Here is a 72,089-nt window from a genome sequence, read left to right on the forward strand (position 1 = left end):
ATGCCTCTTCTCCCCAGCACCACTTGGAAGTAGAATTTAAATGTATATTTATATTTTTACTCAGTTGTGAGAGATTTGTTTCCAATAAATGAAGAAAGAGGGTATGAATCTTGCTCGATAGCTATAAATTCCTGAAGCAAGCAGCTTTTTTTTTTTAGTGCCGCAAAGGCTGAGCAGCTGGGATTTTTTTGTGATGAATATATCACTGCCTGAACTCCTCGTGGAAATATGGATTCAATCTTTTTCTTAAAGACATGGATCAATCATCATTGCCCTCACCTATTCTTTTCTATCAGATGTTTCAGTTATTCTGGAGTGTCTGCAAAAAAGTTGGAGAGTTGCTTTGGCTGCTCATCTCATCAACATGAAAGTGGTTTGGGGCTACTCTCAATAAGGTATTTTATTAGAAAAGGTCTTATTTATGGTCAGACTTGACATATAGATGAATCTGGTGAATACCAACCCAATTGTTGCAACAGAACAACCTTGATGGGAGTCATACAGTCCTCACAATGGCCCCATCTGTACTATTCATTCAAAACAGTATCATACCCTGGGCTCCTGCTAGAAGGAACGGTGGGATATAAATTAAATAATACATAAATAAATAAATACCACTTGAAACAGTCATGATTTCCCCCAAGCATCCTGGGAACTTAGGATTCCCAGAGTTCCCTGGGAGGAGGGATTGATTGTTACACCACTCTGGTAACTGTAGCTCTGTGAGGCAAATAGGAGTCTCCTAACAACTCTCAGCACCCAGTTACAAACTGCACTTCCCAGGATTCTTTGGGTGAAACCACGATTGTTTAATGTGGTATGCTACTGTTTTAAATGTGTAGTGCAGATGGGACCAAAATGACACTACCTCAGAATGCAAGGTTGGGGAGGTGTAGATGCGTAATATGAATGGTCCATCATGTCAGAAGTTTTCTTTATGTGGAAACTATCCTGTTAAGAGACATGGCCAGGCTCCAACACTTCTCATTTACAGCTTTCCATGCGTATACAGCTGGTTTTTTATATATATAATAACAGGAGGCATTTGAACATGTGAAGAGGCAACTACATCTAAATTGTTTTTAAAATTTTAAATTTGTATATTTGTTTTTAATGTTTTTAGTTACTGTAAACTGCCCAGAGAGCTTCAACTATGGGGAGGTATATAAATACAATAAATAAATAAATCTAAAACAATACAGTCCAGTGGGGATTATGTCCAATGGTCCCCCCCCCCGGGGCCATTTGAATCTATGTAGACTCTTTAGGATGCGGACTGCACATTTCATTCTAGAAGCCTGTGTGCTCTTTATGATTTATTAAAAAGAATCACAAGGACCCTTGCATTTGGATGTTCTCCATGCATTTGTAATTACATAGATGGAGAGCACAGAGCCATACTTGCTGGTCCCATCCTTAGCAGCATGTCACCTACTGTCCGTATGTAAGGGGGATCCCACTGTATGCACATAGGCTTGCTGCCTAGGGGTCCTGCTGGAAGGGAGGGAGGGAGGGAGGGAGGGAGGGATGGGTGGGCGGGCGGGCGGGCTCTCCCTGTGATTGGGAATCCTGTACCCTCAGCATTCCCAATCTCAATGAGCAGCTATACCTGTACAGCAGGATCCCCTGTAGAGACATTCCACCTAACATTTTGGGCAGATCCACACCATACATTTAAATCACATCCAATGTACTTTTAAAGCTCATGACTTCCCCCAAAGAATCATGGGAACTGTGGTTCTGTCTTCACAGAGCTACAAACAGTACGACAATGTAACAATGACCTAGGGAGGTGGAGGACTATCCAACACTGGAGGCATTCAAGAGGCAGCTGGACAGTCACCTGTCAGGTATGCTTTAATATGGATTCCTGCATGGAGCAGGGAGTTGGACTAGATAGCCTTTTAGGAGCCTTCCAACTCTACTATTCTATAATTCTAAATTTCCAACATCCTTAACAAATTACAATTTCCATGATTCTTTGGGGGAAGTGATGTGCTTTAAATGTATTTTGGATGTGATTTAAATGTATGGTGGGGACTTGCCTGTAGATGGCTTGACTTTTGTAAACAACCAGAGCTACTTTGGTCAATGGCTGGTCTTGAAGTCCCATAAATAAGTTATAGAATTTCACAACATCATATTTTTGTGCCATCAGCCCTCACCAAAAGTAACCAAGAAATGGAATATCCTTCTAAAACAGATGAAACACACCTTATTCTACCAACAATTATAGTTTGCTAAACACTATCAAAAGAAGGATGTTAAATATGCAAACTTATTCTCATGAAAGAACAAATTCAAGGTGACTCAGATGGCATAAAAAGACTGTTGGGTTATTACCTCTCTAATGATTTCTGTAGCTTAAAATATCTGCCTACAAACATGCATGATTGTAGCAATAGTGGTGCAATCAAGCACAGGCAGGTTTTATTGTACTTGATGCCACAGGTGCATGAAATCCATAAGAAACAGAACCAAGATCTACCAGCAATATTACCAGCTGCAGCATTTTCATGGTATATCTTGCCAATGCTAAAGAACCACCTGATTGAACTTGCCCTCAGTGAGTGCAGATGGGAGCCATCACTTTAGAAGAACAACTTCCATCCTTTGATGCCAGATGCTACAAATCAGATGTGAAAAGGTAGCCATTTTATGGTATAAGGGCCTGCCTGTCATAGTAATGCAATACTGAGAATCTATTTATTACCGCTAATAAAGTGAGGAGTGAGATAAAAGTCAGTTCCCACAAGAATACAAATAGGAGTGTGTAATTTAGCTAGGATGTATTCTGCTTTCCTGGAAGAGTGGCCAAAACAAAGGCAGCTCTGGGAGAAAGTAATAATAAGTAAGTGGACACAGATGGGTAAAGTAGATTCCTAGAGAGGGGAGAACATTGTCTTGTATACTGCAAGCAGAAGAACTTGTATAGGTCAGTAGTAGAGCACATGCTTGGCATACAAGAGGTCCCCAGGTTCAATACCTGACATTTCTAGGTAGGTCTAGAAAGCAAAATCCTATCTGAAACCCTGTAGCCACTGCCAATCAGTACAGTTTACATATGGATTTTTTGTTCTTTTGTCACGGGCTGTATTCAATCTCAGGTAATCTGTCAGATGCCAGAGGTTGTCAGAGCCCAAACAGAAGTGTTCTAATCTGAAGTAAAGGCTGCCTGCTTCAAATATCACCATGATTACCTCAGATTAGAATTCTCATTCTTATTCAAGTATATTCAGAAGCAAGCCCTGCTGGCTTTGAAAGTATTACTCTCAAGTATATTTATTTATTTTACTTTTATTTGTTTATTTTATTTTATTAATTATTTGATTTATATCCTGTCCTTTCTCCCACCGGGAGCCCATTTTAGCATAGCAAACAAATATAGTTACTGTTGTGGAAATAATTTCTGTCTGACTTTAGTGTTCCACACAAAAACACATACATACATATATGGTGGAAGCTTACCAATTTGTTCTCAGACAGTTGAAGAAGAAACCTCCTTTTCTCCAGGAAAAAAAGTTGTTGCTTTTAAATCAATTTATTTTTATCAGATAAAATATTGCCCCTTCCAATTGGGCTGAAACTATGGTCACATCTATACCATACATTTAAAGCATGGACTTCTCCCAAAGAATCCTGGAAGCTGAAGTTTGTTAAAGGTGCTGGAAATTGTAGCTCTGTGAAGAGGAAACTACAGTTCCCAGGATTTTCAGGGGGGAGATTCTTTTCATCATTCTTCCTGTCAAGAACCCTGGAAACTGTCATTTCCCCTCATAGAGCTACCATTTCCAGCACCCTTAACAAATTACCAGTCCTAGGATTCTTTGGGAGATGTCACATGCTTTAAATGTATGGTGTTGCCATGACCTACATAGAAAGGAAATGAACAGGAAGGAAGGGAATCTGATGAGAAGGAAGAATGGGGCACCTCCACAAGATGGCAAGGGTTCCATAAAATGAAATTGGGGATGCAGATTGCCAAACTGGGGTTTGTTTATTTGTTTCTTTATGACATTTAGGTACAGCTTAATCATTCACATTTCTAAGTGGTATAGACTTTACTAAGCTATATAGACCAATGGTATATACAGTCATACTTCAATTAATGAAGTAGATGCATTCCTGCACATTACTTCTTTAACAGAAACTTTGGTACTAGAGGTAGGAATAACATGGAAAAATAGGGATAGGTTCCTACACCACAAAAAAGATGAGCAGTTCAACATACTTCCGCAAACTTTTTATTCAAGAGCAACAATACACTCCTGGAATGAAATAACCAGGTCGGGTAAGCCTTGCATACAGACCACTTGAAGGCTTCTTCCAAAATGCATCCAGGGATGCCTGCCTTACCTTTTTTGCTTTTATCATGTAGCGTATTGCTATTGCAATCTAAAGCTTTGAGCACAGTTCTCCTCCATACACTGGAACAGGCAGGCAAGGGGCAGCCACTACCATCATCCTGTGCTTGGTCTCTCTCTCTCTGTTTGCCATCCTCCCCTGCACTCGAGCAAATGTGTCTTCAGTAAACAGGGCACCTGAAGCACTGTTCACTGTGGAGTTATTTGTGCCACCTGGCAAGGAGCACCATTCCAGCCATGTGTGAGAGAGCTATATGCAGCATCCACAATCCAGTAGACAAAGAGTCACATTCTGATTATGTCAGAGTGTCTGCCCCCCCCATGCTCCATGCACCCAAAAATACTTTCTTAAAGAAGCTTCTTTCCTGGTAGATTTGTTAACTGAGGTATTACTGTATAGCTATATACCATAAGGTAGCATCCTATGTTGCATTCAGTTTATCTGAGATTTTTCTCCATGTTAGCTAGATTTTCTACAGCAAGGGTTATCTAAAACCTGTGACCCCTTAGATGTTGTTGGACTCCAACTCCCATCAGTCCCAGCCATAACAGACAATGGTCAGGGATGATGGGAAGTGTCTTTCAACAACATCTGGTATTCCCATCCCTGATCTAAAATAATGACCTTAAAAAGATTTCCATACCTGTAAGAGATGGGAAGATTCCACCAGGTGCATTTCATTTTTATGAAGTTGCAGCACTGTGATGGAGGGGAAAAAAGCTGTGCTGATATTTTATTTTCAATGCAGCTCTTAAATTAAAGTGTAGATCCAGAAGGCGCCATTCCACACTAACCCTTTGCTCTGTGTACCATGGTTCTAATGAAAATCCCCACCCCGCAATCCTGCTATATGCCCCAGGAGAGAAACAAACTGCTAACTGACACCAATAGCACCTGCCCTCTAAGGACCAGATTCAGGTGAGTCCCAAATCCTGCACTGAATTCGGCCAATTCAAAGTGGTCTGGGTGTCACTTGAGTGGGGTTAAGGCAGCCCTTGATTGCCACAGGTTGGGTCGGATGGCCCAGAGCAATCAAGAGCTGTCAAGGGGTGTGGCAACAGGCAGGCAGGAGAGGCAGGCATTGGACAGAAAGAAACCATGAAAAAGCCTAGGAAAGTAGAAGGGATCTACCCATCCAGCTATGCCTTCTTGAGATAAGGTAGGGGTGGGGGAATGGATATCTTGGGGGGGGGGGAAAGTCAGCTTGGATGCCTTAGGGTGCAGGGCAAATAGTACCTTTGGATGGGGAGATTGTTCAGTATAACTACTCTAACTGGATGCTCTTGTGGGTAGAAGGGGGAGGAGGCTATTTGGGAGGGAATTCTTGCTTTCCTTGCAGCCCCCTATACCTTCCCAAATCTGCTCCATTGGGTTAGGGAAGTCCTAAAATTAATAATTAGAGCTGGTATTTTTTGGCCCAGTTTTGGGATTTGCATGGGGGGAGGGGCAGGTTCTTTAAGTAAATATTTCCTCTTTCAACAAGCCTTTTAAGTTGAGACCTATCTCAGTCTGCATCTGTGTCAGAATTGTTTAATATGTTTTTTAATAATGTGTTTAACCCTTTTTTAAAGTTTTTTTTTAAAAAAATTAAATGCTGTTTTGTTTTAATGTGTTTTAGGATCTGTTTTCATGATGTTTTAAAGTGTTTTAGTGCTTTGTTTGCTGCCCTGGGTTCCTGCTGGGAGGAAAGGCGGGATACAAATTAAATAAATAAATAAATAAACAATTCCCCAAATGGGGAGCAAGGGGAGGAACACAAATCAATTCACTCCATTCCCAGGGAGAAGAAGGGGTTTAAATTTTGGCAGCAGAGAGTGGGTGGGTTGGATATTTCATTATTTTCATTTTACTTGTAAAGCTTGGCAACTCTGCTAGTGGAACACCAGCAGCCACACAGCTCAGGCTGCTTAATTTTCTTTCTTAGAGTGTTTCTAGGGAGGAAGATGGAGATAACAGGAAGAACTCAATATCCCCTTTGTTGCTACATCACTGGCACCAGCACTGCCTTTTACAAATGGAAAAGAAAGAAAAGGTAATAAGAACCTCTCCCCTCCACTGCCATTGAAATCCACTGTTCTTTCCCACACATCATTCTGAGGGACAAATCTCATTCCCCCATAAAAGGCACTGAAGTGGCTGTCCACAATTCACCATCTGCAAATGAAGTGGTGACTTGGGGCACCTGCTTTGGTTTGTCCCAAGTATGAACAATAAGTATTTGACAGGAGAGAGCTAACAAACCACACAGAGGCACTTGCAGAGGTTGCCTGCTTAAATGAAACAGGGTTGATAGTTGTACATAAAATGAGTTAGGACTAGGGATGGGAATCAGCATTTTGGTGCCATTTCAATTTTTGCTCTGTAGAACTTTCTTCCAGTACTGCTTCATTAGGGATCAATCTTTGCTGTTTACTACAAATACCAATTCATTTTTTTCACAAAAATATCAATATTAATATAGATATTACATATATATCAATTTCCATATATTTTAAATATTGATATTTTAACTGAAATATCAATATTAATATTGATATTTTGAAGGAAAGATAGATACAAATATTGATATTTTAAGGAAATGATATTAATATCAATATTTTTGAGGCACTTTTTTAAAAAAAGCTCTGCTTTAGCCATGGTAAACCACTAGAAAAAAACCTGATCCTCGAGGACAAAAAAAAGCAAATAAATAGGAAATCCGGTGTCAAATTTGAAATTTGTGAAATTCAAGCACATCCCTGGTTAGAACGATATCCAATGATGTCTGCTCATGCAATAGGATTTCCCCTTCCTTCCCTCCCCCTGCAGCTCTCTGCACACATCTCTAGATCTTCTCTGGAGGGTTTCCCAATTCTGTGGAGCAAATTTCTGGGGTGTGGGGGGCAGAGCTTCAGGATGAAGTAGAGGAAGAGGAAGTCCCACTCCATACTTGGAAGTCTCTTCTGGAAATGGGCTGACAGTGCTGTCACCCAAAGACTGAGTAAGTTTGTACATGATGTTAAAACAAATGCCTCTTTTGAAAGACACTTTCTGAATTCCACTGATTTCAGTGGAGTTTCATAGAAGCAGCTTACTCTTCAAAATCTTAGGCCAGTTTTCCCTCCTCTGGCAAAGTTAGTAATCATGAAATTATATAACAAATCTGTAAACCAATTACAAAATGTCAGAAGGTGCCCTGATTAAAATACACATTTGCTTGAACATGCCACACTCACAAATTAGCCATGTGTTATTTATAGCACCTTGAGGCACAATAATGAAGGAAGTGGTAATGAAATCCAAAGGCTCACTATGTTTAAATGTGATTCCCAACAGGTCTTTCTGGACTAGGACAGAGAAGGGAGGGGGAAAACTGAAGGACTTGCCTTTTAAAAAATCATGCATTGGGATGGGGCTAGAGCTCAGTGGAAGATCACAGCAAACTTGCACGGGATCCCATTTCTTACCTCCTGGATTAAAAAGCAGAGAAATTCACTAATAAGCAAAAAAAAAAACCTTGCAGTTTAAGAACATACCTATAGCCCACAGATATTTCTATCAAACTTTAAAAATCAAGGAAATTGGGCAGCTATAGTGAATGTGCCAGGGGAGCAGGAGACCTGGCCTCTCTGAGATATTGTACTGCCCTACAAATTGGTCAAAATGAAAACCAATTTGGGTTGGTCTTTCACAGTCCAATCCACTTCCTGTGTAGCTTGGAAGAATTTGGTAACGTGCCTCTGAGCACATGGTGAGTGGTGGCAACACCTGCAATCAGCCCAAATAATAGAAAGAAGACATGTGCTGTGCTGATCTTGTTTTAGCAGGGAGGAACCTACATTATTAAGACAGCTGATATAGTTCTCAATGGTTACTTTAAATATGTCTGATTTACTTTGCAATGTTAGTGAAATTTCCTATAGGAAATCATTTTCTTTTGTTTTTATTTCTGTGAATATGTGAAGTACAGCAACACCATTGAAAAATTTACACTAAAAATACTCCAAACATAATTGTGGAATAATGGCACAGTGGACCATCAGGAGTGTCTTAGTTTGCACAGGATAAAACAGTGGGAGGTGAAATATATTCTAGCAAAATTCTTGGTGTGCTCTATGTTTTGAATTGACCATACCCACCTTGCCTTAAATGAAGTGGGTTAAACATAGCAGGCTGAAAACATGCATCCTCTTTTTTCCAACAGCTAGAGTCATTGCTGAAGTAGCAACATATTGTAATCAGACTGATTTTACATTAAACTGCAGTTTCAGATTCAACTGTTAATGCACCCAAAATAGCAATAGAACATAACTCCAGTTTGAAACACAAAAGGCCGTCTTCACCATCATATGATATTGACCAATAAAAAGGCATTGTAATTAACAAAAATAAATTTGACACAGATTTCTAGGATGAATAATGAGGGAAATAAAATGTTCTAGATTAGATGCTCTGTAGAAACATTAGTAACACTGGAAAGAAGCAACGTAGGAAGAACACAAACAAACATACAAAAATATAATTCTCCATCTTTGAAGATGTTAGGTGTTGCCACCGCTCACCATACGCTCAGAGGCACATGTTACCAAATTCTTCCAAGTTACACAGGAAGTGGATTGGACTGTGGAAGACCAACCCAAATTGTGTTTGCATTTTGATAAATTTGTAAAAAAAAGAAAGAAAAGTAAATGTATTCCCTTCAAGTCAATTCCTACTTATGGCAACCCTATGAATAGGGTTTTCATGAGGCTGAGAGGTAGTGACTGGCGCAAGGTCACCCAGTGAGTTTCATGGCTGTGTGGGGATTTGAACTGTGGTCTCCCAGGTCATAGTCCAACACTTTAACCACTATGCCACACTGACAAATTTATAGGACAGTACAATATCTCAGAGATGAGGTCAGGTCTCCTGCTCCCCAGGTGCATTCACTATAGCTGTCCAATTTCCCTGCTTTTTAAAGTTTGATAGAAATATCTGTGGGCTATAGGTACGTTGTTCTACCTCAAGGTTTTTTGCATATTAGTGATAACAACATAAGTTAGGAAATGCATGTAATTAATTCTATAAATTATTTAGTTAGTTACTAAAATATTGATAAGTGGCACTTTTCATAAAAGTATACCAAATTGGCATGACAAATGCAAAAACATAATAGAATTAAAAACCAATTTTTAAAAATTAAGTTACAAATTTGGCCATAGCAGTTAGCAAGATGGATAGTGTAGTTTTTGGTAGAAGACAAACTGCAGTGGAGTGGAAAAAGTGCTGCATGCTCCATGGGAAATGGAGACCCAGTGCCTGCAGGAAGAAGGAGAACATCGCCACCCAGGGAAGGAGAGCCTGCTGTTGCTGCTGCTGTTGGAACACCACCTCCACCACCCTTCCCAGTGGGACTGCTGCCTGGCAGACGTGCCTCCTGCAGGACCAGGTCCCAGGTACCCAGCCAGCTGTGACTAATTTCCATCTCCTGTTCCTCTTTGGAGGGATACATAAGCCGGCTGGCTGAGGTGGCCTGGGTTTTTGTCTTTTTTTTGTATTTGTTTTCTTTTGGGTGCCATTGGTTTTAGCTATGGGTGGGTTCGGTTTCGTTTTATATTGTAGTTCTTGGGTTTTTATGTAGTTTGTATGTTGTATTTTACTTGATCTTGTACGCCGCCTAGAGTGGCCACTTGTGCGGCCAGATAGGCGGCCTAGAAATAAAATTTATTATTATTTATTATTATTATTCTTACATCCCTAGTCAAAAGTCAAGTAATTAAAAAGAAAGCAGAGACACAGTGTCCCAAGCCATCAAATGCTCCGCATTGTTGAGCACCTGCTGAGGAACATTCCTCCATGGGGGGGGGAGCATTTCCAACTCTTGGAGACCAGTGGCTCTGGACTCCTATTTGCTCTTGCTGCTCAGGGCTGACCCTATCATTAGTCAGGGTGAGGTTATCATTTCAGGCAGCAGGGTCAGGTCCCTAACCATTCCTCCTAGGCCCACCAGCCATTCCTCTATGTTGGGACACAGAGTTGTGTATGCTACACAGTCTTTCCTGCATCTCTTAAACTAGCGTGCTTTCCTCAGGTGTTGTAGGGAATATTGTTTCATTGCCAGAGGTGAAATTCAACTACCAGTCCAGTTGGCTTCTGTACATGGAATGGATGTATGTGTGTGCCATCTTATCCTTTGCCTCAGCAGAATGGTTTGGACCAGCCCTGTTGGTTCTTGTTAACTCAGACTGTCTATGATCAGGCTCACACTATTCATTTAAAGCACATGACTTGCCCTAAAGAATCCTGGGAACTGTAGCTAAGGTTGCTGGAATTTGTAGCTGTGTGAGAGGGAAACCATAGTTCTCATGACTCTTTGGGGGAAGTCATGTGCTTCAAATGTATGTAGTGGACCTGCCTCATGTGAGTGAACACTGTATAAAAATGGCCTCTTGACATTCTTCACCCTATTTGTTGGCAAAGAAATTTGGGGGATCATTTTACCAACTTTCTCCCGGGGGAGGAGAAATTTTACTAACAATTTCTCAAAGGTGACCATCATCATTAGCAGTGGCAGTACCACAGCTCTTTTTCTCCTAAGGTTTTGTTGTAATTGCCACTACAGGTGGTAGCAGCCACTGTGTTGGCAGCCTGGCCACCATTTTGTATTCTCTTCAATACCTTCAACCAAGTGTTATTCCAAAGCATTGCTGGGGGGAGTGGGAGTGGCAGTTGGCACACAAAAATGGTGAGAATATTTGAAAAAACCTGTAAAGTGATCTTTTTCTCTGAAGGTAAGAAAAAAAACCACAGAAATTTTCTCAACCACCCCCCCCAAAACCCATGTGTTTTGAGAAATTCAGGCTCAGCTTTAGTGGGAGTGGTCAAATAGTGCTCTGCCAAAATTTGTCCTTCAGTTTCTCAAAAGCTTTGTTCTTCTACAAAAGAGGCTTCCATTTCTCATCCTAATGGGCACTTAAGAATTTCTTTAGAATTTCAAGGGAGGTGTTACACCAGAATTAAGGTTCGTTCCCGTGGTTGAGGTCCAATATCAAACAACGGAGACTCAGAATTGTTGGCGTGTGTGCGTTGTTGCGTGAAACAGCATACATTACGTTGGACTTAAGTTGAGCAAGAAACTTCTTCAGAGCATTTAAATCATGTAAGAGTCTTTATTAAGACATTAAGGCTTTTCAGCAGTTTCCCCCCCCTCTAGCTCTACAGCACATCTCTCTCCAAAAGCAAAAGTAAAGACAGCCTCTCAGTTCAGAGGCATGGTGCAGAAGGCAACAGAAGAACCAACAACTGGCTGTTACAACTTTCCCAGCTGTTATCTCCTGTTACCATGACAACCTGTCTGACCTTCAAGTCTGCTCTCTCAGGCCAGACATGGCAGATAAGACTGCTTCTCAAAACACATGCTTGTAACTTTCCAGACCTGATGAAAACATCCTTAGGCAGTACGGCCTAATGCCAACAGTCCCCCTTTTTCATCATGTCTGTAAATCCATTACAACAATAACACATTTCTACAATACATCTTGCAATACATTTCAGTACATTACATCATACATTTTCAGTTCAGTTCAAAATTACATCTCAGTACAGTTCAAAACTTTATTCACTCAAACTTTGGTTGAACACATGTCAAATAAAGTGTATCAGGATCCATGTCTACAACTTTATTCATGCCAGGACTTGTTATTAATCCCACGGTAAATCTGTCAGGCGGTTTGCCTAAATTTGCTCTTGTAGAGCGTCTTAAAGGAACCAGGGCTTCGGCTCTCTCTGCCCCCCCATTTGTGCTTGTACTTGGCACCGCGTGCCCAGGATCTTCCATTTCCTCAGCTTTTCGTTTCTTTGATCTGCGTTTTGCACAAATGAGCTCATTCAAAGCATCTCTGAGAGGTATTTGTGTACCTTCCACTTTAATGTTAGGATCTGGCTTAAATGTCTGTGATGGTGTTTGTGTTTGTGTGCCACCTGTTCCTGTAAGAATAACTGTCTGCCTTTGATCCCAAGGCTTTTCTGAGACTTTAATGCTTCTGCTCAGAATTAACTGCTGTGTTTCTGGACACCAAACTCTGTAATATGCATTCTGAAATCCCAAAACAAAACCTTGCTGTGCTCTGGGCGCAAGCTTGCCCCTCCTTTTTCCCTGTGGAATGTGGATCCAGCACCTTGCCCCAAATTTTTGAATGTGTTCTATTTTAGGCTTTCTGCCAGTAAGTGTCTCATAAGGAGACATTCCAATTGCACTGTGTAACACCCTGTTGTGGATATAATTCGCATAAAGAATTGCTTCTGCCCAGAAAGAATTCCCTAAACTGCAATTCAACAGCATGGCTCTCATTGCTTCCTGCAGCACCCTGTTTTTGTTCTCTGCAACCCCGGTGGAAGGTTTAAGTGCTATTTTCTTACTTGCCAGCGCTTCATGCAATGTTTTACCCATGAATTCTTCTCCCTGGCCTAAGTGTATAGCCCCCACCGTGATGCTGTGTTGAGTTTCGATTCTCTTAATGAACAGTTTCAGCTTCTGCTCAGATTCACTTTTATGCTTTAACAGAAAAACATGACAAAATCTTGAAAAATCATCTACCAGTACCATGAAGAATTTCACACCTCCTCGTGAAGCATTTATTGGCCCTGATAAATCAACATGAACTAGCTGGTAGGGAGCTGTTGTGGTTCTCTCAGCCTCCCGGTTTATTGGGGCAATAGTCATTTTAGCTTGATTACAAGAATCACAATCCATTATCTGTCCACAGTCTCTTAAACGCATGTTTTCACTGTGCAAAGGGGTTTTCTTAATCGTGTCAAGGTTTGCATGCCCCAGCCTTTGATGCCATTCATGGACGCAGCCCTGATGTACCTGTGCCTCAGCATTTAACACAGCACACCCTGCTTGACTGCTCTTTATTATAAACTGTGAATCATTAAGGCTTCCCTGCAAACACACTTGATCTCCCCTCATTATAAAACATTGGTCTTTGTGAAACAAAATTGAATAATTACAACTCACCAGTTTGCTCACTGACAAAATATTATGAGCCAATTCAGGAACAAATAAACAATCTGACATTATCCCAAGCTTGTCAAATTTCACCAGACCACGAGCTTCCACGTTCTTACGCAATCCATCAGCAAGTAAAACAAAGTCTTTCACTTCTTCTGAAACGTAAAACAAATGTCTGTCTTTAATTAATATATGGCTTGCCCCACTGTCAAGAAGCCAATTAACAGGTTCTAAATCTTGAGACATCTGTTTACAAAGTTCACACTGCCTTGCTTCAAGCCTCTGTCCCTGGAGTTTCGCTTGATTGGACAATCCCGCTGGAGATGCCGTCGATCTCCGCAAATAAAACAAGCCTTCAGCCTCTGCTGCTGCTCCTGTTTATTATCCTTCGGCACGGCATTTTTCACCTCTTGCCTCCTGACAGCTTCCATCAGCTCGGCTCTTTTCGCCTCCTGTCTCCGCTGCCATTCTTGGGTCAGCTTTTCCTCAATAAACGCAACATTCAAACCTCCATCAGGCAAAGCTTCGAAAGCCATAACCATATTATTCCAAGTCCCATCGAGTGAAGCCAGGATCAAATAGGTCTTCTGAAGTTCAGAGTGTTCGACGCCTCGGTCTGTCAACTCAGCAAACAGGCGTCTGAATTCTGTGAGATGCTCACACATGTCACACTCACCCGTGAAGCGCATTTGATAAAGCTTCCGTGCCAAACACAATCTAGATCCCGCAGTCTGTTGCACATGAATGCCTTCCAACCGGTCCCACATCTGTTTGGCGTTTGTAACATCCCTCACGTGTAGCAGTTGAGAGTCTGATAGAGCCAGAAGTATAAAAGCTTGAGCTCGCTCATCGTTTCTAGTCCAAGCCGCTGAAAGGGGTGCAAGGGGTGTACCTTCAATAGCTTCCCATAAATCTTCTTTTATCAGCAAAGCCCGCATTCTCGGCTTCCAGCTGCCATAATTCTTCTCATTAAGTCGTTCCATCAGCAAGCCTCCCCCAGACAGGTTTACAGCCATGTTGCTCACCTCCGTCTGGTACAATCACGCTGCCCTCTCTGGAACTCCGTCTGCCGTTCAGACCAGCAACTTACCCCCGTGTAATGCGCTGTGGATCTGGGCCCATAACCCCTGTTGGCGTGTGTGCGTTGTTGCGTGAAACAGCATACATTACGTTGGACTTAAGTTGAGCAAGAAACTTCTTCAGAGCATTTAAATCATGTAAGAGTCTTTATTAAGACATTAAGGCTTTTCAGCAGTTTCCCCCCCCTCTAGCTCTACAGCACATCTCTCTCCAAAAGCAAAAGTAAAGACAGCCTCTCAGTTCAGAGGCATGGTGCAGAAGGCAACAGAAGAACCAACAACTGGCTGTTACAACTTTCCCAGCTGTTATCTCCCGTTACCATGACAACCTGTCTGACCTTCAAGTCTGCTCTCTCAGGCCAGACATGGCAGATAAGACTGCTTCTCAAAACACATGCTTGTAACTTTCCAGACCTGATGAAAACATCCTTAGGCAGTACGGCCTAATGCCAACAAGAATTGCCAACCAAGGCCTTTTATTAGCTATACGTTTGCAAAGCAGAGAGCTCACATAGACTCATGTCATTTTGTGAGGTCTGAAGCATTCATGATTCTTACAAGCAGTTATACACTCTGAGTTCCAAGCAGTTGGCAATACATAGACATTCCAAAGGTGGGGGTTAGTCATGCTCTGTACTTTTGCACTGTGCACAAAGCTACAAGATAAGCAAACTGCAACCTCTGAATCATTCATTGTATTATTCCCAGTTTTGCTGACTTCTAGCAAACGGTCAATGACCTACTGTTGCCAACTTACCAAAGGTCATTGTCATTATTCTACATGTATTGTCAGCATTTCTATAGGTACAGGAAAACTTATATTTCTCAGTATAACAGAGGAATTGAATTTAGCTCATATCTACACCACTCTATAAAATATTCTTATATCACTTTAAGAGACATTCATGGAGAATCGTGGCAACTGTAGTTTAAGAGTGCTGAGAACCATAGCTCTGTGAGCCCAGGACCCTTAACATACTACAGTTTCCAGGATCCTCCATAACTGTTAAAGTGGCATGAGTGTTTTAAATGGATGGTATGAATGTGCCTTTGTATTATCATTGTGAGGTGGCTAGTATATTTTCTTCCCTGTAAACATTTCTCCAGAATTCTGCAATCTCCCCAACTGTCCATAGATCCTAATGTGAAAAAAAGCCCCAAGGGAGGTGTCCTTGTCTTTCCCTAGGTTGTAATTGGAGCACATGCACCTGGAAAGGCTGCAAAATGTAGAATGAAACTCACAAACACAAAGCCATATCAGAATTAAGGGAAGCATGATACAACTCCACCCATGAGCATTTCACTGAAATTTTCTCTCTCCTTTGATATTTTCCAAATGCTGTTTCTTTACTTACTAACCGATGAGGAACGGCTGTAAGGTGGAATCAAATGAAATATTTGGCACAGCTCTAGTGATCAATGACAGGAACAGGATCAGCAGCTTCTAATTACTAGACCTTTTCCCTCTGGGTGGTCATGCAGTTAGGGACAAGACAAAGAGGATAAACAAATGGGAAATAGTGAGTGTGGGAGAAGTGGTCACACTCAAAGAGGGGATGCACTGATGGCATCTTGTCCAAGGGCCTCCCAACCAAGAGCCAGCACTGACAGTGTCTTATTAAGCTGGTAGTTTTAATCAAGGTGTGAAGCTTGGTGACTGAAAACAGATCCTCACTATTTGATGTGGTGGGGAAGGAAGCAATGAATTAAAGGAGGGGGGAAATCAGTGAGCAAGGGTCAAGATCCATGTGCACGAATAGGCTGCTGTGTACAGATCAGTTTGTTACATACAATAAGAAGAAAAATGCAAAGGTCCTCCTGTTTCCATCCTGACGCCACTACTCACGAAGTCAGTTCTCATCATTTGTTTTCCCCATTTGAAAAGAACCATGAATGGTTCTTTGTCACAGCATTCAGATCCTCTCATTTCCATGTTTCAAGGATGACATTTTGTTTGTTGCAACCAATGCTGTTCCTGTTTATTCACCTTAATGACACAAACAGTTTTATGAACCATACAAGAATTACACAAAAACATCTCTATTCCCAAGCAAGCTGATGTGATTGATTTGTCATATGCATGCATACAAAATGATGATGAATGGAACATCAACGATCATAGCTAAATTGTTTGAGACAGACATAGAAGACAAACACTGGAGATATCTCAAAGCAATGATTCTCACCACTACCATCTAAGCATGGTTTCCTTAGCAGATGGCTCTACAAGGCTAGGATTCCTTCTCCAAATGGTAGGTGCTTTCAAAGCAGGGATTTATTATTTATTTGAAAAACTGAGTGCATGTAGAGACTAGCCTAGTGTACAAAAGCAAAATCCACATTTCATTGCTTGGCCCATTGTAGTGTCTGGCCCTACCCACAACCGCATGTGATCCCCAGAAGGTTGCCCACAAGGCTGAAAAGGTTTCCCCAACCCTGGACTAAGTCATACAGTAGGCCCATTGAAATCAATGGACATGACTAACTTATACCTATTGATTTCAATTGATTTACTCTGAGTTTGACTTAGTTGAATATAACCCTCTGTAAAAAAACAGCCATGGGGGAGCTTGAGCAGTGTCACAGTCCTGAGAAAAATCGCCTTCCTGACACTGTTACTTGTGTTCCAAGGGAAACCTCCATTGGTGAAAAAAGGAGCTTCCCTTGAAATGAAAATGCACTTAAAACAGGTTATAGGGCTGATCTTGGTGACATCTGCCTCAGATTTGGACGAAAAAGCGGAGGGAGGGCTTAGCCATTTTTCTAAAGAGCTGAGAATTAACTCTTGGGCCAATGACATGACACGTACAATGAACATTTGAAGGGCAGGGGGAGGAGAGATATCTCTTGGCCCCATCACAACCACAGCATCTGACATCCGACTTTCCAAACAGAGCTGATGTGCATGTGCACTTTGGCTCTATCCCTAAGGTTACAAGTATGTGCAGAAGAATCAGGGTGCCACCACCTGATGCAATCCTGATCCCCATCTCATTATAAATGTCGACTGCATGCGTCATGTCTCTGCATGTCTTAAGCAAGTTTGGAAGAATGCTTAAACATATTCAAAAATTGTAATAATCTATTTGTTATTATTTTTTTTAAAATCTATATATGGAAGTTGCATATGTACTGAAATAACTCATCCAAGAAAGCTTTGGAATTCTGATAAAGCAGTTTTGTTGTTGTTTAAGAGGGAAAGAGAAAGACAGAAGGGAAAGAGAGTTGTTCCTATGTAGCACAGCAGTGTTTTCAAGTGTTATAACAGTTGCCTGAAGTTGTTAAAGAGAATAATAACAACAACAAGAATAAAGCAGTCTAAGAGAACAAGTTGCATCATTTTTTCCAGGCCTAAATCTTAGCTAGCCACATGGTAAGCAGATGGACAAGCAATGCCAGAACATGTTTAGCATCAAACAGAATCCCATTGGCTATGTCTGCATTTTGTTGTAGCTACAACACTCTGACCCCAGGAATTGTTTCTGTCTAAGGATTACCTAAAAATAATGCTATAGTTTAATTTGTCTGTTAAAACTGTCACTTATAAAAAACAGAATGTTTACTAGCTCTTTGAACCATTCATACTTGGAAGGGATCTTTCATTCCATTTCTCCCTGTTCCCCAACCAAATAGTTCACATTTTCCTATACATCAGTCAGGTCATCTGGTCACAGTCTTAGGATCAGATGTATAATTTCTAAATTTGCATCTATTTGAATATATTACACAATTTATGTAGATCAGTGCATCTCATTTTTTATTATTTAATTCCTCCTTCTGGTGATGTGCAAATGGCCATCCAAAATGGAAAGGAGGGGGGCAAACTCAAGGGACCCATCACTTTTCAAATGTAAATGTTCCTACTGGGAGGAAGGGCAGGATATAAATCTAATAAATAAATAAATTTGAGACCCTGGTGGACCACTCTGCTTTGCTAGATGCATCTCACATCCAAACAACTGACATTCAAGCAGCCCACTGCTTATGTGATAAACATCTGCATTATGATCCTATCCATATTTGCTTGGAAGTAAATCAATCCCAAGATGTAAAATTCTTTGCCCTATTCTCAAAAGTACGATTCAGCTAAGCCTGGGCTGAAATTTTTCAAGGCAGTATCCAACTAACATGCCCATTAGCACAAGGATTTCCACTTGTGCAACAGAATGTCCTCCTTATCTTCCCCTCACGCTCCCCTTAAATCTGTTCTAGGTGTTCCTAGAACATTTCAGAGCAGATTTGTGGAGGGTGCAGGGGGAGGAGGGGGGAGTTCTGTTGCGCAAGGATAAATCCTTGGGCTGTTGGGACACACACATTAGCTGGATGCCACTCTCAGGAAAACAAAAGTTGACTTTTTTTTCTTTTTTGATGTTCTCTGGTGGCCTTACTGGATGGCTGTCCACATAGCTACATGGGCACATATGGGCAGCCATTTTTTCTCATACAATTCCCCAGGATGGGCTTATGACAATGTACAGTGGCTTCTTGGGAGCATTTTGAAACGGATATTTTACCATGCAGCCACAGAGGAGGTAACAGCTACTCCAAGCAGGTGTAAAATGTTAAAGCAATAATGAAGCATCCCTTGCACCACCTCATAAGAAATTTTCTTGTTGCAAAACTGGATTTTTGAAGGACTTTTTTTCCTTAAAAAAAAAAAATCCACCCACAAATGAGATGAGATGGGATGGAACTAACTTGTTCCATCTATCCCTGCTTAGTACTTACACCCTCTCGAAAAGTGTGGGCAGTGGGAGATGTGGCTGGTGGGCAAGTCAGTGGCAACAGGTGGGACTAAGCAGTGTGGCCCCATGAATGTGACAGAAGTAATTTAGGAATAGTTTGATGATGATGCTTTTATTATGAGTTTCAGTGAAATAATTGGTTTTCATTTCTTGTGCTGTGTGATTATCATGTTGTAAACCTCTCTGCAGCCTTTTAGCAAAGGTCGGTATATAAATATCTCAATAAATAAATGTGTTCCCCCCACTCCCCCCCGAGTTGTACATTTTTTAGAATACCAAATGTGTATCATGTACCTCCCAACTATATGCAAAGGGAAGTGCCAAAACGTGGCTAACTACATGTAATTATGTATACGCTTTGAGAGGCTAACGTTGCAAGGATCGTGCCCCTTGTTGTTTTTTCCATGCTGTGCTTCTTGTTATAGCACTAAACTCTAAGTGAAGGAAAGGGTGCCACAGCTTATCTTTTAGGATGTATGTTCTGCTAGTCTGCTTTACGATCAAGCAAACAAGCATCAGGCAAACATCTGGCCCTCAAGCCTCAAAGCACCCTGAGTGTGTTGCTTGCGTATTTCATTGTAAACCTCATGTGGGCTCCTGCTGGGAGGAAGGGCGGGATATAAATCTAATTAATTAATTAATTAACATGCAAAGTAGAAATGTTTCTCTTATCCAGCAATTCAAATGACTTTCGTTACCTGCTGAATGAGCTTAGATGCTGGGTGAATGATTGTCTTCTTTTGCCAGAAGAATACACCTTACAGACATTGAAACTTATATTGTTTAGGTTACAGTTATCTTGGCTCCTTTAGTGGCATGTCACTGTTTCCCATTGTTATTGATGGCTTATTCTAAGCTGCTTCGCTTTGCCTCTCCTTTGAGACAGAGGTTATACTGCCTTTTCATCAAGCTGTATAAAATGTTGGTGGAATCCATGTGCAGACGTCCTTGATGGCAGAAAAGAGCTATTATCTTCCCCTTCACTGCCAGCCACACACATTCCAGTCTGAGGAAATGATTGAGTAAATCTTAGCAGGCCCAGAAAAAAAAAACAGTTTTGACTACATAATTATTCAGTTCTGTTATGTGCATCATTTCTTTTAAATATCTAGACTTCGGCTAACAATTAGTGGAAGGGCAACAGAAGGGCAGGTAATGGAGGCATGACTGGATTAAATCAACTTCTCTCCTTTTTTAAAACTATAGGTAGCATAAACAGAAATTATGGTAATTATGCATACAGCCCCCCTTGACCCTTTCCCCCCACTTTTTCAATAGGTATGATTGTTTGAGGACAAGGAAGCGGGAAGAAATGAAATAATTACTAACAGCAACAAAGTTTTTATTTATTTATTATCTTTCAGGATCCTGGTGGAAGGTTTAAGGACTGGGATCAGGCCTGTAGCTGAGGGGGGGCAAATCAGGGTGCCCCCCCAAGCTGTGCTTTGAACCCCCCGGATTTTTTTGGGGGAAATGGTCTTCTTTTAATTAGTGACATGACAGGCGATGACAACCTCCATATGAGGCCTCACTCACCGCATAGCTGATGAGTGGGGCCTAGTTGCAGCCGGAGGTGAAGCTGCTGCCTCCATCTTCCGATGGGGCAGAGTCGTGTGTCACGTCTATTATGCGCACGCGATGTGCAGCGTGAAGGGGCGGGGTTTAAGGGACTATTTAAGCCCAGCCGCCCCTTCCTACCTCCTCTTTGCTAGCGCGACACCCACCCCACCCTCCCTCTTTCATGGTGTGCCTAGGGGTCGCTTCGGGGCCGTGTAGGAATTTTTATCCTGCCCACCCTAGCTGGCGGGCAGGTTTTTTGCCTGCTCCACACTATGGGAGTGGGAGGGGATCAGGTTAGGGGGCGTTGTGATCAATAGGTGGTTTCGGCTGATATGGCTAATTTGCATTGAGGTTAATGCCCTGCCAGGCAGATCATTTTAGCACTGGTGCGGGAAGGGAAATAGGTAAGGACAGCTAGGTGGCCCCCTTAGGCACCTTTGGAGGTGATTGGTGGTTTCGGAGGCCTGTCTGTCAGAGCTTTCCAGCTTGAGGGCAGGATATGGGCTGCCTCTGGGGCCAACTTATCTCATCTACCCAAGGGTTATCCAGCCCCGGGTGGGGATGATGTAGGAAGGCCCCCCTACTCACCTACAAGATGTGGCCTGGGTAAAGGTAAGCACATGGGCTTGCCCTTCCTCTGGCAGGGGCTGGTCGCCCGAGAGCTGTATGGCAAGATTTTTGCTTAGAGATAGTTCCCGCACCTAGGTTTTCCTGCTGCAGGTCACTTTAAATTGGGTTTATGTTTAAATGTAATTTAATAAAGTGGCCCTTGTTCAACCCAAGCTGATGCCTCTGTGTTTTATTTCACCCCTCGACTGCAATTAAACAATGACAGCTTGTTGTAAGAACAGGAGCACCTAGGGCCCTTTTAAAAATTCATTGAAAAAGGTAGGGCAAGTGCACAACAAAAGTCTCATCTGAAAGAGCTCCCAAAGTCTGCTCACTCAAGATTTTCCCTAACTGAGGGTGGAATTATCACAATCACCCTGTAGTTACTGAAGTAATCCTGAGGGGAAAAAAGCAGCCTGTATAGTGACATGAAGAGTTAAATATTAGAACTTTGTATTATGGCTCCATCCCTTGGACTTTCCTTTGCTGTGCTTTTCATTTTCATTTGTGTTCTCTACCCAGCCAGCAATGAAGCATATTTGCTTGCCTGCAATAAGAAGTAGGAGTTTGTTTATTTTGCAGTTTTTATAATGAATAGAGCAGGATTGAGGACTTATTGCTGAAGGATGAAATAAAGAGGTAACGTAAAGCAATCTGAAAAAAGGCTACTCTTTACATTTTTAAATCACTCACTATACTCACAATCATAGTGGCTTTCCCCCCCTTTTCTTGAGTATTTGACGGTAAAGGATGAAAACAGCCCTAGAGGAAAAGAAATATTGCTGTGTACACTACGGTTAGCTAGCTAGCTGGCTGGCAGGCCACCTAGGCTGTAACTCAAGCTTAATTTCTGGTTTTTTTCCAATTTCTGATTTTTCTCAGCATAAGACAACTACAAAAAAATGGACAAAAAAATCAACCCTGCAACCAGTAAAATAAAATAAAATCCAATTGCTTTCCAAAATTAGTTTTCAGTTGCTGAGTTAGTCCTTTATACAGCAGCCAGTTAAAAAGATTTCCCTTGATTGTCCAGCAGGAAGGAAAATCTAAAGGACAGGAACAAGCCTAGAAGCAGGGATTCTCAAGGAGGAGATAACAAACACACCCTAAAATATTTATTTTCTCTCTGCACTTCCCTAAACTTGCAGTATGGACAAGTTTGTTTTTCGGGTGGAATCTAAAACTGAGGTCCCTAATGCAGCATCAAAGCCAGGCTCAGACATTCACTGTCATTACCAAAGTAGTTCAGTTCATATAGAATCAGACCACAGGGACAGACCACAGGTGTACCTATAGACAAAGGCAAGTCTGATATTCCTGTGGATCTCTCAAAAAAGGACAGTTCAACCAATTAAACTTCATTCATGTAAATTAACATATTCGCTGGATGGAGGAGGAGTGAGGGGGAAGGTCTTTCCCTTTCCCGGCTCTCACATCCTCTCCACCAGTTGGGAGGGGAATGGATTGGCTGGTGCTATGCGCCTCTTCCCCCCCATGCCCCAAGGTTCTTAAATCTTGTTCTGTTACTTTAGGCAAATTGATATTTAAAAATATTTTATCCATTTGTTCCCATAATGGTTTCTGCGAAGAGTACAATTGTTGATAAAATTGTTGAAAACATTCTGCTATTTCTGTTGAATTCTTTGTTTTTCTGTCTTTATATTTAATAGATGGAACTAGAGCTTTTGTTTGTTTATCTTTTAAAAATTTAGATAGCACTCTAGATGGTTTATTAGCATATTCATGTCATCTTTGCTTCATACTGTTAGTGTATTTTTCTAGTTTTTCATAGAAATATGGCTGTCCTACCTAGAAATGTGGCTGCCCCACCTAACAAGGAAGGCTGGCTACAGGGCTGTCTGGGACCACTTCTCATTAGTAACCTTCTTGAATTTCAGTTCTATGTATGAAACATCTCTCCCATATCCCCCCCCCCATTAAAAACATCTCTATTTTCAACTAGCAGCAATGCTTGGGAATTCTAAGAAACCAAATAAATCAGTGCAGTTTGGAAATGAGTGGTTAAAATCAGTGCAGCTTTGAAAGGTTAAGTCTGCCATCTTGATTCTAAATGGTGTCCAATTATACCCAAACAAAGATGAAAACCTGTTCCTTGATCTCAGGAAAATTTGGTTATGATATCTTAAGAGGTGTTGAAATGTATAGCGAGCAGACAAGCAACTTTCCAAAATATATGTGATGAATATAGCGCTTTCAGTAAACACAGAACTGATAAATACACATGCCAACTGCAGCACATATAGCTATTTGTTGCAACAGGAGGGGGGCATGTACCCCCTTATTGGAAGACTGGATTCTAAGCATGTGGGAATTAGCCCACATGCTGACTAATATTGTAAGAGTCAGAAGGGGCAAACAATTAGAGAATCTGTTTATTGAAAAATAGAATAATTTCATCATGCGTTGATGTCAAGATGCGAGAAAATATCCATCTGTATACTTTGTTGGAAAAAATTCAGCAATTTAAAGACTGACTTATCTTCTTTTCTGCTTAGCTATATAATCATACATTTACTTATTTGTTATTTATTTATTTATTTATTGTATTTGTATACCACCCCATAGCCAAAGCTCTCTGGGCGGTTTACAGTACCTAAAAACATAAAAAACAAATATACAAATTTAAAACACATCTTTTTAAAACAATTTAAACACAATTTAAAACAATTTAAAAACAAATGCTAAAATGCCTGGGAGAAGAGGAAAGTCTTGACCTGGAGCCAAAAAGATAACATATCTGTTCACTTATGTAAATCTGAAGAAACCATGCACAACCTGTAGCTACAACAGCTTATTATTATTTACCAAGGAGGAGGCAGTTGTCTCCCCCTGCTTAAAAAAAGTCTATATCAGAGGAATCGCTGTATAATTCACTCATAATTAATTAGAATTGACTCTTATTGTAAGACTTATTTTACTCTGCTAAAGAATTTTGTTTTGCTTTGAGTTTTGCTCATTACAAGCACGGGGATAAGTAACATTCCTAATGGCAACTTTGATTGCAATCCTATACCTACTTACCTCGAAGTAAGCACCATCAAACACAATGGGACTTACTTCTGACTACACACAGAGAGAATTGTGCTGTTTATATAACTTCATTGTTTGGGAACTACAAGATAATTAAGGAACTGGACAATACCAAACAAAGATGTCTAAAATGTATACAAATTGTGCTATCATTAGCGGTAGTGATAGCATTAATATTAGTAGTAGATCATATGACTGGATGCAATAAAATGTGAGTTGTGTGCACATTTTCTTCTTTCAGATTGAATTACTGCCCTACCAGCAATTCACTCTGAAATCACTGAAATAGGACCTGGCATCCCAATTCCCTAAATAAGATCCGTAAACAGAACTGTCACTTTCAGTTCAGCTGACCTGATTCAGGGGAAAGATCAAGCAGGAGAAACTTTTTGAACAAAGCCAGCTAGTAGTTTGTAAAATACCGAATACGACTGTCAGAATCAATAGATCCAACAGATTTCTCTCACAGACAAGTCTAAATTGGGACTCCCTATCCAGATTCATGATGTTGATAGGCATATGGCCTCTGGGACATTAAAGAAAACCCTACTTCAGAGATTCCATTCCACTGAGGTCTTTAAAAACAGAAAATAATCCAGGCTTTTTAAAGGGCACCTCCCAAACAAAGCTGCACATTCAAAAAAAAAAAAAAAAGAACAGTGTAAAATGTGTGGGAGAAATGCATGTTGAAAGGTGACCAAAGTCTTCCTTTACATCACTCAGTTTATCTCTGTTTCCCCTCCATCCTCTCCTCCTGCTTACTCCCCATCCTCAGCATTGCCCCATGGCTTGGGACTGGCAAGAGAGAGTTTGATCTAAGTCCTTGTATCTCCCACTAAAGGAGGCTACATCAGGCTCCTCTGTGCTCCTGAGCTCAGGGCATTAATGTTTTCCCCTCTATCCTACAATATAGAGCTTACTTATTCTCATCACCTCATCACTAAAGCTGCTAAGTGACCTCAGGTCACTCTTATTGTCTCTCTTGTATTCCAAAGAAGGTGCCTTTTTAAAAAAAAAATCAGTATTCTGTATTCAAGGTCCCATGGGCATACAGAACCCCAGCCTCTAATCCTAGCCCAACACTCTATCCCAGGTGTTGCTGAAAAATGACCCCCCCCATCAGCCCCAGCAAGCGTTGGCAATGATCCATGATGATGGGAGTTGGTAGTTCACCAACATCTGGAGGGCCAAAAGTTTCTCACACCTGCTCCATCCACTACACTACACTGGTTCCCCTTTAAAAATGAGACAATATAATCATTGTGGTTGCAATCTTAATTATGTACACATACAGTGATCTACAATATAGACCAGTAGTGACTAACTCGAGGCCTTCCGGGTGTTGCTGGATAAAAACTCTCATCATCCCTAACCACCGCCCATGCTTGTTGGGGCTGTTATAGACAAGGACAGCTTGGTTGCATCTACTTGAGATCCTGAAGAGCTGCTTCCAGTCAGAGTCGATAATACTGGGCTAGATGGGCAAATTATCTGACCCGTTATAAACCTAAGGCAGCTTCCTATGCACCCCACCCTGCCCCACAGACTGCTACTGCCCCTAACTGAAAACTCCAGAAAGCCATTGGCAATCATTGAAGATAATACTGAGCCACGTGGACCAACAATCTGACCTGTTATAAGGCAGCTTCCTGTATTCCCTGTTGTAACAGGATCTGACTAATGCATCATGAATTTCAGCAAGTCTTCCTTCCTATTTTTCAGTGTTGCCTGAACAGAATCCCTGCATTTGCCACAAATTCATCAGCAGTTTTACCATATCAGCAATGATGTTGTTTTGTGTATGGGCTGAGAACAAGAGGTGTGTTATTATTAAGTAGAACACTTGCTCCCCAGGGACAGTATAGAGAAACAGAAGTAACAACGTTCACACCTTTAAAAGTTGCTGATGGCCTCTCATAAATAACATTATATTGCAGAAGCTATGATCTGGAAACAGAGTGAGAAGCAGGTGGGCAATTTTGTGTTCTGTGACCACTAACACAAAGTTAGGACATAAAAAAACACTAACACAACACTAAGTAGGGAACATATGATTATATACTTCAAGTTATTTATTTATATTGAACCAAGATTAACAATAGCTATCAAAATGCCTCCCATCCTTAGACACCAGATTATCAAAAAAATAAACCTGGACATTTGATGGGGGAACCTTTTTTAGTGGTTCAGTATATATATGCTTTTGAAATACTCCTAATGGAAGCCTACACAAGCAAATGACCTCAGAGGTAACATGTTATTTATTACCTTGTTGTTTGATGACCAAAGCGATTTCTGCTGTTTATCTGGTACAGAATCATTATCTTCTTTCTGTACTAGAATATCAGGTCTCATTGCAATTGCAGGTGTGACAATACAGATACTGTTGTGCTGCTGCTGGTGTTCTATTTTTATTTCAACCTTCTTGCTTAAAATAAGATCATGTGCCCTGCATCAACTTGTTTCAGTCTTTACAAAAGCATATGTATGGACATAAAACACACAGATTTCACAAACCATAACTCTCTTCATATAACTATATATAATTCTCCAGAGCTTGGAAAAGTTACTTTTTTAAACGACAACTCCCATCAGCCCCAGCCAGTATGGCCACTGGATTGGGCTGATGGGAGTTGTAGTTCAAAGAGTAACTTTTTCAAGCTCTGTAATTCTCAATGGAGTAATGACATATTATTGTGAAAGGAATTGTGAATTCCTTGGTTTCTTTACTATAGCCATAAATGATGTGCAAACAATGCTATAATACCCTGTTTATGCCTTCCTGCACAATATTCATTATTCATGTCTTTGATTTTGACACCAGCTAGAGTTTGTTTCCATTATGAAATTTAATTTCTTGATATTTGGGATATACTGCATTATGCAATTGTTGTTTTTTAAATTGTTTTGTATGTACTTGGGTTTTTAAAAATGTTTTATGTATGCAATTGCTTTAACTGTTTTTATATATGTAATTGTTTTATATATGATTTTATTGTATTGTAAAGCACTTCAAAATGCCTCATAGGAAGTGATATATAAATTCATGCATACATACTGTGTGTATATGTTGCATGTTGGAATTCCAGCTGTACTAATATTTCACAACATTTGGCCTAAGGGGCTGTATCCAGCTAAATCCAGGAAGCCAGATTTTGGCTGAACATCAGGTAAAACGTCCTAGCTGTAAGAACAGTATGACAAAGGAACCGATTAGTTAGGGAGGTGGTGGGCTCTCCAACACTGGATGCATTCAAGAGGCAGCTGGACAGCCATCTGTTGGATATGCTTTAAGTTGGAATCTTGCTGTCTTGCACTGAGACAGGGGCTGGACTCTATGGCCTTAGAGGCCCCTTCTGGCTCTACTATTCTATGATCCAATGATCTTTGCACATGTGTAACAACATCTACAAGAGGAACACAACTTTCCCTCCCTCTCCTCCCCTTGTGCACCTACCCCAACTGCTCTGAGGGTTCCCCCAACAAGGGATGGGACAATCTGACAATTTTGGTTTTCTCATTTGCACATTTTTCTAATCTTAAATTCGATTCTAACCTTAAATTGCAGCAATTTGCCATTTTTAAAAAAGAAATCCTCAAGAAAAACGTAAGTGTAAATTGGAGTGCATTTTAGTAAAAACTTGTCCTAATAAATACATTTTTATATGTCGTTTTGACTAATGTACACATCTTTGCAAGCAGTTTATCCTTAGTGCATTTGTGTATGTTATTTTCACCAACATATTCATTTTGTGCACACTTTCCTCTAATGTTTCATATACATTGCTAGAGTGGAGAACTCAGTCACAAAGTTTAGATAAGTGCAAATTTCAAAGAATGGCTGTGTTTTGGTTCTCATGTTGTTCTGGAATGTGAGAATTTGATATATTTGGCTTTAAATGAGAACTGAATCAAATGTCTCATCCACACCTACCCCCAACCCTCCAGAGCAGATTTGTTAGTGTAGAGGAGGCGCACGGAGAGGAAGTTCTATGGCACTTGCAAAAGTTGTTCTGTGAGTGCAATAACTTTCTTGGATACAATCCTAGGTTCTTAGGTTCAAAAAGTGACAAGAAGTGATGAGACTACAAACAGCTCCAGGTTTGAGTAAGTTCTTGGCAAAGTGTCCTTGGTGATCCCCTTCCTATGTGGGTGGGCCCCCATAAGATTCATGGGGTGGTGGCTTACCTCATAGCACAGCAGAATGGTGTACTACTATGAATGGCATGCTCTGCTGTTTTGTTTTAGAGACACTGCATCAGAGTGGGGAACTGTGGGAAAACAAATATCAGCCACCAGTTGAATTGCAGCTGCCAGAGTCCAATGTTCCTGGGAAAATTGGGGTGAGGGTTGTGATGTTCCTATATTAATGTATATATGGTAAGTGTTGTTGTTTAGAAGATACATGGTAAGTGGAGTGAAAGAGGGGGAGTGAATGGGCAGTAGAATGTGAGATGATTGGCTGAGTGTTTAAAATGGCTGAAGGTATAAAAGGAAGAGTGAGAGTGGAATCTGGGGGGGAGAAGAGAACTGAGTGGGTTGCTTGGTGGGGTTTAGAGAGTTGTTTACCAGGAGGGAGGTGGAATTCGGATTAGTATTGAGTAAAACCATATGCTTATGTGCCTTAAGAAGAAATCTTGTTAATCTTCTTAGCTTTGTTATCTGTAATAAATACTTAATTTGGTTTACCAAAGGCCTGATCCTTGGCTGGGGTTTCACAGACCAGAAGGGAGGGTAAGGTAATGACCAAGGCTGAAGGGGAACTGTAACAAATGGTGGCAGCGGTGAAGAGAATAACAATACCAGTATTCAGAGTCTCTGGGAATACTAGTATTGGGACGTTACTGGTGGTTGCCTAGCAGGGGGATCTGTTGAGATCTGTGCTAGAGCGGGGAGAGAAACCATAAGAGAGAGCGGTCCGGACTGGTGGAGTCCCTGGTGGTGCCTAGTGACAGGCAGTAACCACGAGCAGGTAGGAACCTGACAGGAAGAGCCAGGGAAGGACGCCTCACAGGTGGTGGCAGTAGCGGTGGGATACAAACAACAGAGAATCCAGATACGAACCAAAGAGAGTCCCAAAGACACGTGGTGACAAAGGAGACTACGTCACAGGTGTTGGCTGTAGCAGTGAGATACGAATACTAGACAATCCCTAATAGTTGTGTGGCAAACAGAAATAACAAAACAAGATTACTTGTGAGAGTGACTGGCAAAGAGTGTGTGGCAAAGAGTGAGTGAACTCAAACACCATGGCTGAATACATAAAAATGAAAAGAGAGGAGCTGGTGGAGAAGTGCATAACATTCAATTTACCTCACAAGGGTAAAGGGGTAGATGAATTGAGGGTAGCACTTATAGGATTTGCTACTGCCCAGCAAAAACAACCGGTCAGGGAAGAGACCCCAGAAGGATATTTAAGCAATCCCACTTATATAGAGTACTTGAGAGAGAAGTTGAAGATGGAAACAGAGATTGAGGATGGAAGGTGCAGAGAAGGAAAAACAGAGAGAGTTGGAAGCTGAGACATTGAGGATGGAGGCTGAGGAAAAAGACAAACAGAGAGAGTTGGAAGCTGAGAGATTGAGGATGGAGGCTGAGGAAAAAGACAAGCAGAGGGAGTTGGAAACTGAGAGATTGAGGATGGAAACTGAGAGAATGAGAGTGGATGCGGAGATACAAGGGGAAAGATTAAAATTAGAAAGAGAGAAGTTTCATTCTGATGAAACAAGAAAGGACAGAGATGGAGCAAAAATAAAAATTACTCCAAAGGACTTTGCTGTCTATGAGCCTGGTCAAGATCCTCAAATTTACCTCAGCACCTTTGAAAAAGCAGCTCAGTTGTGGGGGCTACCTGAAGATAAATACATGCAGTATTTATCAAACCTGATTAAAGGGGAATTGGCTGAGGTATACCAATATTTCCCCTCAGACAGGCCCGTCACCTGTGCTGAATTCAAAGAAGCAGTGTTTAAAAGATTCAGACTGGGGCCTGATTATTTTAGAAAGCTTTTCAGAAACTGCCAGATACAGACAGGGAGGTCTTTCGTGGAGCTGGGGGCAAAACTGATGGACATATTTGGGAAATGGCTGACAAGTGCAAAAGCTCAGTCTGTGGAGGAGGTGAAAAACCTCATGATATTGGATCAATTATACCATCAGTTACCACCAGAAATAAGGCTCCTGGTCAAAGACCGTTCCCCTACATCGGTGCAGGAGGCCACAGAGATGGCGGATCACTTCGCCTCCAACAGAACTGGCTGGGAGGGGAAAACATCAAGAGATTTTAAACCCAGACCATATAACGCTGGCAGAAGGGATGTGGTACCACAGCGAGTGAGTCCTCCATTAAAATCTGAAGGGCACAGGACACCCCAGAGTGGATCTGTGTACCCTAAAAGTGAGGAGAAATTATGCTACAAATGTGGTAGACCGGGGCACCTACGTTTTCAATGTGAGGTTGCCAACCCCATTAGTAATCCTGCTCAGACAAGGGCAGTGAAAACAGAGCCCAAGGCTTTAGAAACAGCAAAAAAGGTTCAGTTCTGCCAGATAAACTGGACAGAAGTAACAGACCTTGATTCAAGTCTGAGAGAGGAAGTGAGTGTACAAGGGGCAAATTATTGGGCATTGCTTGATACTGGTGCCGCTCAGACATTACTGAGGCCAGATTTAATAAAATCTGAGGTAATATTACCTCAGGAAACTGTGACTATCCAAGGAGTGAGGGGTCAACCAGAAAGTTTGCCTGTGGCCCTGGTGGATATGACTTGGAGAGGCCGAGAGGGCCGATATAAAGTAGGCATTAATGCCCAGCAACAAGAACCAGTAATACTGGGAAGGGATGTAATGGGCGCCCAAGGAAAGATCTATGTAGTGACCAGACAGCAAATTGGCAGAGAAAAAGAAGCCATATTAAGGGGGGCTGAAACAAACAGGGTGGAATCTGTTAACCAGCCTCAGGTCACCATAGCAACCACTAGCAGGCCTGCTGAAGGAGACAAACTATATCAAGTGGTCTCTGATAATGATGAGGCAGATCAATTCAGGGAAGAGCTGCAAAAAGATATAAGTTTGAAGCAGATAAAGGAACAAGCTCTGACCCAACAGATTCCTTTCACTGACAAACTGAGGAATCAAGTTGTGTGTGAAAATGGGATTTTATATAGACTGTGGATGCCTGCTGAGAGAAAGGATGAATATGAACCAGTGAAGCAATTAATAGTACCTAGCAAATACAGAACCAGATTGCTAGAGGTAGCCCACGATGTCCCATGTGCAGGACATCTGGGAATAAAAAAGACCAAGAGGAGATTGGCTGCACACTATTATTGGTCAAACATCTCCAAAGATGTAAAACAACATTGTCTATCTTGTGGAATATGCCAAAAGGTGGGAAAAAGTGGAGTAAAGACTAAGGCACCCTTAAAGCCCCTTCCTATAATTGGACAACCCTTTTATAGAGTGGGAATAGATTTGGTGGGCCCTTTTTCCAAACCCACAAGGGATGGCAAGAAATATCTATTGGTGGTGGTGGATTTTGCCACCAGGTACCCAGACGCAGAAGCACTAAGATCCGTGGAAGCCCCTGTAGTGGCAGAGGCTTTATTAAAAATCTTTATGAGGCTGGGTTTCCCTCATGAAGTGCTGACAGATCAAGGCAGTGTATTCATGGGAGAAGTGATGCAATGTATGTGGAAATGTTGTGGTCTAAAACATCTAAAGACCACTACTTACCATCCCGCCACTAATGGGTTAACAGAGAGATTCAATGGCGTTTTGAAGGGCATGATCAGAAGCTATGTTCAAGATCACCCACAAGACTTGGATGAACGGTTGGGATGCTTCTTATTTGCATACAGAGAAGTCCCTCAGGAGTCAACAGGCTTCTCACCCTTTGAACTCATGTTCACTAGAAAAGTGAGGGGACCTTTGGAACTATTAAAAAAATCATGGGAAGGAACCCTGGGAGAGTACAAAACATCTGTAGTAGATTTTGTATTGGAATTCCACAATAAATTAACATCAATGATGGAGGTGGTGGAAAAGAATGTGAGTCAAGCACAGGAGAAGCAACGTTACTGGTATGACAGAACAGCCAGGGAACGTGTGTATGATGTGGGAGATATGGTTATGGCGTTCATACCCAGGAAACATGACAAATTACAGGCTAACTGGGAAGGAACATATACCATCAGAGAAAGGCTTGACACAGTGACGTATGTAATTACCACAGACCAATTAAACAAAAGCAAAGTGGTTCATGTAAATATGTTGAAGCCTTACCATACCAGGGATGCACAGGTGTTGCAAGTTACCTTATTCCCTGAGGGAAGTGGGCCTGAACTTCCAGATTTGGTACAGGAAAGCAAAGACAAAGGAGGGATAGATCAAGTGGAATGGTCAGAGGAGGTGAAGGAGGAAGTAAAAGAGGAGATTCTGAGAGTTTTGAAAACCTATAGGAATCTCTTTAGCAACAAACCTGGCCGAACCAGTATAGTTATACATTCCATTGATACTGGAGATCATGCCCCAATCAGATCTGTTCCGTACCGTGTGAATGGGAAAGTTTTGAATGAGATCAAAAAGGAGGTGGAAGATATGCTGGAATTAGGAGTGATCAGGGAATCCATCAGTCCCTGGGCCTCAAGTATTGTCCTGGTTCCGAAAAAAGATGGAACGACAAGGTTTTGCATTGATTATCGGCTAATCAATAAAATTACTGTCCCAGATGTGTATCCTATGCCTAGGGTAGACGCAATGTTAGAGTTATTGGGGGCAGCAACCATTATCTCTACACTAGATCTCTGTAAAGGATTTTGGCAAATGGAACTAGACGAGCAATCCAGAGCCAAAACTGCCTTCAGTACACCAGATGGGTTATATGAGTTTGTGACCTTACCCATGGGACTAAGGAACTCACCAAGTTCATTTCAGAGGCTAATCAATACTGTGTTGCGAGGCATGTCAGATTTTGCAGTGGCCTATATCGATGACGTGGCCATTTTTAGCAAGTCGGTGCCTGAGCATGTCCAACACCTGACAACAGTATTGGAGGCCTTAAGAAAAGCAGGCCTCACAATAAAAGCTAAGGAATGCCAGTTTGGACTAAAGGAAGTAATCTATTTAGGACATAAGGTGGGGAGTGGGAAAATCACCCCCTTATGGAGCAAGGTGGAGGCAATACAAGCGTGGCCGATCCCCTTAACCAAAAAACAAGTAAGGGCATTTCTAGGTGTGGCTGGTTTTTATAGGAAGTTTGTGAGAAATTTTGGGGAAATAGCAACCCCCTTGCATGAATTAACAAAGAAGAAGTGTTCTGAGTGTGTGGTATGGACGGATGAATGTCAGAAGACTTTTGATCTACTGAAGCAAGCCTTGTGCCAAGGACCCATATTATTAGCACCAGACTATGAGAAACCATTCATCGTGGCTACAGATGCGTCGGACCTGGCGCTGGGAGTCGTCTTGCTACAGGAGAGAGAAGGCACCAGACATCCAGTGGCGTACCTGAGTCGCAAGCTGACGCCGAGGGAGAAAAACTATTCGTCGGTCCAGAAGGAGTGCCTAGCGGTCGTGTGGGGACTGAACAAGTTGCGCCCATACGTGTGGGGACGAAGATTCACAGTGACTACGGATCATCGGGCCTTGTTATGGTTGCAGACTATGAAAAACCATAACACTATGCTGCAGAGGTGGTCCTGGGCCCTACAGGACTATCAGGTGGACTTCCAGTTCATAAAAGGCAAGGACAATGTACTGGCCGATGGACTTTCCAGGCAAGTGGCTGGGACTGCAGTGACGTGACCAGACAGAGGAACAAAGAAAGTCATTTTCCCCATAGAGACTTTTATTTGTTAACGCGACGTATAATTCCTGGAACAGGAATAATACTCTGCTGTTGTTTAAGGGGGAGGATATGTGATGTTCCTATATTAATGTATATATGGTAAGTGTTGTTGTTTAGAAGATACATGGTAAGTGGAGTGAAAGAGGGGGAGTGAATGGGCAGTAGAATGCGAGATGATTGGCTGAGTGTTTAAAATGGCTGAAGGTATAAAAGGAAGAGTGAGAGTGGAATCTGGGGGGGAGAAGAGAACTGAGTGGGTTGCTTGGTGGGGTTTAGAGAGTTGTTTGCCAGGAGGGAGGTGGAGTTCGGATTAGTATTGAGTAAAACCATATGCTTATGTGCCTTAAGAAGAAATCTTGTTAATCTTGTTAGCTTTGTTATCTGTAATAAATACTTAATTTGGTTTACCAAAGGCCTGATCCTTGGCTGGGGTTTCACAGACCAGAAGGGAGGGTAAGGTAATGACCAAGGCTGAAGGGGAACTGTAACAAATGGTGGCAGCGGTGAAGAGAATAACAATACCAGTATTCAGAGTCTCTGGGAATACTAGTATTGGGACGTTACTGGTGGTTGCCTAGCAGGGGGATCTGTTGAGATCTGTGCTAGAGCGGGGAGAGAAACCATAAGAGAGAGCGGTCTGGACTGGTGGAGTCCCTGGTGGTGCCTAGTGACAGGCAGTAACCACGAGCAGGTAGGAACCTGACAGGGAGAGCCAGGGAAGGACGCCTCACAAGGGTCATCAGATGTCTGCACATGATTGCTTCTCAAGCATGGAGCCTGTCTGCTGGCACTAGACTTGCATACAAAAATACATTTTATTCAAACACTGCAGTTTCAGTCACATAAAACCCCTTAACACAAGCTGCCTAGTCTAGAAGGTCTGTGCTGTTCAGCAGAACACAAGAAGGTTGGATAGGAGCTGAGTCCAGCAACTCTTATTTCAAGCATACTGTCACAACTGTATGGATTCTGGCCTTTTAGCATCCACACCGAGTTTGATACATGCCAGCAGTCACACAGTCTTTTGTATTGTGCACTGCCAGAACTGAATTCATTGTGAACTGTTTGTTGTGGCACCCTCTCCTGAGTGAAAACTGTGCGTGACTCTTTGTATCTAGAAATATAAAATGTGCTATTGCAAGAAATAGGCAAATGCCAATGGATTTCTGAAGAATCCAAAGGTTTCTGGTGGGATTTATGCATAAGCCTTATTCAGGAGCTCTTCCTTACACATTTCCCATTGCATATGGGAAGAGAGTGAGGGCCCACTTGCTGGCCCCAATCCCTCTGTCACAATCTCAGTGTCCAGGCCTTGATGTCCTCCACGTTTTGAGGCTGAACGTCTGCAGTGGGGACCTGGCATTACTTCTGGAGCATCCCCATGCAATTTAGAACATTGATAGTGCAGTATTCTAAATTTCAGGGGGAACCTTTCCAAATAGAGATGACTCCCTCCTGCAGACATTCAGCCCCAACCCATGGAGGTTATGCCATTGGGAACCCAAAAAAGGGAATGAGCCCAAAAAGCATGCCTTCACTTTTTCACAGTATGTGATGGGAAATGCATGACAGGGAGCTCCTGAATACATTGGTAGGCTATTCTTCATGAGGAAAATCTGACACAAATAGCCATGACAGCCTACCAGGAACTTGGGAAACCCTTTTGCTAATTACTTAAGCATTAACAGGAAAGATTTTTTGTCAGACCTCAGTTGCTGGACATATAAATCTCTGAAACATATCTGTTGAGAAAACTCTTCATTGTGGATCTCAAGGCTTTAAAAAAATAATAATGCCAGGGTCTGCCTTAGAATCTGTAAGAACTAATTCAGTTCAGCCAGCATGAAGAAGATGCAGGATTTGGGTGTGTGTGTGTGTGTGTGTCTTTTTTCTACATAGATCTCAAAAAATTTGGATCCAAATGGGCTTTTGATGGAGATCTTCTAAAATGGGCATTATAATGGCAATTGCTGTTCAACGTACAGAAAACTAGAGTGATGTCTATTTTGGCACTAATAATAATCCCAACTTTACATGTATTCTGATGGGGTCTGAGCTGACAGTGACTGACCAAGAAAGAGATCTTGGGGTTGGAGTAGTTAGCTGTATGAAAATATCAATCCACTGTGAAAAAGATAAAATTCATGTTGGGGATCATTAGGATGGGAAGAAAAACCTCACACAATAACTTTATGCAAATCTATGGTGCAATCATACCTGGAATACTGTGCACTAGATGGACCTTTGGTGTGATCCAGCAGGGTTACTGTTCTTATGACAGCTCCTGTAATTTCACGAACTTTTCCCCAGCAATCTTTAGACTTTGAGACATCCTTGGACTGAATACTTTGGGCTGTTCTTCTTCCCAGTGTAGTATAATGGTCAGTGTAGTGTAGTGGTTAGCTATGGAGATGGGGATTTAGTTCCCCACTCAGCCATTGGCTAGTAAGTACTACCTTTACTCTGATGTTTGACCGTTGAGGTTCATTTTTTCTTCTGATTGTAAATTTGTTTATCTGATTTAAAACATGTATTTTTGTGTTGTTGTATCCTGCCCTGGAACCTTGTGGTGAAGGGTGGGTAAGGGTGGATAAATAACAACCTCACAGGGGTGTTGTTAAAATTAAGCCCCGCATATGCTTCTTAAACATGAATGAAATAAAATGCAGTAAACACACCAGCTATCCTGTGGTTATTTAGAATTTGTAGATCATATAGTTGTATTATATACTGCCCTTTGTCTTGCCATTTACAGTTCATTATTTTTGTTTCTTGACTTATAATAAGTACCCTTTGTTATTTGTGCCTCCTTTAAAGTTGTGCCAGTCCAGAGACAAAAGACTACATTACAGGTATCTGGTGAGTGTGCAGGGATGTAGAATTTTTATTTCATACCAAAGAGAACAGTTGGTAGGTATTTTGCTTTTTTTGTGTGTCTTCTTAACCAAATTGGAATCTAGCCCCCTCTCCATATTTTACTTCTGTTTTCTTAAATGACTGTGGAGAGCAAACACAATTTCTCAAATAATAAAGGTAATAAAACAGAACTAGACAAGACTAATAGACTCGTAAGTGCTCACTGATCCGGTAGCAGTTTTGGTCACTGCACAATTACAAAGTGTTTACAGAGCACATAGAAGAGGCAGGCTAAGCAACAACCATTGTCTATCATACGATGAAGGCTGTGACATCTATTTTTTTCTGAAAGTTGCTTGTCTGATGGGATTTCTTTCTCAATAACACAACACTATAATGGCAACACCAGTAAAAGAAGGGTTCAAGAAGAAAGAACATTGCATATGCATAAGGAGCTCATTTTAAGAAAAGCATGTGTGCAACTTATTTTCCCATTTCTTTCTTTTTACTGCTACATTGATCACTTCTTTCAGACTGTGAAAATGCCTGTTGATGAATGCTAATAAAGCATGTGAAGGTACCTTGCTGAAGATAAGTAGATGCCTGGACAGGAGACTTTAGAACCACAGGCAGAGGAAAGTAATCTTAGAAATAAATAAATAAATAAATAAATAAATAAATAAATAAATAATGATGTACCCTATTTGTTAGCTGTCTTTAGTCCCGGCTCAGTTCTTCATCCAAATACAAATACAATCCTGGATGTGTGAGGCAGGGAAGTCAGGATCACATCCACTGTCCCTGCTATCATTCAAAGGTTGTATTGCACAGAATCTGTGCATCTACATCCAAACAGACGTAGGCTTCTTTATGAATGATTTTCTATTGTTCAGGGTATCAGATTGCATATATAGGAACACACACAGATTTGTGTCTGCGCATGTAGGCTCCATTCCCAAATGCCCCTTGAAAGCATAGAGGTTTGGAGTGGACCTGGACCAGGAGGCATCGCACTGATTGCTTTCATTCAGTAAGCAGATTCACTGAACACTTCAATGGAACTGTTTTTCTGAAGGGTGGCCCTCCAAATGTTGGTCACCAACTTCCATCAGTCTCAGCCAGTGGAGCCTAGTCTATTAGGGTGAATGGGGCACTGCCCCACCAAACTCAGTTTGCCCTGAGACAGTCCAGACTTGCCTGCATTCTTACTTACAATCTGTCCAGGGGGTGATCCTGTTGGCAGTGCGTGTGTGTGTGATCCATAAAGAGGTGCCAATGCAGATCGGTTAGAAATGATTCAGGCTAGGCAAAGTACTTTTAAGAGTCTTTTTACTGACATTAAGGTTAGACACAGTTCTCCTTCCATACACTATCCCCCACACAGAACTGTCCGTGAGTTATGCCTCTTATCTGAGCGGTTGCCCTTGCCAACCATCTGCTGGCCTTGACAGTTCCAGTACTTTTTAACCCCTTTATTACAGAAACTCTTTCTGTGAGAAACACAGAAGGCATAATAGGCCAACAGCCCCCACCTGTTGCTCACAGAAAGCACACAAAAAAACTTTATCTTATTTTACATTTACAATATAATACAAGTGCAATTCATTTCAGTAAACAATTTTACATATCATTTTGTTTTCCATCAGTTTGATACAGTCTCTTTTTCTTTGTTCTTTCTTGTTCTCCTTTATTCATACAATATACATTTCTGTTGGATTTTTATTTGACAACATATTTTTCAGAATTAGTTTACATTTCATTCTTCCATACAGCATTTCCACATTAAATCCATTGTTTCAGTATCTATAGGCCCGTCTTTTTTCCATTCTGTAGGATATTCATCTGTCTCATTTTCCTTGTGTTGTGTAACACTAAATGTAAACCTATGTGGTGGTTTTCCTTTGTTTGCTCTTTCTGAACGTCTCAAACTATCTGTTTCCATTTCTTCACTCTCATCTTTTATCGCTCCTGCACTTGTGCTAGCTCTTGTTCCTGGCACTTCTGTATCCTGTATTACCATGTCCTCACTTCTAATTCTCTTTATGTTGTGCTTGCCACCCCTAATTAAGTCTGTTAAAGCATCTCTTAAAGGTATTTGTGGTACATCTGCTGCACTCTGTCTGTGTGTTTCTTCCAGATCAACTGTTTGACTTTGTTTCCATGTATGATCAATTACTTTGATACTGCGACTGAGCACTACTTGTTGCAACTCAGGAACCCAGATTCTATAGTATGCATTCTGAAACCCCAAAACACGGCCTTCCTGAGATCTTGGCGCTATTTTCCCTCGTCTTTTCTGTTTAGGAACATGAACCCAACATTTTGCGCCAAAACGTTCAATGTGTGTCAGTCTGGGCTTTCTCCCTGTCAGCTTTTCGTATGGAGACATTCCTATCATTCTATGCATCAGACGGTTCTGTATGTACACAGCATAAAGAATACATTCACCCCAATATGTGTTGTTTAATTCTGCATCTGCTAGCATAGCTCTCATGGAATCTTGTAGAGATCTGTTTTTTCTCTCTGCCAATCTGTTAGAATATGGGGAGAAGGGGGCAGTGAGACTTTGGGCTATTCCCTTCTTTTCCAGATATTTTTTCAATGCATTACTCGTGAATTCACCTCCCTGGTCTGATCTAATATTTTTAATAACGACCCCATGTTGTGTCTCTGTTTTCTGTATGAATGTGCGTAATTTGTCCTCTGCTTCACTTTTCTTTTTCAATAAGTACACGTGACTAAATCTAGAAAAATCATCCACTATCACCATGAAGAATCTCGCTCCTCCTTTGGAACACTGCAGAGGTCCTGCTAAATCAACATGAATAAGTTGATATGGTTCAGTGGTAGTGCTTTCAACGCTCTTATTGATGGGTGCCACTGTCATTTTTGTTTTATAACATGCATCACAATCATCTACATGCTCACAACTTTTCAGCGTTCAGTCTCTACTATGCTTTGGTGTGTTTTTAATCTTTTCAAAGTTGGCGTGTCCCAGTTTTCTATGCCACTCATGGATGCAATTTTCGTGTATTTGTTTATTTACTCTTAACCAAGCACATTCCAGTTCAGCGTGCTCACTTTGTATTATAAACATTGAATCCTGCAATCTCCCTTGCATGCATATTTCATTGCCTTTCTGCACAAAACATTTCTTTCTTTCAAACACCACTCTATAACCTATTTCAGTTAATTTAGTCACTGAAAGCACATTATAATTTAATTTCGGCACTAAAAGTACATCTGTAATAATAGTCTTAAGATTACTCAACCTTAAAGTTCCCCTGGCAATTACGTCACGCGTCGATCCGTCAGCTAAACAAATCTTCTCCTGAACAGGCTTTGAAGTGTGAAACAGACTTGCTTCGGTAATTAGGCAATTTGACGCTCCGCTGTCTACGAGCCATGTAGAGTTAAGTGTTTTATTGCTCTCCTTAGTAACAAAGTTTACACTTGGATTCTGCCATCCATAGTCCCTGTTTCTTCTTTTCTTGTTCAAACAATTTCTTTGGATATGTCCTCAAGAACCACAAAAATAACACGTTTTGATTTCTTGCCTGTTTCTTGAGTAATTCTGTTGTGCTGTTTCAGCCTTTTTAGACTCAGTCCTTTTGCTCTCCTGTCTTCTGTTCCATTCCTGTAGCAATTCTTGTTGTACAAAGTCCAAATTTAATGTCCCATCTGGTAATGTTTCCATAGTAGTAACCAGATTGTCCCATTTTTGATTAAATGAAGATAACACAATATAAACCATTTGCAGATCGCTGTGATTTACTCCACGGTCCTGTAATTCAGCAAACAAACGATGAAACTCAGCATGATGCTCACTCATAGTCACTTCTTCTGTAAAACGCATCTGATATAATTTCCTCACTAAACACAGCCGGCTCCCTGCTGTTTGCTGCACATGAGCAGCCCTTAATGTTTCCCACATTTGATGTGCAGTCGGCTCATTTCTTACGTGTAGCAGTTGAGAATCAGACAGCCCTAGAGTAATAAATGCTTTCGCTTTCTCGTCTCTTTTCGTCCACGCTGCTGATGGAGCGGCCGGAGGGGGATTTTCCACCACGTCATATAAATCCTCTTTGACTAGAACTGCTTTCATTCTCCACTTCCAACTGGCATAATTTACGGCACTCAATCTTTCCATCGGCATCCCGGTTGACAGGTTTATCGCCATGTTGCTTACTCCTTTACTTTGCTTTTCTTTTACTGCTCCTTTTCTCTTCAATTACGGATTGGATCAGCTTGGGAACACCTGTTTATGGACCGGATCCTGGGCCCATAACCCTTCTGTTGGCAGTGCGTGTGTGTGTGATCCATAAAGAGGTGCCAATGCAGATCGGTTAGAAATGATTCAGGCTAGGCAAAGTACTTTTAAGAGTCTTTTTACTGACATTAAGGTTTGACACAGTTCTCCTTCCATATACTATCCCCCACACAGAACTGTCTGTGAGTTATGCCTCTTATCTGAGCGGTTGCCCTTGCCAACCATCTGCTGGCCTTGACAGTTCCAGTACTTTTTAACCCCTTTATTACAGAAACTCTTTCTGTGAGAAACACAGAAGGCATAATAGGCCAACAGATCCTGGCTGTCAACTTCCTCCTTAGTCTCAGTCAGTAAGCATAGTGGCAAATTCAGAAGTACAGGGTCGTTTCATGATAGTCACAGACACGCCCCCTTACCCCTGCTGGATTGAGAATGAGATTCTAATGCCTTTGTCCACCACAACAGATATTCCTAGAAGCCAAAAAGCATGAAAGGGGATTGTTAGCTATTGAGAAGAGTCTTCTCAGTGGCTGACTCACCTCCTTTCACTCTGATTGGTGGAAAAAGATAAGGAAGCATGTTAGAAGACTCTTCTCAGTGCCTTAGAGGATGCTGGAGAGAGGGACCCTGTTGGGACCCTGCTCCCAATAAAGTAAGGGGACTAAGACCCCTGAGAGCCCAGATGACTACACCTCTGCTCTCAGTTTTGTTTAGCTGAAACAATGGAGGCTTGTCAAGAAGGGCAAATAGGATACTGCCCCACTAACACCAGTCTGTCCTCAGCCAGTCCCCACCTGCTTACTTAACAACCAGTTTCCACCTCCTAGTCTAAGTGTTGCTCTTTGCAAAATACAGCAGGGAGGATGACAGGAACGAAACTAGAATTAGTTAGTTCTGCCTGCCATTGAATCTGGCTCCACCCACCATTGGCTTCCCTGATTTCTGCCACACCAGCCTCAGCCAGAATGGCCGGTAGTTAGAAATGATGGGAGTTGTCCAGCAGCATCTGGATGGCCACAGGTTCCCCACCCCTGGAATACAATCCTGTCATTTTAGTCTGATATTGCTTTTGTTAACTGTCTGATGACCTCAAATAGCCCCTCAAAACACAGATTTCTAATAGACCATAAGGACAGAGAAATAATAATAAAGAACTTAGAGATGTTAGCAAGAGAAACTGTATGAATTCAATTAGATTTACCCAGGTAAGTGGAAGGTAATGTACTTGAATAAAGTGAACAATAAAGACTACAAGAATGGTAAAATTATTCACTGAAACATGCTTTAGCTGTTCATCATTCATGAATTTTTGTCCTTCAATGTGTGTTCATCAGGTGATTTATTTTCAAATGAATGGATTAAGAACAGATGGCACAAAGTTGTTTACTTTGATTATTGGCATTTTACTTTGTGACTCTGTTTTTTCCCAATCTCCTGGTTTAGATTGGGGGGGGGGACAAGAGTTTTTTTCCTTTTGTTTATAGCTCAGTTATTGGATTTGTAAAATACTGTGAATGAAAAATAGCTGAGACTGTTTATAGATGGTAAATGGAAACAGGGCTTGATATCACAGGTATCTAGTCCCTCCAGATTAGAGATCCCTGAGCAGCCTCCCAGCAAGCAAAGCTCATCTGCTGCATAAACACTCTAGATCAACTGCAAGTATTCACATGGGCAGTGAAACTGAATGTTGCTTTCACTCTTGTTTCTCAGGGACGTAAAGTAAAAATTTTCCTCGGTTTGTATATCCCTGTTAGAGTAACAGCTTGGAGACAGATTTTATAAGGTCATTTCAAGGGGGTCTAAACAAAGATATTTCTCAGATGCAAAGCTCAAAACAATTAAACACAAGAAAACTAGAAATAATGCATTAGTATTAATGTAGTTCAGTATTAAATATTTAAAAGCTGCACCTATTTATAGTAAAACCGTCATTGATCAGCTGCAAGCTGATAAAATGAGGTGAGAAAATGAAGAGTCAAGCATTCCAACTGACGTACGGGCTGGGCAAGTGGGTGGCCCTGTTTTTAAAAAAGTTACAGGAGTGAATTGTGGGTGGATACTAATGTCAGAAACAGAGACTTCTCTATCTGGAGCTTTTTAAAATTTTTATAAAACAAAAACAATGATATCTGGAGTGTCTAAACAAAGGAGTCAGATACCACAGGAGCAGTCAAAGAAGATACTTCCACAATGTGGAACAATGGAAAAAAGTGATGCTGAAGCAGTGACCCTTGATATAAAAATGTGGCTGTTAAAAGTGTCCTTATTTTGATTTGTGAAATACTGGAGGAGCTAGATCACTTCATTGTACTTGGGATGCAATTCACACTAAACTGGAAGCCATCATCTGGATATTCACTGAAATATTAACTATACAGCTACTTCTTAGTCAGGATTCACGTAAGTCCCATTGATTTCAGTGGGTCTACTCTAGCCATGACTAAATCTGGATCCAGCTCATAGTTCACTAGCAGATTTGTTTCAGAATTTGGTGACATCCATTGTCAGGCACTGAAGTGACTTGATAGAGTGTTTCCTTCACTTGAAATCTAATATGAGATCCGGTCTTAAGTGATCATGTCAAACAACACTTAGCTAGATTTTGTTCATTTATTTATTTAAGAAAATTTATATACCACTTGATTGTAATAAAACCTCTAAGCAGTTAACAAAAAAACCCCAAACATTAGAATTATCAATAGAAGACAGTTTCAAACAGGAATTTAAAAACATTCAAAAAATAATTAAAATCAACAGTAAGCAAAAAGAGATTAAAATACATGTCAATATTCTACATGTGTGGATAGGCTTGTCTAAACAAAAATGTTTAAGCAGGTGCCAAAAAGAGTACAGTGAACACACCTGCCTGATGTCAATAGGCAGGGATTTCCAAAGTGTGTGTGCTGCAACACTACAAGATTGATTTCTTACAAGTGCAGGATGAGTATTATGTGGCACCTGTAATAGTGCCAATTCTGCAAATTGAAGTGGTCAGGTGGGCATATATGGGGTAAGGCAATGATCTGGTGGCGTGTGAACTCAAGTCCACAATTACGCTCTCAGCTACAGCCACAATTCTAATGTGATTAATATGAACCTTGTAAGTGTTTTTCTGGATCAAGCCAAATTGCTTAATACAATGCAGGAACAAAGTGTCAGGAAGCAGCTGGCCAATCTGGAATTGCAGCGCATAGCCGGGAAATGAAGAGGCAAGACAAGATGAAGTGTGGGTTAATCAAGGGCCACGTTTATTGGAATAAAGCCAATTACATGCTTGATTGCATAATAAAATAATCTGCAGAGACAAGTGCGGAACCTAACTCATCCCCAGTCGGGCGAGGGCACCCTGCCATGGGAAAGGGGTGGTGGTCCAAGGGCTTCATCCCCACAGGGTGGTTAGGGAGGCCTTCCTGCTCCACCCCCCCAGGGCTGCACAACTCTGAGTGGGTGTTACAGGTTAGTTCCAGAGGTGAGCCTTATCCTGCCAACCAGCCACACAACCTGGAAGGCAGGTGCTAGAACCCATCAATCACCGGAAAGTGTGCCTAAAGGTGTTCACCAAACCCTACCTTGTGAAATTCCTCACATATCCGCTACAGAAGAGGACAAGCCTCAGCTTAGTCCCTCTTCCCCCACCTGAAGCAAATTATTTCATGCAGGGCACTCTGCAGATCAGAAAGAAACATCATTACCCAGGTCAGACATATGAACATCATCTGGCCAGTAAAGATCAGCCCTGCTACACTTCACCTCCAGATGATGTATTACCTCGCCCTGCTTATCAGCAAAGGTGAGCCGGACTTCCCTATTTACCTTTCTACTAGCCTTGTTCAGGCTCCTGGGGTCAATCCCACCCCACCAAATCCTCCTGGGAAGGATATCAGACCAAACAGTCATGGTCCCAGGCCACCCTCTACATATGGCCTCAAAGTCCAGGCAAACCTGAATGACAAGGACTTTTCCCCTTCAACACTCCCAGGACTATGTCTTTCTTAAAATGATGAAATGATCACTAAGAAAGCATGGCCACCATAGTCTTGGACACAATGCATCATGTATGAAGTCCACCCGTCATACTTCTCAGGGGTGTTTGCTACTCCTGATACCAATCTGGAAGATGGCCATCCCTGTCAACTCCCTAGTGATGCCAGCTGCTGCCCATGCCACATGCCATGCCTCAGCACACCATCTATCCCAGAAAACAACCCTAAAGCCCCAGAGCAACTGGTGAAGGGATGGGAGCCAGCGCAAATGGAACACTCATGCCAAAATTTACTTAGGTTCCTGTTACAAAAACCATTAGCGCTGAGCTCCCAACAGAGCAGGCGGGGTTGAACCCCCTGACCCGTGGACCACGGATAGGAGCCACACTGGCAGACTTAACCAAGCAAATGCCCACTATCTGCCCTGTCACCCTGCATGGGTCAGGCTGCAGTCATAAACTGCAACCACATCTCTGGGTCCTTCCTGTCCCACTGCAGGTGAACATCCACTGCTGCCCTCATCCTCATTGGCGGCGCTTCTGCCCTCTGTTGGCCCGGGTTCAAGGTGAGGTCAACGCGCAGGCCCCCATCTGGCCAGGGCCTGATCGCATCTATCCCCCTGTCAGCTTTTCCCCAGTGGCCACCGCCCTGAAGAGCCACCTCCTCCCTTCGTGCTGCACAAGGGCACTCCCGGGCAGGCTGTGCTCCCTCTGCACTTTGGCACACACACGTGCTCCCCGACTGGACCGTACCCCGCCTTGCCCTTCCTTGGGTTGGGCTGGTTTTGCCGGCCTCACCTCCTTTTCTACCCTGCTGGTGCTGTTTTTACAGCACAATTCTGTGTGTGCCAACTCAGAAAGCAAACCCCATTGAGGTTGCTCCCAGGTAATCCTATACACTTGGGGGAGTGAGTAAAGTAAACCCAATCGAATACTCTGGCGCTTACTTAATTTTATTTATTTATTTATTAGATTTATATCCTGCCCTTCCTGCAGGCAGGAGCCCTTCCCAGTAGACACCCAGAGGGTTGCGCAGATCAATCTAGCAGTTGTTGCTTTTCAGAGAGTCTTGGGTTTTATTTGATAATTTGCATTTTTAAAAAACTGCTGAGGGCATGTTCTTTCACTCTGGTTATGATCCACCTTGGATATTTCCTAGAGAGGTGGGCCTATCTATGCCACAAATAAAATAAACTTTGAGATTCGGACAAAGCTGCCTTTCATTGAGCCTAGTGGGACCTGTTTTTTTTTTTTTGCCATATGCCAACATGTTCTCTCTGTTTCCCTCTCTGTGTTCCTTTGTTTCTTCTTCTCTCTCTTGCTGCTGTGCTCCTTCTCTGATTAATGCTTGTGATTATTTCATTAGTTAGGGATAACGGAGTGCCATCGATGTACAACAGCAGCAAAAGAGGCAAGTTCCTGCCCCTAAGGAATTTACAGTCCAAACCTTGACCATGGAGAAGACAAGAGTTAAGGGGGAGAAGAGGGGTGGCAAGTGATGTGTGCAGGATGGAACAACTGCAGTTAGAGCTGGGCACCTTTGGTTACATTTGGGAGTATGTCCAAAGATTTGAGACTGGGGTGCAGGGGTGTAGTTGTCCAGGGTCTCAGGGGGTCTTAGATCCCTTACTTTTTGGGGAGCAGGGTCCCAGCAGGGTCCCTATGTCTCCAGCGTCCTACAAGCCAATCAGCATGAAAGGGGAGTGTGTTAGCCACTGAGAAGAGTCTTCTAACATGCTTCCTTGTCCTTTCCTGCCCATTGGAGGCACTCAGAATGAAAGGAGGTAAGTCAACCACTGAGAAGACTCTTTTCAATAGCATCCATCTGTGCTCCCATCTTATAATCTCTGCAACACTAGGCTCCTTTCTTCCTACAATTGCCTTCTGGTAATTGGCCTAGCCTGAGGGCACGTAAACCCTTCTTGCCAGAAGCAAGTAGGCTAGTTTAAATGTTCCCTAAAGGTGTTGGACTACAACATGAATGACCAGGGTTTGAATCCCCACACAGCCATGAAGTTTACTGGGTGACCTTGCGCCAGTCACTGCCTCAGCCTCAGAAGAAGGCAATGGTAAACCCCTTCTGAATACCGCTTACCATGAAAATCCTATTCATAGGGTTGTCTTAAGTCTGGATCGACTTGTAGGCAGTCCATTTCCATTTTGCATCCATGCTTCCTAAGCTTGTGAGAAGGAATGACCTTGTCACTTCAGCTGGACATGGGAACACCCTCTTTTAGGTAAGATTTCTATCTTAATTTCCAATCAGAGAATTTTTTTTTAATGGTATGTTCCAAGCAACTGTGGTTGATATTTAATGTATCATGCTTAATGACATCACTAGGGCCCGCCCCGTGACATCACTAGGGCTTGCCCCCATTTTCTCAGGTTTTTGGATGGTTCCGACCTGGCAACCCTAATCAATAATGAGCAAAGAACTTGTTGCCAGAACTTTTCTTGTCTAGCAACAGCCTGGTACATTTCAATGATGGCTTCTTCAAATGCTTTCTCCACTCTTGCACTCTTTCCAGAAATAATCTAACTACAAATGTCACTGGAGAGTTTTTGTGATAATTAATTACCAAATCTAATATGCAAACTTTTAAGAATTAAATTCAGTAAGCTTAGGAACACAGGAAACTGCCTTATACAGAGTCAGAGCATGGTCCCTCTAGCTCAATATTATCTACACCAGCCTTCATCAACCTGGTGCCCCCAAGATGCTTTGGACTACAACTCCCATCAGCCCCAGCAAGCACAGCCATTTGGAGGGCACCCGGTTGATGAAGGCCGGTGTAGGAACATAGACAGTGGGGTGTGTGATGGGCGTGTAGACCGCAAGGTGTTTTGCCTGCCTGGGGCGAAGGTTGCGGATATCGCCCGTCGTTTAGATAGTTTGGTAGACAGTGCTGGGAAGGAGTCAGTGGTCGTGGTGCACGTTGGCACCAACAACATGGGGAAATGCAGCCGTGAGGTCCTGGAAGCAAAATTTAGGTTGCTAGGTAGGATGCTGAAAGCCAGGACCTCCAAGGTGGCTTTCTCTGAAATGCTACCGGTTCCACGCGCAGGACCAGCCAGACAGGCCCAGCTTCGCAGTCTCAATGCGTGGATGAGACGATGGTGTCGGGTGGAAGGGTTTGGATTTGTTAGGCACTGGGGAACTTTTTGGGACAAGCTGGGCCTGTACAAAAGGGACGGGCTCCACTTGAACCAGAATGGAACCAGACTGCTGGCACTTAAAATTAAAAAGGTGGCAGAGCAGCTTTTAAACTGACTGAGGGGGGAAACCCGACAGGAGCTGAGAAAGGTCCGGTTCGGAATAAACCTCCCCCCTGGGATAAAAACCAAAGAAATGATGAAATTTTAAAAGGGGTAGGCCTAGAAGTAGGCATTGTGAGAGCAGGGGCACAGGATATAAATTCAGAAGAGCAAAATTACCACAGGCCTAACCACAAGTGCCAAAGACACTTAAAGAGAGACACTGCTTACAAGTGCCTGTACGCTAATGCTAGGAGCCTGCGAACCAAGATGGGAGAACTGGAGTGCTTGGTCTTAGAGGAGAGCATTGATATAGTGAGCATAACGGAGACCTGGTGGAATGGAGAAAACCAGTGGGATACGGTTATCCCTGGATATAAACTATATCGGAAGGACAGGGAAGGACGTATCGGTGGCGGAGTCGCTCTATACGTGAAAGAAGGCATTGAATCCAGCAAGCTCGAAACCCCAAAAGAGGCAGACTCCTCCACAGAATTGTTGTGGGTGGTGATACCATGCCCCAGGAGGGACTTAATACTGGGAACGATCTATCGTCCCCCTGATCAAAATGCTCAGGGAGACCTTGAGATGAGATATGAAATTGAGGAAGCATCCAAACTAGGAAATGTGGTAGTAATGGGTGACTTCAACTACCCGGACATAGACTGGCTGCATATGTGTTCCAGTCATGACAAAGAAGCAAAGTTTCTAGATATTCTAAATGACTATTCCCTAGACCAGTTGGTCATGGAACCGACCAGAGGGACGGCAACCCTGGACTTAATCCTCAGTGGGGACCGGGACCTGGTGCAAGATGTAAGTGTTGTTGAACCGATTGGGAGCAGTGACCACAGTGCTATTAAATTAAACATACATGTAACTGGCCAATTGCCACGAAAATCCAACACGGTCACATTTGACTTCAAAAGAGGAAATTTCACAAAAATGAGGGGATTGGTAAAAAGAAAGCTGAAAAACAAAGTCCAGAGGGTCACATCACTCAAAAATGCTTGGAAGTTGTTTAAAAACACTATATTAGAAGCTCAACTGGAGTGCATACCGCAGATCAGAAAAGGTACCGCCAGGGCCAAGAAGATGCCAGCATGGTTAATGAGCAAAGTCAAGGAAGCTCTTAGAGGCAAAAAGTCTTCCTTCAAAAAATGGAAGTCTTGTCCAAATGAAGAAAATAAAAAAGAACACAAACTCTGGCAAAAGAAATGCAAGAAGACAATAAGGGATGCTAAAAAAGAATTTGAGGAGCACATTGCTAAGAACATAAAAACCAACAACAAAAAATTCCATAAATACATTCAAAGCAGGAGACCATCTAGGGAGACAATTGGACCCTTGGATGATAAGGGAGTCAAAGGTGTACTAAAGAACGATAAGGAGATTGCAGAGAAGCTAAATGAATTCTTTGCATCTGTCTTCACAGTGGAAGATATAGGGCAGATCCCTGAACCTGAACTAACATTTGCAGGAAGGGATTCTGAGGAACTGAGACAAATAGTGGTAACGAGAGAGGAAGTTCTAAGCTTAATGGACAATATAAAAACTGACAAATCACCGGGCTCGGATGGCATCCACCCGAGAGTTCTCAAAGAACTCAAAGGTGAAATTGCTGATCTGCTAACTAAAATATGTAACTTGTCCCTTGGGTCCTCCTCCGTGCCTGAGGACTGGAAAGTGGCAAATGTAACGCCAATCTTCAAAAAGGGATCCAGAGGGGATCCCGGAAATTACAGGCCAGTTAGCTTAACTTCTGTCCCTGGAAAACTGGTAGAAAGTATTATTAAAGCTAGATTAACTAAGCACATAGAAGAACAAGCCTTGCTGAAGCAGAGCCAGCATGGCTTCTGCAAGGGAAAGTCCTGTCTCAGTAACCTATTAGAATTCTTTGAGAGTGTCAACAAGCATATAGATAGAGGTGATCCAGTGGACATAGTGTACTTAGACTTTCAAAAAGCGTTTGACAAGGTACCTCACCAAAGACTTCTGAGGAAGCTTAGCAGTCATGGAATAAGAGGAGAGGTCCTCTTGTGGATAAGAAATTGGTTAAGAAGCAGAAAGCAGAGAGTAGGAATAAACGGACAGTTCTCCCAATGGAGGGCTGTAGAAAGTGGAGTCCCTCAAGGATCGGTATTGGGACCTGTACTTTTCAACTTGTTCATTAATGACCTAGAATTAGGAGTGAGCAGTGAAGTGGCCAAGTTTGCTGATGACACTAAATTGTTCAGGGTTGTTAAAACAAAAAGGGATTGCGAAGAGCTCCAAAAAGACCTCTCCAAACTGAGTGAATGGGCAGAAAAATGGCAAATGCAATTCAATATAAACAAGTGTAAAATTATGCATATTGGAGCAAAAAATCTGAATTTCACATATACGCTCATGGGGTCTGAACTGGCGGTGACCGACCAGGAGAGAGACCTCGAGGTTGTAGTGGACAGCACGATGAAAATGTCGACCCAGTGTGCGGCAGCTGTGAAAAAGGCAAATTCCATGCTAGCGATAATTAGGAAAGGTATTGAAAATAAAACCGCCGATATCATAATACCATTGTATAAATCTATGGTGCGGCCGCATTTGGAATACTGTGTACAGTTCTGGTCGCCTCATCTCAAAAAGGATATTATAGAGTTGGAAAAGGTTCAGAAGAGGGCAACCAGAATGATCAAGGGGATGGAGCGACTCCCTTACGAGGAAAGGTTGCAGCATTTGGGGCTTTTTAGTTTAGAAAAAAGGCGGGTCAGAGGAGACATGATAGAAGTGTATAAAATGATGCATGGCATTGAGAAAGTGGATAGAGAAAAGTTTTTCTCCCTCTCTCATAATACTAGAACTCGTGGACATTCAAAGAAGCTGAATGTTGGAAGATTCAGGACAGACAAAAGGAAGTACTTCTTTACTCAGCGCATAGTTAAACTATGGAATTTGCTCCCACAAGATGCAGTAATGGCCACCAGCTTGAACGGCTTTAAAAGAAGATTAGACAAATTCATGGAGGACAGGGCTATCAATGGCTACTAGCCGTGATGGCTGTGCTCTGCCACCCTAGTCAGAGGCAGCATGCTTCTGAAAACCAGTTGCCAGAAGCCTCAGGAGGGGAGAGTGTTCTTGCACTCGGGTCCTGCTTGCGGGCTTCCCCCAGGCACCTGGTTGGCCACTGTGAGAACAGGATGCTGGACTAGATGGGCCAAGACATTTGTAGAAGACATTTGTAGAAACAAGACATTTGTAAAATTGGCATTTGCTGTTCTGCCCACTTTTGCCTCTGACGCTACCATGTGGCTCTTGGATGACTGCACAGAAGGGAATGCGCTCCTCAGGTTTAAAAAGTGTAAACATTTCCTCAGGTACACAGGGATTTAAAGGTAAGCAGCAGTATTTTGAATTATGGTTGGAAATGAACTAGGAGCCAGGTAGGCTCTTCAAGTGCTGGCCAGATCTTGTTCCCAATAGTTGTTTTCCATTAGTAGCCAAGCAGCTGTGTTCTGTGCTAACTGTTGTTTTCATAGGCAGCCCCATCCAGTATGCATTGCAGTAGTCTAATCAAGGTAACTGTTGCTTGGCTGTCTCTATCCAGGAAGGTGTCAACTTCTGCATAATATGCCTCAAATATTTTAGGCAGTTTATAGGTCAATAGCTGATTTTTTACAATTTTTAAATATTTCTCCTGAAGAAGGAACATCAGTTCCAAAATGTGTTGAGCTGCAACAACATGTAATAATTGGTAAATAAGAACATAAGAAGAGCCCTGCTAGATCGGGCTGAAGGCCCATCTATTCCAACATCCTGTTCTCACAGTGGCCTACCAGATGCCAACAGGAAGTCTACAAGGAAAACCAGAGCTCAACAGCACTTTTGAGAACTCACTTCTCCTTTTCGGTTTTTCTCTGTGTCTCTCCGGTTTGGACATATCAGCTTCAGCTTGTAAAAGGCACTCCGCAGAGGTTGATTCTTGGCCGGCTGCCAGGACTAGTCCAAGACATTTTGCTATCTAAGGGAATGGACTAGATGGTGCCTTCCCTATTCCACATGCAAAAGCTGATCAAACTGGTGGTTGAATCGTGGTTCAATACTGGCAGTGTAGCAGTGTCCTCCACTACACCACATATGAGGCCAACAAGCTAGCCTAGAGTGCAGGGCAGGCCAACTAGCTCACACAGCAATCTTCACTTTCTACTCTTCAGCATCTGCCATCTGAGGTAGCTGCTTAATGGTGTGGCTGGCCCTGTTGGCTCTTTTGCTTCATGAGGTCAAGTTATCTTTGATGCAGTTTAAAATGCAGAGCTCACTTCATAAAGCTCAACAATGTAACCAGCCCTGTAGCCAGGTGTGGCAAACGGGTGTTCTGCCCTCCCTTAGAGCTGTGCTCCCCTCCCCAGATTTTTTTTTGGGGGGGGGAACTATCTTTTACATTTGTGACATTACAATGACAGCCTCCATTGAAAGAATGGCAGCTTGTTTTAAGAACAAGAGCAATTTAAGAATAATACCATCTGAAAAATTGAGTGAACAAGGCAGGGCAAGTGCACATTAAAAGCCTCACCCAGAAGAGCCCCTAAAAGATTGGTCACCCAAGACTTTCCCTGACTAAGGGTGGATTTTTCATGATCATAGTCACCCTATAACTACTTATGTGATCCTGGAAAAAAACAGCCTGTAAAGTAACATGACCCTTGAAGAGTTAAATATTAGAACATTATATTACGGGCCAGAGTTATCTCCACCCCCTGGACTTTCCTTTGCTCTACTTTTCAGTGTCAGTTGTGTTCTCTGTCCAGCCAGCAATAAAGAAGCATGTTTGCTTGCCTGCAATAATTAACATCTTAACATCTTTACCAGTTTAATACTTTTTTAACAGTTAATATTTTAGTATTGAGTTTTGTACTTGTCTATGTGTTTATTATGTTTTGGGTTTTGGTATAATTTTTCTGCATTTTTAGTTGTTTAATAATGTTTTAATTGTATTGGATGTTTATATGTTGTGAACCGCCCAGAGAGCTTCGGCTATGGGGCGGTATAAAAATCTAATTAATAAATAAAATAAAATAATAATAAATAAAATAATTAGTAAGTTTCTTTATTCTACAGTTATTGTGATGAGTAGAGCAGGAATGGGTGCTTATTGCTAAAGGGAGAAATAAAGAGATAGTTTAAAGTGATCTGGAAAAAGTACCTACGCTAAGATACCCTTTACTTTTGTTACAGCACTCACAATATTCACAATCACAGCAGCTATTTTTTTCTTTTTCTTGAGTACTTGATGTCAAAGGATGAAAACAGTCCTAGAGGAATAGAAACACTGCTGTACACACTACAGTTAGATGGCTGGCTGGTCACCTAGGCTATAACTCAGCTCAACATGAGGTCTTTTCAGGGTTTCTGGGTAGAATAATCGACAAGAAATCAACAGTTAAAACAAAATCAAATTGCTTTGCACAATTAGTTTCCAATCACTTAGTCCTCTCTATAGTACCCAGTATAAAAGTTTTCTCTTGATTATGCAACAGGAAGGAAAATCTAAAGGTCAGGAACAGGACTAGAAGGAGGGACTTTCTAGGAGGAATTAACAAACACACCCTAAAGTATTTATTTTCTCTCTGCCCTTCCTAAATTTGTAATATGGACAAGTTTGTTTTCCGGATAGAATCTAAAACTGAGATACCTAAATCCAGCTTCAAAGCCAAGGTCAGGAGCTCACTGTCAGGACAAAAATAGTTCAGTTCATGAAGAATCTAAACCCAGGAACAGACCTCAGGTGAAAGAGGATTGCAGCTATTGGCAAAGTCAGGCTTTTAAGTATGATATTTCTGAAGATCTCTGAAAAAAGTATGAGACAATTCAACATATTAAAGTTAATTCAAACCTGAAGAACAGTGAGGACCATGATTTCTGACAAGAATGGTTCCAGAAATACGAATGGTTAGAGTATTCTCCATCAGCTAGTACAGCATTCTGTTATGCTTGTCAAAATTTCAATTTCCCTTTGCTCACTGTATCCTTAACATATTTTCTTCTTATGAAACAAAAAAATATTCTGGTGTTCATCGTAAAGTTTCTCTTAACTTCTACATAGTCCATTATGGAAGTTAACACATTCTCTGCATGGAGGAAGAATGAGGGGGAAAGTCACTGCCTTTACCTTTCCGTAGCCTGGCCCTCACATCCTCTCCACCAGTGAGTGGGGGAGGGAGGATTGGCTGATACTATGCACCCCCCCTAAAAATGCCCTGATCTAGAAATGTGGCAGTCCCACCTAACAAGGAAGGCTGCCTACAGAGCTGAATGTAACACAATGTGTGCTTGTGTCATTCAGTTGCTGAAATCAACAGATGTTTGGATAAAGTGGCAGCAGAGCATGGTTCTTCTTCAATTCCTTGCTGTCAGAAAAATTAATATCACCTGATCAGGAAAAATAACTGACATTTTAGGACAGAACACTATCATTCTCTCCTCCAGAAGCCATCCTTGGACATAGAAAAGTGTAAGAGTTAGTACCCAAGGTGCTTAAGAGAGTAGTGGCTGCCCAGCTTCAAATGTGCTTAGAGGAAATTGATTATCTTGATCTGTTTCAGTCTAGCTTCAGGCTAGGGATGGAGAAGAAATTTGATTCAGTTCATACTTAGAGCCAAATTGATCAGATTTGCACTTTCTGAAACAATATGCAGACAGAAACACAGCCATCCTTTGAAATTTGCACTTATCTGAATTGTGCAATTGAGTTGGAGAATATAATAAAAAGCATATGTTGGGGGAAAGTGTGTACAAATGAATATATTGATGAAAATAACATACAAAAATGCATTATATGAGGATATACTGCTTGCAAAAATGTGTACATTAGTCAAAAGTGCATACAAAATGTATTTATTAGGATAAATTTGCACTAAAACACTGAAAAATTTTCATGAGAATTTTTTTAAAGAGAATTTTTTTTAAAAAATGCAGATTGCTACAGTTAGAAAAATGAAAAACAAAGAACAAATGAAAAAGAAAAAACAAATGAAATTGACAGATCATTCCAACCCTACTTCAGGTCTGGGTTTAGCACAGAAATGGCTTGGGTAGGAGGGCACATGAATGGCTACCAGCCACAATGGCTATGTTCTGCCTCCACTTTCAGAGTCAGTATGTCTCTGAATTCCAGTTGCTGGGAATCATAAATGAGGAGAGCATTGCTACATTCAGGTCTTGCTTTCAGGCATCCCACAGACATCTGATTGGCCACTGTGAGTACAGAATGCTGGACTAGATGGGTCTTTAGTCTGATCAAGTAGAGTTCTTATGTTTTTGTGTTCTTATATTCTTATGTGAAGACCTCTTATTTCCTCCATTGCTGGGTTTACTTTTTTATTCTCTGCCAGAATTGGATGCAAACTGCAGACATGGTCACCCCCTTCTGAGAGGATGAAGCTTGACACATTTCAGGAAGATGGGTGCAGTGGTTCTCTCGCAAGGGCAGACATCACCTTCCCTCATGAGTGGGTAATCAGTGTAAAAACTGAGGCATGCGGAAGGTGTCTCTGGATAAGAAACTTGCCAAAGTTCAGAAAATATTATACTAGCTTATTTTATGTTTGTTAAAAATCTGGAAAAGTCCCAGATTTTTCTTGCCGCCTGCCACCCCATGCTGTAATAAACTATTATTAACGTATACTTTTTAATTGTTTATCAGCAAAAAGAATGACTGGGAAAGAAGCAGGCCACCTCAATAATCACACTGCTCCATTTATTCTCTGCCCTCACAGCCAAAACTCAGAGGAGAATGACAATCCACCTGAAAGATAAATGTTTATTTACTTCAACATTTCTCCCCCAAATCATGGTGATTAGAGTGGCCTTGAGAAATAATTCACTGTGATTAGGAGCTAGACCTATCAATCAAAATTCCCCTCCACCTCTCCATCCCCAGAGTGACTTAGAAAGTTAATCGGTCCCTGATCCACCTCAAGACATCTTGTTATCAGTGTGATCTGAATGTGAGACCATTATCAGAATCACCCCATTTTGCCTCATCATTTGGAGTACACACAGAGCTGATGCACACCCCTAGTAAGAGTGGAGTTCACTGCAACATTGGGAGACTGGCAAGGGAATTGAGCTCATAAGCATTTCCAACAGAGCTTCCATACAACAAAGCATTGTTTGTCAGGCAATAAGACAAACTGGTTGGCAGGGCCGGCCCCAGGCCCTTGGGTACCAACCTGCCCTGGGCCCCTCCGCTCCCCCTCCGCGATCCACAGAACTTAAGCATCTGCAGACCGCAAGACAGGAGCTTCCGCACCGCCTGCCATCCCCCCGCTATCCCCATGCTTCACCTACCTTTCCGTTGTTTTTTGCTGTGCGTGCAGGTTTGCCATCAATCAAGATGGTGGCTGAGGTTTCCCTAAGGGGCTGAAGCCTCTGCTGCCATTTTTGTTGATGGCAGCAACACACGCATGTAGCACGCATGCATGCCAACAGCCAAGATGGCGGCAGAGGCTTCAGCCCCTTAAGGAAACCTTGGCCACCATCTTAATTCATGGCAAATCTGCACACCGCAAAAAACAACTGAAAGGCAGGTAAAGCGGGGGATGGCTGGGGGATGGCGGTCCACAGATGCTTCCGTGAATCGCGGAAGGAGAGCAGAGGGCCCCCGGTAGCTCCAGGGGCCCTTGGGCCAGTGCCCCACCTGGCCGCCCTTTAGAACCGGCCCTGCTGGTTGGTGGAAGAATCCTGGACCTGCTAATTATATTTATTTATTTATTATTTGATTTATATCCTGCCATTCCTCCCAGCAGGAGCCCAGGGCGGCAAACAGAAGCACTAAAAACACTTTAAAACATCATAAAAACAGACCTTAAAATACATTAAAACAAGACATTAAAAACATTTTTATTATTATATAGAATTAGCATGTTGTTTACCAATTGATGCTGCCCAAATCTTCTTGTCTTAAATCTACATAAGCAAATATCAATATCAGGAATAACAGCTTGTCCTAAAAAAAGCTAAGGAGAAATGAGACTACAAGGGCAAACAAGACTAGGAAATGCAATCCCTCATCTCCAAGGCCTGCATTTTTGCACTCCCTCTCAAAATGCAGTATTGGCTACTGGCAATGCACCTGCTACAACCCAAACAATTTGTAGCTTCCTGGGTAATTATCCCCTGAGGCATCAGCACAGAGGTAATACTTTCTCTACACACAGTGTTGAGCTTGAGAAATAATTAAGGGACTATTTAAAAAGAGGTAGTGATTTCCTGATGGGGAAATTGCTACTTCATAAAGAGATTGTAATTGTGGGAACACTTTGACAGCAAATTTCTGGGCTATCAGCAGAAAAATTACAGTGGCAACAACATCATAGTTGGCCAAATCTGTCCCTAACATATACTTTGCCTTAGGTCTTGATACATGGAGGGTTTACAGCGAGCCCTGCGACCAGAGTTGTGTATAGACTGCCTCCCAAACATTCGCCACCCAATTTGAAGGCAGAGAAAATGGGGGGGGGAGGGTCATCTAATCAAATTTCTGCGGGGGAAGAGAACTTATTCCAGATTATCAGGGTGGGGCTCACCATAAGCAGTGGGAATAGTCCAACGTCTTTCTTTTTCCTAAGTTTTTGACTGCCATTGTAAAAAATAAAAGATACCTTGTTGGCAGCTTGACCACACTTTGCATCTCCCATGATGCTGTAGATCTAGTATCATTCTTGGTACTGGGGGGAGGGTCACCACAAAAAATTATGGAGAATATTTGGAGAAAATTCTGCAAAGCGGACTTCTTTTTCTATGTGAAAAAGACAAATTTCTCAGAAAAAATACCAAGGGAGGTGGTGGGCTCTTCAACACCAGAGGTATTCAAGAGACAGCTGGACAGTCACCTGTTGGGTATGCTTCAAGTTGGATTTCTGCATTGAGGAGAGGGTTGGACTTGATGGCCTTATAGGCTCCTTCCAACTCTACGATTCTATGATTCCATGATCTTTTGAGAAATTTCAGCTCAGTATTAGTACCTGTGACTCTCACTGGATCTGATGTGACTAGAACTAGTTGTTATAGACCCCTCCCTCTGGCCACTCCACTTCATTGTCTGCAGCTTCTGGGATTTTGGACAGTCACAGCAAATAAGGAGAATGAGAGAATGGGGTGCCATCTTCAATGGACTCTGTATAAGTTTTACTTCAGCTTGCTGGAAAAGTCAGTCCCCTTAGGGTTGCCAGGTTCAGGGCCTGAGACTGATCCTGTATTTTTAGGAGAAGAGAAAGTCAGCTAAATGCAGGTGGTCTTGCAACACTGTAATGGGAAAAACTACAAGGTGGAATTCTCCCTTCCCCCTGCACAACTTTTAAAGATACAGAAGACCTCTTGGAGGCTGGGCCTGGCAACCAAGAGGTCTTCTGTATCTTTAAAAGTTGTGCAGGGGGAAGGGAAAATTCCACCTTGTGGTTTTTCCCATTACAGTGTTGCAAAAACACCTGCACTTAGCTGACTTTCTCTTCTCCTAAAGATACAGGATCAGTCTCAGGCCCTGAACCTGGCAACCGCATCTGTAACAGCATTTCCTTCTCTGTTCTATATTCTTACTGGAATATTTTGAACAAGCCAGCATGCATCACCATCTCTGCTAGCTAAGAAAGATTGTCAAAACTCTGAAATAACATCTCATGCCCAAGTGTTGGTGAACAGGAAGACATTTGTACCAACTAACAATTCAAACCATGAAATGTGTCTTCAGGCACTAATAATAAAAAGGGTGGAGGAGAAATAAAATAAATTCTTTCAGCCAGAATTCAGAGGGGAGCAGAATCACATTTCCCTCTAGAATTTGGGGCAAAAGGATCACAAAAACAACAGCATTTATAGAGTGAATGTCAAAGCTTTTCATATCCATTACCTTAGGCCCAATCTGCACTATGCTTTTAAAGCACTATTATACCACTTTAGACAGTCATGGCTTCCCCCAAAGAATCCTGGAAAGGGTATTTATTTATTTATTTATTTTATTTAATTTATATACCGCCCTAAGCCCAAGGGCTCTCTGGGCGGTGTACATAAAATAAAGCAAACAGGAATATATAAATACAATAATACAATAGAATCAAACCAACAAAGGTAAACAAAAATAATCAAACAGTAACAAAATACAACAATACATATAATAATACGCATTAAAATGCCTGGGAATATAAAAAGGTTTTCACCTGGTGCCGAAAAGATAGCAGCGTCGGCGCCAGGCGCACCTCATCAGGGAGACCATTCCATAATTCGGGAGCCACAACCGAAAAGGCCCTATTTCTAGTCACCACCCTCCGAGCTTCTTGATGGGATGGTACTCGGAGGAGGGCCTTAGATGTTGAGCGCAGTGTACGGGTAGTTTCATATTGGGAGAGGCGCTCCACCAGGTATTGCGGTCCCATGCCGTGTAAGGCTTTATAGGTCAAAACCAGCACTTCGAATTTAGCCCGGAAACAAATAGGAAGCCAGTGCAGACGAGCCAGAACGGGTGTAATATGAGCGGACCTTCTTGTCCGCGTCAACAATCTGGCCGCTGCATTCTGGACTAACTGTAGTTTCCGAACTGTCTTCAAGGGCAGCCCAACGTAGAGCGCATTGCAGTAGTCCAATCTAGAAGTTACCAGAGCATGAACGACTGAGGCGAGGTCATCACTGTCCACATAGGGACATAGCTGGTCTACCAATCGGAGATGGTAGAAAGCATTCCTTGCCACTGAGGCTACCTGAGCCTCAAGAGACAAGGAAGAGTCGATAAGAACTCCCAAGCTACGAACCTGTTCTTTCAAGGGGAGTGTAACCCCGTCCAGAACAGGGTGAACATCCACCATCTGGGCAGAGAAGGCACTCACTAACAGCGTCTCGGTCTTGTCTGGATTAAGCTTCAGTCTGTTAACTCCCATCCAATCCATTATCGCGGCCAGGCAACGGTTTAGTACGTTAACAGCCTCACCTGAGGAAGATGAAAAGGAGAAGTAGAGTTGCGTGTCATCAGCGTACTGGTGACAACGCACTCCAAAACTCCTGATGACCGCACCCAGCGGCTTCATATAGATGTTGAAAAGCATGGGGGACAGTACCGATCCCTGTGGGACTCCACAATGGAGAGTCCAGGGTGTCGAGCAGTGTTCCCCAAGCACCACCTTCTGTTGACGCCCCACCAAGTAGGAGCGGAGCCACTGCCAAGCATTACCCCCAACTCCCAACTCCGTGAGCCTTCCCAGAAGGATACCATGGTCGATGGTATCAAAAGCAGCTGAGAGATCAAGGAGAATCAACAGGGTCACACTCCCCCTGTCCCTCTCTCGACAAAGGTCATCATACAGGGCGACCAAGGCTGTTTCAGTACCAAAACCAGGCCTAAAACCGGATTGAAACGGATCCAGATAATCAGTGTCATCCAAGAGTGTCTGGAGCTGGTCAGCCACCACCCGCTCCAGAACCTTGCCCAGGAATGGAACATTCACCACAGGTCTATAGTTGTTCAAGTTATCTGGGTCCAAGGAGGGTTTCTTCAGGAGTGGTCTCACTACCGCCGCTTTTAGGCAGTCAGGGACCACTCCCTCTCGCAAAGAGGCATTGATTACCTCCTTGGCCCAGTCGGCGGTTCCGGTCCTACCAGCTTTCACCAACCAAGAGGGGCAAGGATCCAGCACCGACGTGGTCACCCGCACCAGTCCAAGGATCTTGTCAACATCCTCAAGCTGTACAGACTGAAACTCATCCGATAAATAAGGACAAGACCGTGTTCTGGATGCTTCATTGAATCCAACTGCTATAATATTGGAGTCTAAGTCCCGACGAATGCTAGCGATCTTGTCTTGGAAGTGTCCAGCGAACTCATCACAGCGGGCTACAGATGAATCTATAGTATCCCGAGGGCCAAGATGTAAAAGCCCTCGTACAGTTTTAAAAAGCTCAGCTGGGCGGGAGAGTGATGCCTTAATACTGGCAGCAAAATATCTCTTTTTTGCTGCCCTCACCGCTGCTGTATATCGCTTAGAGCAGGCACTTACCAAGGCATAATTGCATTCATCGGGAGTTCGCCTCCATCTGCACTCAAGCCTCCTCCTCTCTTGCTTCATCACTCTCAGCTCCGGGGTATACCATGGGGCTGCATGAGCTCTACATAGGAGGGGGCGCATGGGAGCGATCGTGTCAACCGCCCGGGTCATCTCCGTATTCCACAGTTCAACCAGGGCTTCAACAGGAGCGCCAGTCTTCTCAGTTGGAAAATCCCCCAGAGCCCTTTGGAAACCCTCAGGATCCATTAATCTCCGGGGGCGGACCAGTTTAATAGGTCCCCCACCCTTGCAGAGGGAAAGAGTTGCCGTAAGCCTAAACCTCAGCAAGCGGTGATCTGTCCATGACAATGGGGTAGATGAAAAACCCCCAACCTCCAGATCACCATCTCCCTGTCCAGTGGCGAAGATCAAATCAAGGGTATGTCCCGACACATGCGTCAGGCCAGTAACAAACTGAGACAGCCCCATGGTTGTCATGGACGCCATGAAGTCCTGAGCCGCCCCAGATAAAGCAGTCTCAGCATGGACGTTGAAGTCCCCCAGTACCAGCAGTCTAGGGGACTGCAACAATACCTCCGAGACTACCTCTGTCAGCTCAGTTAGGGAATTTGTTGGGCAGCAGGGCGGGCGGTACACCAACAGAATTCCCAGCCTGTCTCTCTGGCCCAGTGCAAGGTGGAGACACTCCAATCCAGTCGTCACCTGTACAGGGTGCTCGGTGATTGAGAAAGAGCTCCTATAGACTACGGCGACCCCGCCTCCCCGACCTTCGGCTCTACCATGATGCTGAACCGTATACCCAGGTGGGCAAAGCTGGGAAAGAGCAACTCCTCCTGTATCACCCACCCAGGTCTCGGTTATGCACGCCAGGTCAGCCGCCTCGTCCACAATTAAATCATGAACAAGGGAGATCTTATGCTGTACCGACCTGGTGTTTAACAGCAGCATATGGAGACTGATAGGACAACCAGCAGTCCTGGGTATATGAGGAGAACCGGAACGGGTCACAGACACTACTTGTCTGGGACGGGTTCCCCTTACCTGGCATGTTCTCCTAACAACACCATACCTCCCATTACCCATCACTACGCTAATTGGGCCCCCCGAAGGTCTCCCCGGTTAGTGTATAATACATTCTCCCAGGCACATATTAAAACAGATAAAAGCACCAATACACACACACCGAATCACATTCACACGAATAATAAAACACACACACACACACACACACACTTGTTCAATAATACAATACAGTAAACATACACAAAATACACTCAAATAATATTAAATCATTACAACACATTCCAACTAAAGACACATAAACGCTAACAGCTCAATCATTCACAAAAAAACATAATACACATTCAGCATATTTATTACATCCAGATGGCAGCAATGAGTTAAAATGTTGCAATCTCAGAGTCGCAACTATGTTAACAACACTGATCGTTCTTAAAGAGGCCGTATACACACTCATACACAACATGCATTCAGCAAGCACCATACATCCAGTTAAAATTCACACATCATACATAATCCCGCACTCCGCACATGGACGACAGTCCTGGTCCTCTCTTCTTCGCAGGCACCGTCCTCAAAAGTTAAGATGAAAATTCAAATGAAGTTCAGATGACGGCGATGGTAAAGAGGTGTATTTAAGGTGTTTTAAAAGATAAAAAATTAACCGATAATAGGAACTTCAATAAGTCTCCCAACATTAGCCTGTCAGCTGAGATAGAAATATTCAACGTGTTCCTTGCACTGTTAGAAACTTAATCTAAAGAAGGAGTGTGGGAACTCCTTCTTTAGATTAAGTTTCTAACAGTGCAAGGAACACGTTGAATATTTCTATCTCAGCTGACAGGCTAATGTTGGGAGACTTATTGAAGTTCCTATTAGTTTGTTTGTTAAGGGTAGTTTGTTAAGGGTGCTGAGAGTTGTTACGAAGCCCCTATTCCCCTCAGAGAGTTACATTTCCTAGAATGACTTGAAGATCAATCCCTCTTCTCAGGGAACTCTGGGAATTGTAGCTCTGTGAGGGGAATAGGGATCTCCTAACAACTCCTAGCACCCTTAACAAACTATATTTCCTAGGATTCTTTGGTGAAACCATGACTAAAAGTGGTATGATCTTTAACTGTATAGTGCAGGTGGGGCCTTATTCTTACAAAACTTGAAGAAAAGCTAAACGAAAAACCCTGAGCTTTCATGTCTGATGAAAATGAAAGCAAAAATGGGTCACCAATGTTGAGGCTTATTCTTAATCATTGTAGGTATGTCCTAGAGCTGGGAAGAACCCTTTCCAAATCATTGTTTTCCCTGATGCTGGGACAATTCCACCTGCCTGCCTCCGATTGTGATTTTTCAGGGAAATTAGAGTAAAACAGTTTGCATCAGTTGGACGACAGTGGGTGCTTAAGGGTGGTGGAAGGGCTTTTCCTTTTCCTTCCTTGTGTTCCATTTTAAAATGCCACTTGTGGCAGCAGCAGAAAGTCTTTTCTTTTTTTAAAAAACACTGCATAGTGGATGCTAGAGGAAAGGACAAAAATGAATAAATCTGCCACTACTGCCACTACTTAAGAAAGAGGAAATGCAGAAAAGCCAGACCACACTCATAGTAATCCTCTTAAATTCCCCCTTACCTTAAAACAAGAACATTTTGGAATAAGTCACTGGAAACAATCAAAATACCACCCCCATTCATCCCCCATAGATGGTGAATCATTTGGGAAAGTCCTAATTTCCCACTTTTAAACAATCAGTTCTTCTGTTCAGGCATGTAACTGCTTAGGTCAGGTCTTATAGAGAAGAGCAGTACTTCCCTATTCATGTTTTCTCAGAAGTATGTCTGACTATCCTCAACAGGATTTACTCCCATGTAAGTGTGTGTATAGGATTTCAGCCCTAGAGCATCTTTTGAGTCAAAATCTGTTTCATTTCAAATGAAGTAGTTAGAAGGTTTGGAAACAAATAGAAACTTAGAATGCATTCTGATGCTGAAAATAGTTCAGCGCCAAGCAGATTATTTGATGTCACTTTAAATCACAGCACACTGAAGTTGGAATGCATTATACTTTTAAATGAAATTTCAGAGGCAGCCAATGATGTTGTGCCAAAGTCATGACCACTGCCAGAAATGTCATTTTATATACAAACCTACTGGGGGAACCAATGTTAATAACTAAAAGTCTTCCACCCTAGGGCTGCATTCAGTTGTTAAGATATGTGCAGCATCCATGCCAGGTCCCATGCTTTGTATTCATGCCAGCTTCAGAAGAACAGCATAAAGAGACAGGAGTACATGTCTGCTTCTGTTACTGCTTTCTGCCAAGGTTTTAGAAGCAAACTTGTTGACTATGAAAGTGAAAATTGAGAGAGCTGGAATAGCACAGCACTGTTTCCTGCAGAGAAGTGGAGAACTAGAACTGCTGAGAACTTTATTTTAATATATGTCATCTCCTCACAATGAGTCAAGTACATTGAGGTCACAATCCTAAAACACTGGACTTAATGAGGCTTACTTCTGAGTAAACATGTTTAGGATTGTGCTGTCAATGCGCCTTCATTGGGGTGGAGCACCTGTGGCCTTCCAGATGTTGCTGTACTACATGAGAACATAAGAGCCCTGCTGGATCAGACCAAAGGCCCATCTAATCCAGCATCCTGTTCTTACAACCAGATGCCTATACAAAGCCCACAAGCAGGACAGGAGTACTCTCCCCACCTATGATTCCCAGCAACTGGTATTCAGAGGCATAATGCCTCCAACGCTGGAGGTAGAGCATATCCATCATGGTTAGTAGCCATTGATAGTGTTATCATCCATGAATTTGGTAACTCCCTTTTAAAACTATTCAAGTTAGTGGTCATTATTGCATCTTGTGGGAGTGAATTCCATAGTTTAAGCATGCACTGTTTGAATTACTTTCTTTTGTATGTCCTGAATTTTCCAACTCTCACTTTCATTGGATGGCCCAAACTTCTAGTATTATGGAAGGAGGATAAAATGTTATCTCTGTCCACTTTCTCCACACAATGCATAATATTTAACATCTCTTTATATACCTGTCACCTTTTTTCTAAACTTAAAGCCCCAGATATTGTAACCTTGTTCCTCCCCCTTGATCATTTGGTTGTCCTTTTCTGAAGCTTTTCAGTTCTGCAATATCCTTTTAGTGGTGTGGTTATCAGAACTCTAGACAATATCCCAGGTATGGTTACACCATAATTTTGTATAGCAGCATTATGAAATTGACAGGGTCCCACAATCCATTTCCTAATGATCCTTAGTCTAAACTTCACGTTTCTTTTGCAGCTGCCTCACACTGGGTCGAGCAACAGCTATAGCTGTCTTACCAGCCAAAGCTGATAAAAGGCACTCCTAAGCTCCTGAGGTCATCTTGCTCTCTACTAATAGGTGGATCTAGGAGTGCCCCATATGATGAACCTGCTCTTTCCGAGGAAATACAACCCCATACAAAGCAGGCAATTGCCCAATTAACTGGATTGGAAACTGCCCACCCACAATACCTCTGTCATGCTGGGATTCAGACTCAGGTTCTTTGCCCTTATCCAGCCCACTACTAAATTCAGACAGTGATCAAGAGCTTGCATGATGTCTCCCAGTTCAGATATTAGAAAGAAATAGAGCTGAGTGTCATAAGCATATTGATGACATCTCATCCCAAATATCCTAATGACCACTCCCAATGACTTCATGCAAATGTTAAATAACACAGCAAACAGGATACAGTATTACATTGTGACATCCCACATCACAACTGCCAGGATTCCAAGAGATGACTATCCAATGTTATTCTCTGGAACTAACCCTGGAGATAGGACCAGAACCACTGTAAGACAGGGCCCCCAATTCTGGTTCAGGAAGATACCATGGTCATTCGTATCAAAAGCCACTGAGAGATCAAGAAAAACAAGGTCACACTCCCTCTACCCTTCTCCTGATAAAGGTTATCTATCAGTGTGACTAAGGTTGATTCAGTCCCATAGCCAGGCCTGAACCCAGGTTGGAATGTGTCAAAATAATCAGTTTCATCCAAGAGTACTTGCAAATGTCAAGTCACAACCTTCTCATTCACCTTCCCCTAAAAGGAGGTATTTGTGACTGGGCGTAGTTATCACAAAGCAATGGGTCCAGGGGGAGCTTTTTCAGAAGTAGTCAAATCACTGCCTTTTTTGAGATGGCTGGGACTATTCCTTCCCGCAAGGATGCATTGGCCACACCCTGGATCCACACACTCATACCCCCTTGACCACCTTTTAGAAGCCAAGAGCGGTAAGGTGTGAGAGAACATGTGGTTGGCTATATAGTTAGAAGCACTTTTTCCATGTCATCAGATTGCACCAACTGATATGTCAACTTTGAGAATGACTAAGTCTGGTACCCCCCTGAATAATAGGGTGGGGCATGGGGGTGCTGCTTGAGGGCATCAGGGATGGAAACTTTCTTATCAGGATCCAAGGCTGGGTGCTTAAAGAATACATACACTGTACACAGAGAACATGTACATCATAGGAAATGTTAATCATATTATATCCACAGCATGAACCCTTAAAAAGCCATCAGTGAAGTCTCCCTTTCTTCTTTACAATTTCCTGGGGATAGCAAAAAATGCCACCTGTTGCTGACACAAATGTAGTTTAGTTAGTTTAGCCCTACAGATGAGTGAATGCCACAAGGCTGTTCTTCAATTTACACAGAAATGAACCAATGCCCCCTCCAATTATTTCTCAATCTACTCCAAGGGTCTCAGAACATGGGAAAATAGCCACCCTTCATTTCAGCCCGCCAATCCCAAATCACTCTTCCTATCCAACCCTTTGCTTACTACCAAGCAAGGACAGTGGCAGTGAGCAGAGAATAGGTGGGAGGAAGTTATTCCCCCCCTTCCTTCTCTTCCTCTTCTTTCATTCTGATGGACTGCAGAGTAATGCTGTAAATGGTATAATAGTATGAAGAGCACTGGTCCTTCAGACTTGCAATCTTCCCAAGGACTATAGCAATGATGATTGCCTTTGGGAAGACCGCAATGGCCACTGATAATGGAGAAAGAAGCTGGGAAGCTGGGGAGGGGGGTCATATTTTTTGAGGTGACATTTTAAAAATCCCAGAAATTTTCTGAGATTTCCTGAAATAGATTCATTTTAACAGGACATCCATGTCCAGCCTGTTATTTCTGCGTTGCCTCTAAATATCTTCAAGGTATTTCAACAAAAGCAGTGAGACCATTTTGTCTGGCTATGGTTTCAAATGTATTTGCCCACATCTCCCTTCCCCACTGTGGATTAGGACCGCCCACAGAAAAGCATTGGGCCAATCACTGTGTCTACCTGAGCCTACAGCAAAGCATTTTCACTGGACACCCCTGGAGTGGCAATGGGGTTGATGGCCAATCAGTTGTGAAGTCTGTGTGAATCTGACTTCAAGATAAAATGTGCTTGATCTGCAACTTCCGAGGTTTTGGAGTAAAGTGGGGTGGAGTTTGGCCTCAGAAAATAGAGGCGGAGATGCACTGAAGCCAGGAAAAGCACAAGTATGTCTCTACCCTAAGAGGTTACTACAAAGTTCCTTTCTCAATATACTTTTCTGTATATTAGAAATTGCAAATCTAATTGCCATTGCAAATTGAATAAGCAATGTTTGGAACTTTAGGGATGCAGTTCTGAGCCACCAAACCATGAACAACATGCAACCATGGACATGCAAAAACAGTTTTGCTAACCCACCATTATTATAACTTTAAATAAATTTATATCACAGTCACATCAAAGCCCAGGACAGCCCATTGCAAGTGAACCCCTTTCCCTAGGAATTTGGCAAATGAAATAAAAATAATTTTAAAATTGGTGGGTTTGAAATGCATTCTTTTTTCATGTCCTGTACAGCCAATTATGATGAATTATCATTTCTGTCCTACACTAGGTTGAAGTTTTTCATAATCTAAATAACTGCATGTATCTTTGTGGGAGCAGTGCCCATGTGGACTTGGCTTCAAGCAGTCAATGAAGCTTCACCAAATGCTCTGTAAGAAATGCTTACATTAGGAAGGCATTTATTTGGGAGATAAGGACAGCTTGGGACTACCTACTTAAGTAAGCATGTGGCACAGAGCTAGGTAGCAAGCCAGATGTTAAACACTTACTTCTGAGCTCCAGCTGCCTCTGGAGAATCTGGCTTTCTGGAAAACAACATCTGAAACTAAACAGCAGCAGTGGGAAATTTACATACCAAATGCATGACCTGAGATTACAGGGCAATTACAAAAGTAAGAAACCATTTTTTTGCAAGAACATTCATTCTTGAAGAAGCACACAGTTGTTGCTTCTTCGTTTTAAATAGACTGGGCTCCTAAAGCCCATAAATTTGTGGGAAACTACAGCTCATTATGAAAAACTAGTAAGTAACTAGTTAGTGACTATGGCAAATGTGTCGTGTTGCAACAGAGGCTATCAGTTAGGAGTGTTTAGTGAGAGCAATGAAATTATTATTATAACATTTCAAAACAGTGTCCCTATTATAACATGCTGATAACATAAGATGATGGGTAGAGGCAAAAAGTCTTTTGCTTCTCTCTTGGAGAAAATGGAGAGCTGGGTATGAAACCATGGTGCTGTTTACGTGCAGGTCAGGGGGGTCCCTGCCATTGAGCAAGGTCAGCAAGGTTGGTTGCTCATTAGTTTTCAGCGGGCTTTCAAAACAGCCAAATCCAAACCACAAATTGGTACTAGGCGCCATCAGCATATAAAGATAAAAGTGCACTCTTTGACACTGATTGGCCAGCTCCCTGCCATTTCCCGGGTTGTGTTAGTACAGGAAGCAAACTGTCATTCATCCCCACTGACTGGTACTCTTTTCTTTGCTTCCCATCCCCCCACCTTTTAAATTACAATAAGCAGTTCCTAGCCTACTCTCTGGCATTAACGACAGCGTATGAGGGAAGAAGGGAAGGTTTTAAAAGCCACTAATTTCTTTTGGGAACACTGAATAGTATAATTAATTCCTTTTCTATGCCTTGAGCAGAACAAGGAGCTCACATTCAAACTCCCTTTGGCTTCTATTATTTCCCCTTAACATACAGTTTTCATTAGCTCCCATAATATTTCAATCAATCAGGCAGGAGGACATTTTCTGCAGTAGGAAACAAGGAAATAACAAGCAGCACTCAGTGCCGAGAGACAGAAAGCAAATAAACATGTAGAAGTGTTAGATGCTCAGTCTTATGTCTTGTCTCTACAATTGGCTTCAGAGGTGTTTGTGCAGGAGGTGGCAGAATTTGGGCAATTGTCCATTAGTATGAATGGATCAAGCTTGTCTTAAACAGCCAGATAAAGTAGGTGAACGGAATGGCCTGAACCAGAACTATAATTGGGCAGGCAGTTATGGTTTAATTTGAACTGCACCGCTGTTGAGATTACTGCTGTCCCTGCTGCACAATGTGAAAGATCTTTTAATTCTAGAATGAAGCATTATTGTAGTAAAGTAAATGTGACTAAAGGAAAGTATTCACCTCTGCTGTCTGTGGATGCATTAGAACAAAGGTAGGGAACCTTTTTGGCCTGGTGGGCCAGCACTTTATCCCCTCCACCCCTGCAGGCTAACTTTGATGGGGGGGTCCAACACATTCCCCACTGGGAATACGCTGGTGAAGCAGTACCAAGCAGGATTAAATTCTCTGCTCATCAGCTGATAAGTCATTGATACAAATAATTTGCATGTTGGCTTTCATAAATAGAATCAGCTATTTCTTCTGTCATGTTGATATCAACTGATTGTTTAAGATGCTCTTCTGTTTATTTTTCAGTGACTTGAATCCTGCTGTCTTCAAGGGTTTGAGCAGGAGTTAACACACACACCCCATCATCTGATGAGCAGATTAAATTCTGCTGCTTAGTCTGAGCACCAGGTCCCTATAGAAAACCAACAGGCTCATCCAATGCAGAACTGAATCACACCCTTCTCTTCCCCATCCTGACACCCCTCCCCCTTGGAGTGACATCAGATGCTTGACAGGTGGGCATGGTTTTCCAAAAATGGCCTAATGGGCCAAATAGGACCCCCTTGTGAGCCAAAAGCAGCATGCAGATCGGAGGTTCCCCACCCCTTCGTTAGAGGGCAAGTTAGACAACACTATTAGAAATAACTTTGTGAAATCTATCACACAAACAATCTGTTATGATCTAAAGGCCTCTGTTGCACATACTTTTAAAACTCATTGAAATGTCATTGGTAGGGAACCTCCAGACCACAGGCCTAATTAGACCTGCCAGATCTCAGAGGTTGGCATGCCAGACTGTTTAGGGTGAACCATATCCATTGCCTGACGTCATATGGCATGAGGTGTAAGAAAGTTCAAGCTATTGCTGCAAAGGAAGAATGGGGAGTATACTTCTAAGTGTGCTTTCTATTCTTTCTTTGCAGCCAAAATGCAGTGTCTTTGAATTTGGTACCTTTTTCTATAGCCCTTCATGGTGACCCCTCAAAAAAAAATCCCCAGCAAAAACTGGTGGCTGCAAAGGAAGAATTGGGACCACGCTTAGAGTCTTTCTTCACAGCAGCAGCTTGCATTAAAGTTATTCATGATGGGGATGCAAAATTTCTATTGCTGCCATGGCTTGAATTCAAGTTTGGGATGCAAAGGAAGTATCTTCCTTTGCAGTGCCAGCTTGCACTTTCAGTTGCCTGGCATCAAATGACACCAGGTGACTGACCTGCCCATAGGGTTGCCATATTGCCCGGATAGCTGGGTTTTACCTGGATTCTATGCATGCCACCCGGTGCCCGGCTAGCCCCTTACGTGGCCCGGATTCTCAGCTTTAATTTAAAAAAGAAATTAAGTTTCTAGGTGGTCCGGTTCTCGAGATATACATAAAAACGTCAGCCACCCCCCTCAACTGTTAAATCTTTCTTTAAACAGTACTGTACTATAGCTTTAACCCCGCCAGTTCAGCATTGCAGCCAATCAGGGATTGTGTTTCAGTTTCATTGACCTGAGGCAGTGTCTAGAAAACAAAATGGTGGTTTCACCCGCCCCCCCCCCAGTTTATCTGAAAATCTCATAAATTGGGTAAGTATATACATTTCAGTTTTTTTTCCTCTTGTGTGCAGGAGTCAGAGCTTGGGCAGTGTTTTGAAAACCTTCCCAATACTTGCTTTTTGTAAAAGCAATGCTAATCCCATATGCCCAAAGTAAATCCCATTTAATTCAATAGGGCTTACTTTGAGTAGACATGGTTATGAATGTGCTGAAAATCAATGGGACTTTGGAGTGAATGTAAAAAAGAATTATGTTTGTGTTCTAACTCTTTCTGTCTCCAATCCAATTTTAAAGCAAGTAGGCAGGGCTTACTTAGGTATTACAGTTTTTATTCTGTAGGAAAGTAATACTGTTTTTTTAAAAACGAATACTGATTTTTCTGCAATGACCAACTGGTTTGACAATAAACTATTATA

This window comes from Rhineura floridana, chromosome 9 (assembly GCF_030035675.1).
Source record: "Rhineura floridana isolate rRhiFlo1 chromosome 9, rRhiFlo1.hap2, whole genome shotgun sequence".
NCBI classification, from domain to species: Eukaryota; Metazoa; Chordata; class Lepidosauria; order Squamata; family Rhineuridae; genus Rhineura; species Rhineura floridana.